We start from the raw sequence: 68,259 nt of genomic DNA, 5'->3' as shown, positions 1-68,259 counted from the left end.
CGCTTGACACGTAGTGATACAGAAGGAAAAGGGAAGGGTATACAATCAACATCCCAAAATAAACTGCATCTCGTTCAACCTGGCAAACCGACCAGGGCCAATGTAACCTTAATCTGGAGCTTAAAAAATCGCCTCCTTAATAGGACATTGCTAATAGCACTCACGCAGGCCTTGGTGCACGCTCCAAATATTTACATAAGCAACTCACGAGTGTAAATATGGTGTGTCGAGATCTCCGAAAAAAAAATCCCTCAAACTTTGTTGTGCAAAAAACTTGCCCATTATTAGAATGAGTTTTACTTTTATCCTCCACTGATTGGGTCGCACTGATGGGTTTCTGCTGTACGCTCACAAGAGGGGAGATACAATATTTTTGACACAAGAAAGAGTCTTTGCAGCGATCCCCGGACCCGGGGGGGTACTTGACAGCCAAGAGCAGCTCCTTCTTTGAATAGCATTAAACGGTGAAGTAAACCCATTAGCACACAACGACGGTCGGTAGGAAACACCGCTCTCCCCATGCCAACGTACGATCTCGTCGGTTGAACTTGTTGCTCGCCCCAAGCCCCCGCCTAGCCAGTGTCTTGTTACCCGATCATCGGCCACGTTTTTGACAAGCGATCATAAAACCTAGCCAGCCAGCCCCAAATCCCAACCCACCCAACCGCGCTCGGTATGACGCACTCCCGGCTTCCAATCGCCATCAACGGCTCCATTCATGAATAATTATAAGCTGTCCACTAATGGTCCGCGCCTGGCACGGCGTCGCGGTGGGCAAAAGTGTGAAATAATTTTGAGATCACGTTTTCCCTGCCGATAGCGGACTGACATGAGCGGATTTTAATTGACGTATGAGTCAGAGTCGCAGACCCGGCCAGAGATTTGGAGGTGATTGAAGATTGGACCACTCACCAACAAACCATTGCCTTTCTTTTCTTCAAGAATGAGGGCTTGCGGATGGGAAGAGAACAGCGAAAAAGCAGCAACTACTTCCTCCGAAAGAATACGAATTACGACAAACATCAATTGCAATTGGCTCCGAAAAACAACCCACTTTGGTCAGTAAAGTGGATCAACGGCGTCGTAAAAGTGAATTGATTCCGATTCCAATTCTTCGTGTTTCCCGTGCAAATCCCGCTCCGCTAGTGCCGCTCCGAGCGGATCACTTGCCGACTGCTTTATGTGTCACTTAATGCACTCTCTTTTTATTGCCAACCAACCAAATCGATAGCGATATGCCGTTTCCATTAAACCACTTGTCAAACACTTAAGCGAACCCCCCTAAGCGGACCCCATAAACCTTAAGCCGGAGGAGATTCTGAGCGTAATTTCGTGCCTTTGCCGCTTTGCCCATTCCTTGGCCTGCACGCCAAAAGTGTTCCGAAAGGTGTGTACGTGTGCGTCCAAGCTCGGTGTTTGCTTGGGTTCCATACCAATGTCGGGAGGCCTCTCCCAGCACACTAAGTACCGAGCCGTGCCTGCAGTGAGACCGTTTCATTATCGATTCATCATTGAAGCGCTAATAACCTGACAAACATGGAATAAATAATAAACTGGCCGGGTCGGGCCGGACCTGGCCGGGTCTATTTTGGTACGGGGGCGTAAATCGGGGTCTTTTTCTTGGCCATTGGCCCTGCCCGTCCCAGGCCGGAGGCTTGTCCCATTAGTGGTGCGAAGGTGGGTCTCCTTAGCGTGGGGTTGAGACCTGGGATGGGACAAACCCCGACAGACATGTTCTAATTCAGTGTAGGTGAAAAGTGGAATAAACAGTCTGCTAAAGGTCTTGGACTTGGGGAAAAAAGGAATAATTAATAATGAAGCCTACAAAGACAACCTACGTGCAGCTTTACACAAAGTTGTGGTGGATATTTCCAGGAAGTGCTTTTGTTGTAGCCTTCTATTGTAGATCTTTTTTAACTCACAGCTGCTTTGTTGCTGTAGATCCCATTCGTGCAATAAACCGTTCCATGGAACTTCTTTGTAATAGTCTTTGCTCTGTTCCCTCCATCCCGTTGAAATCTGAGATGAATGCTAATAGGGAACTTCTGCCAACAGCTCAATGATAGACGATCGAATGAATCGATTAGTGGGAAGTGTTGAGCAATTTTCACTCTGCGAGTAAGCGATAGCCGCCCTGCACGATGCTCGCAGCAAGACGGCTATCAAAAGCGAAATGGAACGGAATCAAGGCAGGAAGGAAGCAGCGGAAGCATCGTTGAACGCGATAATACGCTGTCAATACTGAGAGCTTGTAAGACAAGCTGACTTGCTATGCTGGTTTAAAGCAAGGGAAAAATGAAGGTTTAACTCTAGCTGGTCATTTTCTTGTTTAAGTTCAAGACACAAACCTGACAGAAAGAACCTGTTCAATATATTCATGCCATGACCTTACCCCTTATTAAAGATCGAAACTGTAATGCAATCTTATCAGGCTAATAGAATTGGAAATGCTAAAGCTGACCGTAAAGATTCGATTATCTGGCCGTAAACATTATTAGTTTTATTTGTTTCGATAGCTTCTATCCTGTACCTCTGCAGCGCATGAATGAAAGGCCAAGGAACGCTTTTCCTAATCCGGATATTTCTAGAGATAAGTTGATTCATTCAAAAATTAAACACCGGTCGAGAAATAGACTGAAATGGTCAGCTCACCCTGTCGGTTTCCACCACATTCCAGCGCTTATCACAGGTGTGTTTTGATTAAAGTCCGGATAGCATGCTGAAAAGGTCGGAAGGGGAGCTATGAAACAAGCTTTTAAGTATCAGTTCATAAATAGTTAAGTAGGAATGAAGGAGCCCAACACACACACAGAGATACACTCCCTATCGGATCATTCCGTACTGAACGATAATCGTCAAGATAAGCGAAGTTGAAGCATAATTTAATCAACGAACGGTTCCGAAGCAGCTAAACTACGAGAATTGAACATTTGATTAAACATTAAAGTGGGTCAACCCTGATGGGGGAACAACGATCATAAATCAAATTCATGATTTGATTAAAAGTTACCGTTCCGAGGCAATAAAAATCGTCCAACTTTGGAATGCTAACAGCATTCGGAGATGGTTAAATGCTTGATGGTAAGATTCATTTCGATGATTCAACTGTTATGCTCACACAAAAATATTGTCTTACAAAACCAAACCAAAAGGCAGATGACACGATACCAAAACAGCTGCAAGAAAAACTACACTCACAACATGCTTTTCCCCCAAGTGGAACTTCTCCTTAGCCCTGAACGCAAGAACTCCTACAATCGATGGTGATGCTCGATTTCAGCCAAGATTTCGCGGATGACTTGAACGGGAACTGGCAGAAGGGGGCAGCTTCAGCTTCCCCGGGGGCGAACCTGCAGCCGTTGCTGAAGTGCTAACTAATATGGGAAAGATAAATATTTACCCAACTCATCTACTCCTCCCGGTCCCTCCTGGCTGCAGGGTGTGGTTGATGATGACTTCTCGGCCCCACGACGACGACATACTGAAGCGTGTGTATACTAAAGGGTGGTGTCTTCTTTCAACACACTGTCTGGGTCGGTTGGAGGATGGTTGGTTTGCTCGCCAAGGTGGAAAACTCGCAACGATTTCTTCCGCCCAGAAAGCATCCATATAGTATCCCACAACTCACGCTCTTGTGAGTGGGAAAAAACGCTACAAAAAAGGGCGTGCATCGCTTCCGGTGCAGTGAAAGATTTAACAGAAAATAATTAACGATGATAGGGAATCGCGCAATCAGCGCGCCTATTATCAGCGCACGAAACCGCCAAACCAAACGTCGCCACCTTCGTATGGGAAAGAAATGCACCTATGCGGACGAGGGGGAAATTAAACGCGTCATTAGTGACCGCTTAATCTTCACACTTGCCGTGCCCGATGGCAGTTTTCTTCTCCTTTCCCTCGGTGAAACGCGGGCTACACGTAAAAGCGCCAAGCTAAAAGATGGATGAACCACTGTTCCCACCATTGGCGCGCATTTTGACAGATTACCTTTGCAATTATCCAGGCACCCCTTTACCACCTACGTGTGCTCCCCTCCCCCTCTTGGTGGTTGGTTGCTAACGGTTGTCATCTGTCAACATTCTCCCGTCGCCTCCCGTCACTATCACCACCCATCGCCACCGACGACGGTGCGACACGTCCAGGTGACAACAAATCCGTCCAATTTATGATGGGAAATGTGACAGGCTGTCTCGGAATCGAACACGAAGGAAGATAATTATCGGCGGCCCTACCATTTCTCGTGCGTGTGCATGGCGTTTTTTTTTTCCTCTACCACGTCGCTTGTTAAATGTGCGTGTAACGACACGGCCCCCGAGGAGAGTGGTATGCAAATGTGCAAATGGCAGTGAGAAAGAAAAGGTGCATTACCGTAGGTTGGCACCATTCGGAAGCGTGAGCTTTTTTCCTGTGTGATGCATTTTTTGTTATTTTTATTTTAAAATTTCGTACAGTGGATTTTAAGGGTTTTGAACACATTCTCAATCCTAGCAGGAAACTAATCAAGGAAATTACGCACTCAAACTTCCCGGAGAATTAATGCTACCAAGTAAATATGGAACTTTCTCCATCTCAGTAATGGATGCTGATTGCTTCGAAAAATGCCAATTTCCACTAAAGCGACATAATTTTCAACTTCCACGGTGTTCCTTTCCGTCTTCCCTCCTTTGCCATCCCTCATCCACATCATAGGCAACCGCCACAGAACCAGGGTAAAGTCACTCCGCTTGATGGAGGTAATATCGCTGTGGACAGGATAAAATGATACGCTATTTTACCAGCTGGCAGCTGTGGAACGCGGGCTCGGTGGCATTATTGCAAAGGACAATACACCCAATGCGCTGTGGAACGGTGGACAAGCGCTGTAAGGCACCAAGATACAGCACCAGTCGGTCCTGCCAACCGATGGGTGCGAGACCGGGAGAAAAGCGAGATAAATCAGTGAACAGTTTTAGCTTTGGTTTTAAGAGAATTCATCCCAATCATCCGGACTGTCTGCCCGCTTGCTGCCATCCCTTGCGCTCAGCGGGATTGCAGCAACAGCGGCAGGCCGCCGCACGATTCAATTACGTTTATTGGTAATTATATAAAAAGGTTCTCCGGTCCGGGCGTAAGTTCCCTCGTTCCCTGTAAACAAACACACAGACAAACACACACATATATATCGGGAAACACATACACACTGGTACAGCGTGTGATCGGGGCCAGGTGGAAGCACAAGCGTCGACGTTCGAACGTCTGATTCGATTTATCCTTCGGGGTTCGGTTTGAAGATAGATTTGGTACTTTACAATCCCAATCAAAAGAGGGTCGATCGGGGAGGATCAGTGCAAGAATTGCTGAATGAAAGCGGTTTTATGTCAAATCGAATGGATGAAGATTATAATAGTTTAAAACCGAAAATCTCTTATCTAGATATGAAATGCAAGTGATTAAAAGTGCATTAGAGACAATATAATGATAAATATTATTGCACTTTCATTACTCAATCGAAGGCAAAATCAATCAAAATCTTTTCCTGTACTCTTCAACAAGCGATCTTGTTCATCTCGTTGTTCAGAATTCCCTTGTTTGCTGTTCCCTTTCCCTTCCCTTTCGTTGCAAATTACTGCGCTACACAGAAGCAGTACGTCATCAGCAAACCGAACGGAGAATGATTCCAAAACGAATCGAGCTGGTCGGGAAATTCGTGCCCGTAAAGATGAAAAACTGAACCAAACAGAAGACACACACACTCTCAGCAAGGGCTGTCGGAACAGACTGGTAGGTAGTGGGGCATTGGGAAAGGGAGATATGATATAAAATGTGATAAATCATCCTTAATAATAATAACGATAATTCTCATCGTTTTGTAGATCGTTAAAAAAGCGAACGTGTGAGAGTGAGAGATAAACCATGCGTCTGCTCGTTCGTTCCCCGTTACAGCCCCTGTTGCTTGCTAGTTAACGCGCACAGCAACACTTTCCATCCGTAGGTTAAGGGAAGGAAGGAGCATTTTCCCTAAACTGTTCGCCAACGAACAGGAGAAGCAGTGGGCCACCGTAATTGTTCCTCCACTGTCAGATGCTAGTTTGCCACCCTTGGCACCACTCACACGTTCTCCCTCTTTCTCTCACACACACTCATCGTTAATCGGAATCATAAGAAATCAACCATCCAGCCCCGGAGGGTTTATTATTGAAAAGTTCGCACGTACCAGCAACAGCAACAGCAGCTCGGGAAGAAAATAGTAATTGGAAAAAAGCATCAGCACCAGCAACAGCAGAACACTGGTAGCCATGGTTCGAAGGTGCGAATGAAGGGACGGACGCAAACAGCTGACTCATCTTCCCCGCATGCACACGTGGGGCGAGGGACCCAAATCGAACGAGCACACACACACACACACACCTGACAGAGTCTGAAACGATGCAATCGACACCGAACGGAAGGAAACATTTGCCCCGTTTGGTAAGGCCTCACGTCATTTTGCTCATTTCATCCAGCTAGTGATGAGCAGCACGGCGAGATGAGTTGGCAGAAAAGCCCTGGGCACGGGCTCCCGGGGCGGGTGTGGACTCAGGCCTCCGGGTGGTTAAGAAGATGAGATTTGAGGACTTCTTGCCTAGTTTTTTTTTCTCCTTTCCACAACATCTTTAGTGTGCGTCTTGGAGAATATGATTGGCAGCACGTGTTCGTGGCTTCCCACTTGCCCAACGTCCGGTGGTGCTCTCTCCCTGCCACCCAAACACACGCGTGTTGGCGTTGCAAGGAAGTGAACAATTATGAATGATGAGAACGATTAGCGGTTGGATTTGTAGACGAGCGTGATTTGCTGGATTTTCTAACCCACACACATACACACACACACCCAAGATTGCTTCCGCTTTTCCGCAGCGCAGCGGGAATTATCTTGTTTGGGCTGAGGGGGTACATAAAGATGCGAGATGTAGATAGCTAGATAAAACGCTCACACGCTGCGAGTCCTGCTGGTACGATGGGTTTTATCGGCTTTGTTGGTCACTTTTTTCAAGGGACGGGCGTTGACCACGTAGCGCAGCTGAAGAGATGCAGCTACGGGGTGAATCCATTAGGGGATGCTCTCAACAAGTCAATGGATTAAAGACTCCTCGACGATTGACAGCCCGTTGTGGACGTCAAACTTCCACTTCATTTGTCCACGAACCATTACCATTACGATCCACGCAATGACAACTTTATGAAAATGTCTTTCAAGGTTAGGTCCACCACTGAACGGCTCCATCTAGCTTCATTCCAGCTCCAGGACAGCTCTACTCCAGTAATAGCTGTCTGCATTTGTCCCCCTCCGGCTAAGAGCTCTGTGACGCTTTTGTCTATGCTTCAATCGTACCTCTTTCATGACTGCGCCGCTTCACATCCGCACGATTAGCTAGAATCGCAATCGGAAACCCGTACCCCCGTCCAAAGGACCGAAACAGTTCCAAGTTGTCCATCCGCACGGAAACAAAATGGTCAATCATTCATTAGCAAATAAGATTAATTGTTAATCATACCCCGGGAAACATGGGTCGTGGTCAAGCCTGTCCAGAAGCGCAGGCCACTCGTTCAATTAGGGCCCATTATCTCGATGATTAGTTGAGCTTTGTGTGTAATGTCGGTGTCGTTGTATGTGTGTGTGATGTCCTTCGGCGATGAAGATGGTACCGTCCGGAGCGTCGAATCATCAAGTGGCCCTGTCGGTTGTTTCGCCCGTGCATTATAGATGACCATCGCAACGTGGTCCTAATGGGTCCACACGCACATGCGACGGCTCGGCTTTTCCGTGCCTAGCTCCTTGCGGAAATGTTTTGTGGATGTGGATTGTGTTACACAGGACAGTTAGTAGTGAGGGGCTCGGAAAGGGAATGGAATGGACAAGTCGTTCTCACGAAGGGTCACTTGAATAATGCGTCTCCAGCCGGTGCTCGGCGGCACCGTCAGCCACTTCAAATCGATTCCAACCGCTTACCTGTTATGGCTGTTGAGGCCGATTTTGTACCGCGCGCTTGTTGACGGACTGTAAATAAAAAATAAGAATGACCGATATTAAAGTTCCTGGTTTGAGAACATACACACAAGATAATTCGTATCAATCGGTATCGTTCGTTGACTTAAAAGGGCGCTCTTGAAACAACAACGATTGGCTTTTATAAACATTCATTGATAAGTAAAGCGAAATGATATCAATTCCAATTGAAGCATTTGTAGCATTCCAACGATTTTATGATGAAAGTTCTTTGCTAACAACAGCACAAATTTATGTTTGTCTTTCAATCTTTCCCATAAACCAAAACACAGAAAGATTTCAAACTTATTCGCATCTTTGCCGAGTTGGCAATGTCGACCATCGTTAACCGTTCCACGGTTTGACCTTCTAACCCGTTAAACACGACTTGCTTCGTCGTCTCTTCCACACAGCAAAAGCTGTCAAATATAATCTGCAGGTGTGCGAACGTGACTCGAAGCCGGAACCGTTTTATACACTGTTTTCCACACACAAACACACACCCAGACACCACACGAATCAGCTGTTTTCGACCCATTTCCCACCAGTTTGCTCCGTTGAATTTCTCCGGCCAAGAAACGACGAGGACGGTGGTTTCCCTTGCACATGGGAAGTATGAATCGCGTGCTGCACATTTGGCTCAAGCGTGAAATGGGCCCCGCGGAATGGACCCCGTTATCTTGCTGCCAGGTGAAATCAGTTTCGCTTTCCGGTAGATGGTTAGTGCAAGTTTATGAGAATGTTATTTTATATTTTGTTGTACATACAAAGAGAAAACATTTATGGTGTTAAAACAATACTATAAAGGTAAAGAACTTCCCTTTGCTCATGTTCTGGCAATGTTCACGCATCATCATCATGATCCCACCGAATTGCGAAAACACTAACGTGATACACTTATCATTATGACGCGATTCGAAATGATGATGACTGACTACTTTCCAATGATGATAGGTTTTGAGAAGTCTCGAACAAGATCGGTTCCACTTATGGTAAAACAACCACCAAATCGTTCCTCTACTGAGTTCAGCAACCATACAACCTCCCAGGAAGCGCCAAACGTATCGTCCGCATCATCCTTTTCGCAAAAACGCTAACCCAACCACATACTACACACACACACACACACACAGACACGCTTCACCCAAACGCCATCGCCAAACGAGCTAAATTCGATAATAAAACGTTTCATAACACGCGATAATGGCATACTTTATTAAACGCCCGGCTACGCCACGCCACAAATTTGCCACCACTTGCCCCATCAACCAACCCAACGAGCCCCTCTATCTTGCCCGAGCGCCAAAGTGACAAACGACCCCAGCATGCATCGGCTGCACCGGGAATGCAACCTCATCCTCGCCCCCGGAAAGGTGCATGCGTATGTAAAACCCCGTCGAACGACCGGCCGTCGCTCTGTTCGTGCGTGCGTAATGGCGATTAACCAACGAGCTTCCTCGTTTGACGGAATCGAAATTCATTCTTGCCGGTCGGTTACACTCCCGCTCCATGGTTCTCCCCTGGGAGGGGGGGCAAAGACGTGCGGAAACAAACCCTTTACAAGGCGCCCACGAAAGCCTTTGCGGTTTCACGGTAACAGCACAGCACACCGTTTTGCACGACTTACCCTCCTTTCCCCATACGGCTGCACGCTTTGCAATGGAAAACTGCATTATGCATGCGCGCATGCATGTTCTGCTGATGTTGTTATGTTTTTCATGTCGTTTTTGTGTCTCAAGAACAGCGCTCGAATGCGCTCGGACAGCAAGAAGAAGCAGCAAAACGGAAGAACCCAAACCTTGCGCGATGCTTGGAAGCGAATGCCGACAAATGCCGCCTGGTTCGTGTGAAGGTTAACAACACGGTCGGTCAGAAGTGCAAGTGCAAACCCTTGGCGGAACCCCCGCTCGACTTCCCCTCTTGGGTTGCCAGCTTGAGTGAAAGTGTGCAGTGGGAACACACATTCGAGGTTAGGCGTGTTTTTGTGGTACCGACACCTTGCAGAAACGCAGAGCTGATCGAAGAAATCGTGTGAGAAACCATTTTACCCCAACTTTGGTGTCTTGCAAACGAGAAATAATCGTAAAATATGATAGCTCAATTGATGCTGATTGGGATGGGCTAGGGAGGAGCCTTTGAAGCTCCGATCGAAGGTGCCGATGACGAGGTGCTAATAATGGAATAAGTGATCGCCATTGCTACAGCACGATCGTTTGTTTTCGGATGATCAAATTGATTTCATTGAAAATAGTAAAAGTGTGAAGTAATGCAAACTGTTTTTGGACCTAAAAGTCTTTCGTCAAAACTGTAAAGCTTAGCCAACTCTAGCCGGCATAGCTTCAATGTTCTATGAAATCGTTTACATGCAAATAAGGCCTGTCTTCCCAGAAACATAAAATGCACCATAAAATAAAGCTACGTCCATGGTCTAAAAAAACAGCCCGTCTCTATGCTCTATGCCGTCGATGGGTTGCTCCTTCAAGCCTCACTCAAGCTCCTTCCCGTCTAGATCCGTCACGAAAAGAAGCAACCAAAAGAAAAGCCCCAACAGCAAAAGCGTGTTCTCCTTTCCTTCATTTTCCCATCCCTTTCCCATCGATCGATGCTCATCTCGTGTCACGTTTCACCTGCCCTGCAGCACCAGTCAAACCCGCTTGTCCACCGACACCCTGGACCGCCACGACCACCAAGGTCCCTAAGGACCGCTCTAGCACCACCAACACCAGCTCCCAAAAAGAAGGCAAGAACGTGGCAAGTAAAACAACGCACAGGAACAGACACATCGCAATCAAGCGCACCGCCCTCGATCAGATTCGGACAATATCGGTTTCCTCTGTAATTTTCAGCTTACGTGAGACATATAATTTAATTTTAAACACCATCCACCAGCCCAGGGTTTTCGAGTTCTTCCCCCCGACCGCGGCTCTGTCTGTCTGTCGCTTGGGAATGGTGTACACCCCTTTTGCATGGCTTGTACCCACAGTTTCGTTCTGAGCCGTTAAACGGGCACGTTCTGTGCGGGAAAGTTGAATCTAGCCCCGGGGATATAAGATAGAGAGAGAGAGAGAGAGAGAGAGAGAGAGAGAAAAAACACAACGCGGTAAGGCAGCAGAACCTCCACGAGTCAGGTGGCTTTTTTTCTGTTCCGAGGGGTCCTTTGGTTTGGTACAAAATCTCTCCTTTGCAATAGAAACGCCATACCATGCGCGAAAACTGACCACGAAGAATGAAATTAGAGATGTCCTGCGGGCCTAGCAGCGGTCCAGTCTAGGTGGCTATCGGTTCATCGCTTTTACAACCATGCAGCCCGCGAGCACCGTGCACCAGCACATGGCAATTTGTTCCGTAGCCATCGATTCTTTGCGAACCGAGAACGGTCTGGTGCAGGCTTGGATGGATTGATATGCTTTTTTGAACCACGGCTTAAAGATGATCTTACTAGCTCGAACTATATTAAAGGAAATAGTTCAAAGATCACCCGGGAATGACTATTTATGGAACAAGTTTGCTCTTTCTATGGCACACAAAAGAGGAAGATGACTATTTCATTATCTTATTTAAGTCATTTTGCATAACCTGTCCTAAACACTTCAAGCAATGAAGTTAATTACATCAGCCATAATAGGATTTATTATCATAAATAATATCAACTTACATCTTTTTTTAGAGTAGAAACGATCTGAAACCTGCAAAAACTTCCCAAACGTTCCTTCCCGTGCCCAACGCGAGCTCTCTATTCCACCGGACCACAACAATTTGTGCATTCTTAGCTAAAGCCGCTCCACTCTGACCCCTAGCATTCCATCTTTGCATCTTCCTCCTGCTTCCCTCCCACTGCAAATAGTTTCCATGTGCCCTGAGGCGTCGGGCGTTTCCCCACTACGGAGTTTTCTTTCTTTTTCGTGTTTCCCTTTTGCTCAAACCTCAGCACAATCCTCCATCGCTTCAGTTTCCAGTTCCCCTTCTGAGCTCGTTTCGGTGTTGGGGCATCGCTCCGGTTTTTGTTATAGCTATAACCACCACTTTAGGTTTGAAATGTAAATTATAGAGAATTTGGCCCCTCCTCACCTGTAATTATTGTATACAGTCACCTATTACCGCGCTCTATGATTATTATCGGGACGCTCACGAAGGTGCTGTTTTGGGGGTTGTTTTGCTATCTGTTTGTATTGGGGAGGGTGAGTAACAGAGTGGATGGCTCAGAAACGGAAAGGACCTATGCTTACACCCACCTCATGAAAGTTGCGGGTCAAACTCTGCGCTTTTCCTGTAGGGGAAAAGAATAAAACCAGCCAAACCCCAACAGACAACGATATTAAACACTTCAACCGTGTGTTGTTTTAGCGTTTAAAGAGATCCAAAGCAACGTGGCTCCTCTGGAGCAGCAGAACTCCCTTCTCTCCTTCATTATGGTCATTATCGGTAGCTCAGGACAACCGGATTTGAGATTCATTAGTGCCTGGCCAGTCAATCAAGATGTGAAATCTTCGTCGGAAGTTTATTTCCACGATAATTAACAAACTCCAGTAAACCACCACCACCACCACCACCAGTGCTCGTGCTGCCGTTCTGCGAAAACGGTTCACCTTTCGGGCCCAACGGCTCGTATATGTGTGTAAGTTCCAAAGTTTATCCTACCTTGCTTCCTAGCCTCCACAAAAGATAGCAACTTCAATGCAACAACGGTTGCCAAATGGGATCTCCCATCGCTTTCGATGGCCCACCTTCCCACCTCCCAGCAAAAAACCCTCCCCATCACTCTCGGTCACAAAGGAATTCAATTTTCACTCAACAACCTGCTGCCATCGGAACGTGCATCAGCAACCCGGAGCAACACGCCCTGGACACACACACACACACACACACACACACACACACACACACACACACACACACGCAAACATCCCCCAGAGACGGTTTCGGTCGGTTTGATAACTTCTGCGTGTAGATGTAGACACCGAGGCACACTCTTCCCGGGGAAAGCCACAATCTCGGGGCATCGGGTTCGCGGTACCCAAATTTTGCCGTCTAATTCCCACCTACTTCCCACCCACATGCGGACACTGGGATGTGGGCGAAAATTCAATTGCATCCTACATGTCCACGGAGAAGCTGGGAGGATAATTGGATAAATAGCAACGCTGTGTGCAGGCGGCTCTGTGTTCTTCTTCCGTTGGTGTTTTCTTCCCCGCAAAGCCATCGGTATCCAAAAACGCAAAACTCTACGCTGGTCATGTTACATATACACACACACACACAAAGAGAAGGGAAGAATCCAACGGTTCGGACGGTTCTTTAGCATCCATCCAGCAGGAAAGAGAGTACCATCTCCGGTTGCAATTCGGCACAACTGCAGCTGCACTTTACAAATGAATGCACACGTACACACACACACACACACGCGCAGACACCGAATGCCATCGGGTGAAGGATGGAAAAGGCATCCAGCCGTGCGCTGTGTTGCCTACTACTTCGACGATAATTGAAGTAGTACCGGAAAACCCCCTGGCAGTAGTGTATTGTGCCACGTCAGCAACGGCGGGAGCATCCTGGAGGAGGGGCGAAGGAGCCTGCAACTCTGCGATGCTGATGCTGACGTGCCCAAAAAACGAAACGAAGATAATGAAGGACTCTTGCGGCGAAGGTTCTAGCCACAGCTAGCCGAAAGTTGGAAAACGGGCCCGAGAGTCGCACCCGGGAAGGGCCTGATCGGGCGCTAGTGAGCCTGCCTGCCTACCATCACTGCTAATCCACCATCCGCACACGTACCTCACAGTGCTGATTGGCTTCTCCCTCCTTTCCCCAACCTCACAGTAAAGCTCGCCATGGCCCCAAAACTAGCCCAACTCGGACTCTTAACCCGATGCCTCTTTACGAACCCGCGCGTGATACAGCGCGGTATGGGATAGATCGAGACAAGATAGGCAAGATCCCGGACGTTCACGCGCGCGCACTCGCGCCCACTTTCCGCACATAAAATTCATACATCGTTTGGCAAAATGAGGGGGGAAGGGAGGCGAAAAATAGCTGCAGGCTTCGAAACTTCAAAATTATTTAATTAAAATTGCAAACTGTAAATGAGAAACTGCACACGAGTTGCACTGGTCGAGGTCCTTTTTCCACCTCTCAACTCGTGGGCTCGTTTGAGATGAGATGAGGTTGCGCTACTCAAGAACTAGATACTACCATCTCCTAGTTTCTGCTCCTTTTCCGAGATCGGGCTTCAAGTATTGATGCTGAATTACCCGTCCGGATGCGCTACGCGTCGGTGTGTGAGTTATCTCACGAGATGTCTTCTGGCTTCTGCGCCACCGACGCCTCAATCCACTTCACAAGTGCTAAATGAACTCCTGCACGAGGTTTTGTGATGTATGCTGTTCCACAGAGTGCGCTTCTACCAGGCACACGTTCTCGCACAAACAGCATACCAAAACTTTTGCCTTCTTTTTTCCTCCAGAAGCTACTCCCGGTGCATCCAGAGCAAGGTCGTGTGCATCGAGGTGAGGAACGAATCAGGACGAGCATGGGTGCCGGAGTGGGTAACACTTTAGCAGCTCGTGCAGCTCAATGCTCCATGTTTGTATGTTAAATGAGAAGGAAAAACAAGTGAGAAAAAATAAAACACAAACACACACTTACACATACACACATGCCCAGCTACATCAACAGACAGCTCTCAGCACAGAAAAAGCTCGGAGAAGCTCCAAAGGATCAACCATGGACACAACATAACAACAAGCTAAAAACACTAGCTAAAACATAGCATGAATTACACACACACACACACTCACAGCGAAAGGGGAAAAAATAGGAGCAAAGAAACACGGACCAGTACAGTGGTGTAGGGACAACATACCGTCCAAAACAAAACCTGCTAGATACGTTACAACAGCGCCACTCTACAGCGCCGCCCTCGTGCAGGTAAAGTGCAGCTGTTGTGCAGGTTTGTGTGAAAAAGGAAGGGAGTTGGTGGATTGCAAACGTTTTAATTAATTTATCCTACACTAGCGCACTATTTACTTGCTTCCATTTCCTACCACCGAGACCCTTCCCTCTCGCACACACATCCCTTCGGCAAGTGCAGCACACCCAAGCCCCGGCACGGATTTTGATGAATGGTTCCCTGATATGGATACGGGAAAGCTAAAGTTTAGCAGCCCACTCACCACCACCACCACCACCACCAGCGTGTGCTGTGGAGGCAAGTGCATCTCCCCGTGGGGAGGAACGGAACGGCACGGGCGACTGCAGGGAGTTGTAAATTTTCGGTAGGAAATTAAATTGGCCGATAGTAAGTAATTGGAGGCCGAGGGTTGAACCGAGACAGGGCGTTTTAAAGCAGACGCTACCACGATGGCTGATGGTACGGTGCGAGATAAAACTTTTGCGCTTTTAAAACTGGCTTTAAAACTTAAATTGCTTTTCGGTAACTTCCAGACAGAGCTGGACTAGGAAGTGTGGAGACTTCCATCATGCATTCAGGCATTGATTTTATAAAACACTAATGCTCATGAAGGTTATTACGGACACACTACAGGCAGCACAGGCATGGAGCCTCACGTTTGAACCTTGCTTTGAAACCTTAAAGCCCGTAGCTACCTTTTTTACCCCCGTTTCGCAATCCGTTCGAAGAAGCAGCAAGCTAGCGATGATTTGCAAACACCGGACAAATAAACAAACATTTCACACCATTCCATGCGAGCAACTTCGGCAGCTTTACCGGCTCAAAAGTTCTTAAAGTATTAAGCAGCAAATTAACAAACAAACAAACATAACAGAGCACATTCATCCACTCGCATGCTTCTGTGTGTTTGTGTATGTTGTATGAGGCCTTAAGACGATAACAGAGAGAAAGAGAGAGAAATAGAGACAGTGAGTGCAGCCTCTCCTAATCCACTTTCCGAATCCTTTGCGAAGGGTTTTCGGGATTTGACCCAAAACCGCAAACAATTTCAACCACTCAAACTTTCTTCCCTCGACGGCCTCGAGGCTCGAATCGGGCGGAAAAGCAAAAGAAAAGAGAAAAGAGACCACCACTCCACTCCAGGGGATCGGAGATGCATTCGGAAAGATTCTCACACCGTGCCGGGTATGTGTGTGTGTGTGGCTTTGCTAAAATGCTAAACGCTACCCACTTGAGACCCAGGAACCAAACCTTGGCTGCCGTTTAACAATCGGCACACAGACCCTTGGCAACTTTATCTTCATCGTTCATTTATCGCACCCGCACCCGCTCCCGCCCCTCGGGGGTTTTGGCTTTTTCCTTCTTTTCTTTCAGTGGATTTGTCGGGATTGCTTAAAGGCTAAGCTTTGGCTGTGCAATAAAATGTTAGGGTTTTCTCTTCCTATTTTGCTCACTGTCATCCCTTTTGTTGGTGTGAGATGTTTTTTGGATAAGAGAGGCATAAAAGGATAACACAGCCGAATGCAACTGCCTGAGTTTTGGCGAAGTGTCTAATCAAGCTTATCCTTTCGATTTCGTTCAAGCGAGGAAGAAAAGCGGGATGATAGATACTTATGATACCTGGAGGGTCTAGTAGACAAAAAAGGGGTAAGTAATTCAGCTGCAGGTGTTCTAAATTAATTTACCCAAGATTGAAGGGTTTGTTTGTTTAAGAAACAATCAGCCAGCTCTTGCACAGAGCAAGCATAAAAATGATTTGCAGCTATGCGAAGGGTAACCGAAAGCAAGTCAGCAATAAAGTAATAAAACTGAGAAAAATGGGTAAGTACACGACACTCGATCCTTTCCTCCTCGAACGAACGAACAAATTGCAAACCGTCAATAGAGCATATCGCTCTCAATCTTATTCACGCGAAGCAAAGCGGTAAAGCTTGTTGTCCCGGCAATCTCACCAGAACCACCGACGACTTTGCTTCCAGGTACTTCTCCTTCAAAATACGCGGAGTAAACATACGCTTCTGCCGCAAAGATGCTGCCGTACGCCGTGACAGAGACAGAGAGAAGGGCAAAAAGGGAACCAAGCATGCGGCAATAATCCGTACTACAGACACGTCCACACGGCGTCCAAAAAACACAAACACACCAAGCTACGCAGGGTGCCGCGGGGTGGAATTTGAACGCGAAAGAACAAACGCTCCCCTCCCCGAAGCCAGATAGATCGGCCAAACCCACAAAAACACGGGACAGCCGCAGAAGAAAAAGAAGACAAGAACGCTCAGATAATAACACATAATTTCTCTTAACTGCGAACAGCTGTGAGGCTGGCAGAGGGCGAGATGCTGCAGTTCGCTTCAACCGAGATGAAATAAAACCCAAAACGCCACCGTCCGTGTGACCGTGTACCGTGGCAAACGGTTACACACACCCGCAGCTGATGCCTGCACTTTCATCAGGTACAGTCGTAGTTTCTACGACCATGCCCATGCCCAGAGCCTGAGTTGCACGCGGGAACGCGGTGATAAGCCGCTGGCGAAAAGTGCGCCCTTCGGTACGCACGATTTCCCGCACGCCCTCACGCAAAGCCCTAATGAACCTGCTGCTGCTGGTCGTGGTGGCGGTCCCGTTGGTGTTGGTGTGAGTATGTTTGAATTACACAAATTAAATTTCGTTCCGTATTTACATTTCTTATCACCTCGACCAGACCTCGGGTTCGCTTGCCGTGCGGGTACGCCGTCAGGGTGACGCATCGTTCTGACGGTTACCACGCTTCAGGTTGGCAATGCACAAGCGCGCCAAAGAGCTCCCGTGAGGTCAGTGGGATGATAGAGCGAAAAAGAAGCGACCTGGTGGTGCTGGTATTTACTTCTCCTTTACCACACCTTTCACTCCGTTTCGGGGGTTTGTTGGCCCGAGCCAACATACCGCCCGCTACCGGAAGGGAAGAGCACGAAAAAGGGTTAGCAGGGATGTGCAGAAGCTTTTATGAGGGCGATGTAAGATAATTTTTATAAATGACAGTACCGACCGTGTCCGCATCGGAAGGACAGACGGAGACGCTGAGAGTGTAAGAGAAGAGAAGAGAGAGAGAGAGAAAGAATGAGAAATGCACCAGTGAAAGCATCGCTAATGCAGCGTGGACGCGTTTATCTTTGGTTTTGGAGGCTTCGGGAAAGGATTGCGGCCTGTTCTGCTGCGACGTCCTGCGGCGAGTGGTTTTATTTGATTGCAAAAATTTGCCTTGCCTGATTGAACTTCAAAGGGAAACGTACCGAAGATTGGTATGGTAACAATAATTTTTATTAATGGTAATTTTGTATGCTAACACAGGCCTGCAAAAAACGCATCTTTTAATTGCTCTTTATTCTTCTCTTATGTTGTTTTTTTGCGGAAAAAAGCACGCAAAAGACAACCATCAAAATTTACAAACAACACAAACATGTACGTGAAGAGAAAGGGAGAGTGTATTTTTGCATTCATCCCACAAATTGCTTCACTCTAACCCAGGTCAAATGTCCGATCACTTGTGGAAGCTCAAAGCTCAACTTGCCCCCAAAGAACGATGGTGTGCACGTTTCTCGATTGGCGACAACACACACACAAGATCCAATTCAATCCCACTTCCATCATCTAATATCCATCCTGTCCGGTTTTGCCCTGTACCGAAACCGAAACGAACACAAGGGCACAAGGAAGTAAGCCGTCCGGCCACTTTCCTACGCTCGTCCTCGATAGTGCCCACTTGCTCTAATCTATTCAGGAATTAAGCATCCATAAGGACCGGGCTAACTTCCCACCCGGGGAATGGGCCCGTTCCCAACCCCTCCAGGAGCCATCAAACGTTCCATCCAAGAGAGAGAGAGAGAGAGAGAGAGAGAGCGAGAGAGAGAGAGAGAGCGAGAAACGGCAAAGATAAAAGCGACAGAAAGTCATCGACCATCTATCCATCTATTTTCCGCCGAATGCGTCCACCGGCGGGCTGCTGCCAGTGGGACCAATGCACGGACCACGAAAGCAGGCAACAGCAGCAGCAGCAGCAGAAAGTAATGAAAAAATACCTTTCCATCAAATATTTATCCCTTTTTTATGTATTCCACCGACTCGCCCGGACACGCGAGCCGACGCTCGATGCCATCTGGAGCGGTGAACGGCCACGGGGACATGACAGGCACGAAACCCACACAAGAGAGAGAGAGAGAGAGAGAGAGAGAGAGAGAGAGAAGTATAACCTTTTTGACTTCGTTTTTATGATGATTTATTTAATAGATATTAATACCCCGACAGTCCCCCGAGCGGATCGATTGGCTACGTGCATCCTTTTTTCCTTTCTTTCTTTCTCTTTTTCTGTCCTCTTTTTTTTTTTTTTTTGTTCGTTCTTGCTCTCCAGTGTCCAGTGTTGTCCAGATGACCGGATCGTACCATCCGAGCCTCAGGACTGGGAAATGGTTGTAAATCATATTTCCGAATGGTAAGCGTTCGCTAGCAGGCGGCATTGGGCGTTTGTTGGGCGTCTGCTGCTGCGTCGAATGATGGCTTTCCATCGGACACAGAATCTGGCCATCCTTGGGTGCTTGTCAAGCTGGTGGTCCGCGTTTTGTGAGCTTTTTTGTGTTTTGTGTTTTGGACACACCAACTAACCAAACGCTCAATCCAGATGATGACCCGTTTTGTGTGATTTTTGTCAGATTTATGAGGCGTTTGATGAATCTGAATAAGTTTGCATGCCATTTTGAAAGTGTTTAGGACACTTTTTTAGCAATATCTGGAACGTTTTTTTGGAGAACCATCCCAGACACTGCGTCACACGAAAGAAAAACATTCCACCATGCGTTCCTTACATTCCAACACGCATCAACAATCAATTATCGTTCGATTATGTTGGCTGCTATCATCTCGCCTTTTCTCCAAAGCTGTAAGAAAAAAAAGCGGATGAAAATCTCTCCCATAGAGATGGTAACCGAGTTGCCCGTCCATTACCGAGAGCAGAGTTCGTCTAATTGGAAAACAATTAAGACTAACAAGCACAGCGTCTTGTGCTGCGAATCAAAACAAACGCTGTTTCGCAGAACTCCGGTAGGCGAACGAACCAGCGTCCGGAACCTGCGCCCGGCCCGGCCAACCGGTTGACATGCAAATCAACCCTGTCTGTCTGCCTTGCCTTGGTTCTACCCTGTTTGTTGGTGGGATTCCCCGGGAGTAGAGCAAACCCAAGGGACCCGTTCCAACCTAAGCTGCCATGTGAAGTTCGGGACGAATCGAGCTAACGATGTCAGTTCCCACCGACGCCAAAAAAGGCCTACACTAGCAAGATCTTCCCGGAGGAGGATGCGCCCGTCGACCATCGACTTTCCACAGATGGTCCAATTAGTGCGTCTCGAGAACATCGGAACTTTCTTTCGGTCAGGCTGGCTGGCTGGCTGGCTGGCTGGCTGGCTGGTTTTCATCCACTCTTCTCGGAGCGCCTTTTGCCTGGACTTCCTGGTAGATGGTGAATTTAAGGTTAGTCAAGGATAGACAACCCGGCGAGCATAACTCTATCCCAACGAACACCCTGGTACAGCGCGTGGTAGTAGTTCTCTGCAAATTGAATGGAATCATCCCTATCAGTGGTCGCTTAATGAGATATTAATAATTCTTGATCGCTTATCTTGATCGATCATTCGCGACGTTTTCGCCACTAAAGGGAAGCAGCGAGTTCCATTCGAACCGGTTGAGCCTTCTGAACGGTTGAGAGGTGTACCGGGCTAAGGGAGTTGAGCTTGCAGTGAGCAGTCTTAATAGAAACAGAGGCTTTAAGAAATTAAAGAACAAACCTGTTCGATCAAAAGGTTTCAGTAAAGCTTAGTTTTATTACAACGCTTCTTGTGTGGTCTCTAGTTGGATTACATGCTTGATTAGCCACTATGCCCCTAAACAACTTCTGTAGAGAAGCGTCTACTTAATCGAGCTGCCCTTCTTCCGAAGAAAGATTAAAATGATAATAAGCTTCAAGATGGAATTGAGTAGGCAACCACAGAACTCAACATTCTGATGCATCCCAGTGAGAGAAGACAATAAAGTGTCACTCTTTATGACAGACAAGCATATAGAACTGTCAAAAAACGGTCTCTAAGCGAGTGACTCCCAACTCGCTATGCTTGTTCTCGCTCGAAGACCCACGCGTGCAACGATTCAAATGAAGTTTCTTCCACACTTACATCACCTTTCAAATCCGATTCCAATCATAAACGGCCGATCGTAAAACTCATGCTCATCGAAAATTGAATCTCGTTTTCGTCCCACACCGCTAACCCGCAAAGGGTCAACCAGGTCAGCTCGCTTGGTGGAGAGGGCGTTTTGATCAGAGTTAAAAGATTAGCTAATCTAATGGCCAATCTACTTCCAAAACTATTTCGATCGGTTCAATCCAATCTGCGAATAAAACAATTGAAACGATTTCAACATTCCTGCACCGCTGGATGAAACGTCTTTAAGGCCCCGTGGGTCTAACGTCTGTATAGATTCCCATCGGCACCCAGGCATGGTACACACACATACACACACGTACGGGCACTCTGTCACGATTTTTTGGAAGATCATCAACTTTGCATCAGCAGCAATGCTGACCCACATTTTTAAACCCGATCGACACAGCGGCTTTCAACATCGATGACGAACATGATGAATATAAAAAGAGAACCACACACACAAACACTCTCCGATCGGACGCGAAACCGGTCCGCCTTCCTTATGCTTTTGCACGCAAATTCTTTTCGCGTCTTTCACTTATCGTGGGTCGCCGGTCGATAATGATGTTGCCGCTGAAAGTGTGCAGTCACTTCACGATCTTTGTGAGCCTTTCAGGACGGGGAGTCAGGAGGTCAGGGAGGGATGAACGTAATCCGTCGCCTGTCCCGTAGCCCCTAAACGAAGAAGTCAGCTAGCGAAAGCGGACTAATCGCGATTTCCGTAATCGTTCCCCATTTGCGGGTGATTCTAATCGATTTCTCAAAAGCCCCTTCTTCTTACCCATTTCGGGCTGGAGTGGATTGAAGGCAATACGTTAGCAATTCTTTTTCTACCACTGCCTCCTCGCTACGGGGTTCGAAGACGGGACGAGGACCGTTTACGCTTCCTGCAGCAAATAATCTTTTAATTGATTACGCGCAGGAATCCAATAAAGCCCGAACGCGAAGTATTGCAGCAGTTGTCCTGCACACAGTCAAACTCTTCCATTCTCGAATCCGTCCCATAAGCAACGGTGTGAAACATTAGCGAATATTTCCTTACACTTTGCGGGGAGGTTCTTTGCACAAGGCATAGCACGGAGTTAGACGCCAGCATAAGCACGTGCTTCATGCCCACTTTTCTCAATTTCTTTTTCTATGACCCACCAGCCACCGGCACGAGGCGGTGGCTCGATGACAAAAGTTTTAATTAAATATTTAATAAATTGATAATCCATTTTCATTATTTGCCCTTATCGGCTACCGATGCCACGTGGGCGCAAACAAACGGCGCCACGATAAGCCATAGCCTCTTATCCCCTCTTTAGGGGGTTTATGCTGCTCCACACCCCGTGGAGGGAACACATCACATCATTTGAACGGTATTTTAATCTGTTTTTGGAATTTTGCACCGACAAACGCATGACCTTCGGCGTTCTAGTTTGTGCCATCGTAAAATATAAATTAAAAAACGCTGACATATCAGCGGGGTGATGAACTTTCGCGAAGGAAGTTTTTTTTCTATTTTGACTAAGTGGCGCCACTTTCGATTGCTACCGATTCGCCAGGTTCAAACGGGTGCCGGCAGCTCTAAGCGATTAATGTAGTGCGTGTGTTGTTTGGGTTTCGATTCCCACATCTATCATGTGGATGAGCGGACGAGTAATTTGGCTGGTAGAAAGCATTGGAAAAGAGAGATTAAAACTTATATTTAAGACAAATAGAAGAAGGTGATTAAACGACAATCAACAGCTCATTACCAGTTTGTGGACGTGATCAATCTACCATAAAGCAACATTTTACGATCATCAGCTCCACAAAGCTGTTTTCTTTGAACTATTTGTAGCACAATAAAACTATTATTAAACTGCTTTGTAGAAAAAACGGAAACCTTGCAGCTTTAATTGACAAATGGATGGAAAAAGTGCGTCGCTTTGATTTCGAAACAGAATAATAATTATGCCATCGCCCACTATCGACCAATGTGGAAGTGGTCAACCTTCATCATTCATTTTATCACCTACCAACGCCACATCCCTGCCGGCACAACTTTTCCCTTACGTTTTCCGTCTTACTGCTAGTTTTTCACCTCTGACTGCCAGCAGCTGCAGCTGCACGTTAGCAAACAGAATAGAGTGAAAAAAGCGCCCCGAACAGCCAAATGGACATGAAACGTCGAGTAAAAAGCGTGGTTCGAGGGTTCGGAGGTGTTCGAATAATTTTTATTTTAATGACAGTAATTATGGGCCGCCTCTATCCGTCGGCGGAAGGCCGGCCCGGAGAGCTTTGCGTTTAACATAAGCCACGCTGCACGCGGTGTGTATGTGCCTCGTTTGGTTGAACTCAAAACCGAAATGCAAACGCGTGCACGCGCGCCCCGGAGCCGTGTATGCGGTGGTGACACTGCGGTGGTGTTCAGTTCCGGCCGAACCGCGCCAGTGATGACGTGTTAAAATCATTATCATAAATGACCACAACAAAGGGCGGCTAAAGTGATCCCGATCCCGGCGTTGCGATGTGTGAGAGGATACGCCGCACAGAGGGCGACGTGAGGACAGAAGCAAAAAACACAGGACGCTTCAACTGCAGCCAAGCCGCGCCCTGCGCCGCATCCTAGTGACAATTAAAATGACGATAGCTTTGCGACCGCAAAGCGGGCCTGATAGCGATCGGTTTGACGAACGAATCAGCAGAAATAATTAAAACAACGCAGAGAAGGAACGCAAAAAACTGCGTACGCACATTCAATGCAAAGTGGAATCATAAGTGCAAATAAACGGACGGCAATTGCAATGAGCATGCTTTTTTCCTGTTTTTGTGCCCGATTTGTACATCATTTACGAGAAAAAATATTCGAGCTGAAGTTGCCATCGCTTCCAGATGGGGTGGTAAAAGGCATGATTTTAACTTTAATCCTGAAGGGTGCGTGATTTAGTTCAAAAAAGTTGAATTCTTTTTCTGAATGGTTTATAATAATTCACTTAAAAACAATCAATTATGATTTTTTCTCTTCTTAGCAGCTGCCGGGTCTCGGTGAAGCAAATCGGCAGCGCGCCCGTGTCGCAGCTAATACTGGCCACCCAGCAATATTTATTTTAAGAAAACGGACCAACAAACCAATCCAAAAGAAAACATTACAAGACACGCTAGGAGTAGGATTAGCGATGTGACATGTTGTTGTAAAATATTTACAGAGATTTTGTTCCGTTCTTTGGAGTGGAGCCGCTTCAACACCGCTTCACGTGTACCGCAGCTGGGGATTAGGTCTGGATCAAGCGGGTTCTGAAAATTTATTACCAATAAGCAGATTTAGCTCTAAACTTTGAAAGAGAACAGAATGAGAGTTAGAATAGAACTACCCGGTGTTGCCTGCAAGTCGACAATCGTTCGGTGTATTTAAAGGCATTCAGGCAGGATTAACCATTCAGAGACATCAGCCAGAACAGGTGATAGCATAAAGTTTCAGGGGAAAAAGGTGCGACACAAATGTTCTTAAGAAGTTTAATGCTAGCAAAGACTTAGTTTTGTAATTGTTTGACGTAACAATAACGTTTCTAAACTCATCTTTGCAGCATTTATCACGTCATTCCAAGGTAACCGAGACCCGCTTTAGCTGACTTCACATTGACATACAACATCAAAATGAACTCTAATGGTTCGTACACGATCGCGGATAGCGAAATGATTCCGCTCCACCACGACTCCCTTCACTGCGATTCATCATTCCAGCACTCTACGCCGGTTACATCAAAACAACGTGTCGACCTACATCTAATTTGCATTACCACCATCCCTATCATCCCCTGCCTACATGCCCACCCGTTGGTTCCGATTCAACGACATTAGCTAATTTACCATCACTTCCATCATCTACTTATGTCTTCTTTAAACAGGCAGAAACGCACCGCAAGCCCGCTCTCGTGGTGGCCGGCCGTTGCGGTAAAATGGATTAATCTTTTTTGTTGTTTCCCCTCTTCACTTTTTTCGCATTAAACCCCCCGGCTGCTGCTGCTGCTGGTCGGTCGGTCGGTCGGTCGGTTTCTTAGACATCGGTGAGGTAACGGTATCTTTACGACATTCGATTAGCCGCTAAAAAGTATCCATTTATTAAATATCAAAGCCCATGTTCGGATGCTTTTAGCGTGACCGACTTAATAGAAATTGACACATCTATCGTGGACGGGGCCGGTCGCAGCACAGCTTGGAGCTCACGATTGCGATGCCATTTCTGTGCCGGTGGTAACGGGGACGGCATCTTTAAGGCAGGAAAATCCACCCCCAGCCACCCTTTCTGCGACGTGCGTAAGTGCGTGAAGCACGGGAAGAAATATGTTTATTTTTAAGAGAGCGAGAGAAAGAGAGCTGCGGACGGACAACGCGCGAACGCCACCGAGCGCGCTTAAGCGAAAGATTATTTGTTTGTGATTTATAGACATCGACTGAAACGTCGTTCCGTTTTCCGAGGGATGTTTCTTCGTGTTTTTTTGTGTTTGCTGCCCAGGAGTGATTTTCTCGAAATTGATTTATTTGGAAAGATCACAAGCGGGCGATCGCACGGGCGACGGGAACGAGCGAGTCGTGTCACTTTCCTGGGAAAACGGGAAAATCCTAGACAACATTCCCGACGCGTTTTACCTTCTAAAGTGGGTTTGCTACCGCCGCAAATATTCAAATAAACAGTTTTATTTCCTTCCCCTGATAGTGCTCTATGGACACGGCCGGTACGAGCGACACATCTGGACCGGCGGCACTCGATCGACTGGCGGCGACGGCGGCGGCTCTCGTTTGAAGGTTTAAGACGTTTATTTTTGTAATTCCTTCGAATCCATCTCATTCCGGTTTTGTTTGGGGCTGTGGGGTTTGAAGCGGTTGCCCAACTCATAACAAACGAATGTTGTAATCCGGCGTAAGGAGTTCAAATCAAAATAAAACACGTTTTATCATCCCGCAGCCATGAACCCTACACACTCCAGTTGTATTCCAGTTAATTGTAAGCCGTTTCCAAAGGTGCGAAATTGAATATCATCTCAAACGCATATGCAATAAGATGAGCCCTCTGCCGATCCTTTCCCGAAAACTCCACCAAGATGCGTTACGGGTTAGTGCAGAAAATTCGATCGTGTTAAATTTCACGTCCAATGATTAATGGGACCAACCTTGACTTCTCGATCTTGTCTCGCCTTCCGCCCCAGAACAGCTCCGTTTTCTCCGACGCTTGATTGACCATCTTCAGCCAGGTGGAACGAGCTTGCGAAGGAGTTTCAGAGACGCTTCAGAGAAAATAATAATGATCCCAGTTATTTCCAACAGCCTTCTCCCTACCCTTCCCTCTCTTATCACGCCTTTAGCATCAAAACAATCCCAAAAACTAACGAGAAATTCCAAACCCATCCACGAGAGACGGGACTGCGGCACACCGGCACACCAACAAAAGCGACGGACCCAGAAGAATCGGAAATTTGATTAGCCCTCGTAACTAATCAATGTCAGAATCGATTTTGATTAATTACTGTCAAAGCCCACAGGTGAGCTGGAGCAAATTAAACCCCATACCGAGGGAGGGCAGAGTAGAAGTTCACCCCGCAACAACAACAACAACAAAAACCCCAACTTACTGATCGCTTTTTTGATCACTAGTTTGAGCCTTCTTTCCGTCGCAGGAAGCAAAACGATCACTCACTCACTCACGGGATGTAGGTAAAGCTGATGTGGTCCAAGCTCCAAGGCGGTGGGGCTTCTCGGGCTGCCTTTCCCGCAACGCCTTCTCCATTTCCGCCCTCGGGTGATCCAAGAAAGTCTCTCCATCGGGGGAGCGATATCTTAACCGGATCAAATTAAGTGTTCCTCCAAAAATCTCTTACCAACCAGGGCAGCGGCATGGAAATTCGAACCGGTTTATGGGGTTCCAATGTTACTTCTGGCCCCCACCTTCGGGACAGCAACACACATCAGCCGGCAATGATTGGCAGCTGCTAGTTGTCCGCCGGCAGCGTGTCAAAAAATCAAACGCTTCCCCTTTTCTGACAGCGCAGAACTTTCGGTTTGAACGGGTTAGTTCTTTATTCCACAGCAACAGCAGCAAGGTAAGTATCTCATAAAACTAGCAAAAAAAAACAACGGTTTCTTTCTTTAAACACAGCAACGATCTTTATCTCCAAATCAAATTACCGCTGCATTCCTGGGAAGGGCGAGCAAATAAAAACCCCTGAAAGTGTGACAAAGTGTTGCGTATGGCGTATGATTAATTTCCGACCCGCTTCAAGGTGGGCTGGGAACGGCTGAACTAACCTCACAGTGACATTTCAAAAGTACGGTTCGGGGCTTTGGTTTTACGATTTGCGCGAGAAGTGGCTCGGCAAAGGGCACGAGTGCATAAAACCATTCTTCATGCAACAGTTTAAAGAAGTTATATTTTTACGACCACCAACCACCAAGCTCTAGTCATGAAGTGGCACGACCTTCGTTGGATTTCCAAAGACTCGCTAGCGTGTAATAAGCCTATTCCCTACTACTCGTGAGATGTTAACTAGTATTCAAAACAAACAGCAATTAAAAACCAAACCAGATCACTGCCCAAGAAGTGTGTCCACCCATGAATATGAGTCAACTTCCAGGTGGTCGAGCTTTAATTGTCCGCCGAGGTAGCTATTCAAATGAGCTTTAAGATACTTCCCAAGCTCCGAAAAAAAACCCCATCATTTTGTCATCTATTTTTTATTGTTCTGTAGGTGTAGTACTAACTAATTTTAGAGGTAATTACTTCATCACAAACCTCTTTCAGTTTGGCAAGAAGAAAGCAGACGCGAAACGGATTGTGGTGTTGTTAGTTTTAGTGGCATAAAGTGGGCATCGGTTCCAATTATTCCCTTTACATTTTACTTTATGTTCACATTCATATCATCGAACCGAAATCATTGTTGAGTGAAAGCAAAACATCGCAAAAAGGCGGCCGGCGCCGACGTAAAAAAACGCTTACCTTTTTGCAACAATCGGGCACCAAACGGGCTAATTAAGCGTTTCGCAATGGAGCAAACGACTGCCCGAAAGCAACCGAAGAAGAAAACTTTATCCAAAAACAGACACAGATATTAATTAACTTAATTACGTTTTTATCAAGTACGGGGTAACAAAAACAGCAAAAGCAACCACAGCATTGCGCGTTGCAGTTTTCTGCCTGCCCTCAGCCAATCCTTGCACTCTTCGGAACGTTGCTGCATCCCGCAGCTTTGCTCCAACTGTGGCTGTATGTGGTGCACTGTTGCAAGAGAAATAAGCTCATTCACCGTGGAAGATCGATTGTCCGCTCGAGCTCCCCTGCCGTCCCGAGTAGATTGTTTAGAAGGGAAGAATATTTATATTCAAAATATGCAAAAAAACAACCCCTCACACATACAACGACAAGAACCACCGTCTTCGCGCGCTGGCTTAGGGTGCGACGAAACGTACAAAGCCAAACTGGCCAAACGACGGCCTTCCCAAGTGAAGATTTTTATCGACGAATTGAAAAATGGTACTCCTTTTCCGGCCAAATCGCCCCCTTGAGGTGATCGTACTCGGGGAACTCAAGTAGCCCAGGGAGGAACTACGGGTGGAAACTCATTACTGCGTTAAGCGTTGGTCTTGCCGACAGTTTCCTCGTTAACTGGTAACTGCACTCGGGCTCGTTCTCTCGATGGTTTGTAGTTGCGATTTTTCCTATCGTAATTAAATTTGCCCTCCCCTTTGTGCCACCTAATTATGTTCGGTCTTTGTTGTCTGGTGGTGCTGCTGCTGTCCCGAAAAGCGAGACGGAAGGAAGCTACTTCTTGTACCGGTCCCGTGTGTTTCTCTTTCAATGCATAATCAAATAAACGATACCATCGCTTTGTCAGCACCAAATACACACACACGATCTTTTCTACACACACATAAGAGAAGCGAGTTTAACGAAATATATTCTGTTTCTGTCGGGAAAATTATATCAACAATATCCAACAATTATCATCAAATCAGATTGCTCACTCTCAAGCAACAACAAAAAAACAACGGGAAAATAATACCGGACACGAAACGGTTTGGAACTAATTTAAACACGAACGCAGGGACGCGCATCTTCAAGCATCTTTGCGTGCGGCACACGATCGCACCGCAAACAAATCAATGTTTATTCATAAACCATCAATCACAGGCGCGCTACTACAACGGAAATGAAGAATTGGTGAGGTTTTCGTCAAACCAAAAAAAAAAACAAAGGCAACAGGCCAGTTATAATCGCCAATGCGCTTCGTCTCATTAAGTGTTGGACAGGCGAGGAAAATGATGCACCACCAGCACTACCACTTCTGATCGCTCGCTCACGTTCCCATTCCAAGTGAGTGCCGTTTTAAATTGCGTACAAAATAATGGAAAAATGGGAACAGTTGGAAATATGATTGCGTTTTTTAATGCTGCCCAACGAATGTGATGGTTGTGCTACCTGAAAATGGAACTAAACTTACACGAAAATCGTGAGGAAACGCTTTATGAACACTATTTAACCTAAAAATTTTGATAGATCTTCCCATAGCCCTTCTTTAGATTACTTTCTCCCAAATGGAAATCTAATTTTAATCTAATCTTCACACAAAAAAGCGTTCAAACTGACTGCATGTTTAATCTCACTCACGTTGGACAACAAACAACCAATTCATTAACGCGATAGGTACGTGCCACAGTGTTAATCCTAGCCCGAACGGTCTTAGCCAACCGAAAAGAAAGGTTACCAGAACTTCATTTAACCGTTCCATCCGTTCACGAAACATCTAATCCCGTGCGTACAGAAAACCAATCTTATCAATTATGCGTTCGTCTATGGTATGTGTGGGAACATTACACCGGTATGTCGGGCCCCTCCAATGGTACCGATTAGAAACCGTTTTCCCATTTTTGGTTCTTTTCCGATTCTCTCTCTCTTTGTTCCCGTGCTCCGTGTGCTTTACCAAGCATTTTCCCCCACACCCCGGGGTAGGGTGCATTTGTCACGCTTCATGGATTAATCATACATGCAATTAACTAATTATGGACAACAAATCTCGCCGCTCGCTGTGCGTCACTTCGATGGCAAGCTTCTGTCATCCGGTCGAGATCTGCAAATGACGCGAGCAACGGGGTGGGAACAGCAAAAGGTACAACAATCGGTGGTCGAACCGTCCTAAATGGGAGGGATTTCAAAACGTCGGTCCAATGTCAGCGCGTCTCAAGCGTGGTTGGTCCTTTCGAGATGAGTTTTAACAGTGATCAACGAAAAAAAAGTCCAAGTTGTATTTCACAAAGCACTAGGTTTGAATTTCAATTTGTTTGTATTTAACTGCTTTATGAAAAGTGTCAACATCATCCAAAGAGAATAGTGAAATTACCTAATTTTAGACGATAGGTATCACCCAATGTTGAAACCGACTGTTGCATTGCCCACCGTGTACGGTAAAGAGCATCCAATTTTTCACCCAGCTCAGTAAGGTAAATCACCCTTGACGTCACCTAAGGCAAAGGTACGTTCCGTGCCGACGCAGATGCGCAACGAAGGGGACTAGGGACTGGCGACATCAAACCCTGGCCATGGGTTGTGCGGCGAGCTGTTCGAGCAGCTCAAAACAGCTGCTTCTCATTTTTCAACCCCCGGTGCCTGTGTGGCGGGCTCTATCAACTCGTGTCCCATCAAAAATGGTCCCTTTCGAAGGAATTGGATTGAAGCAACAGCACATACAGAGGAACAGAAAAACTGCAACCAAACTCTGACCATCTCATGTGAGTCACTTTCCTCATCCCAAAATCAATGTTCAGCAAACGCCCAGACCAACGAGGGGAAACGGAACATAGAACGCTCCCTTTTCCCGTCCGTTGTAACGGTGTTTACGGCGATAGGACGCGCTGGCATTCCGAAGCAAAACCCTGACCTCCAAGGTGGGAGCTGCGATGTATCAACACTTTCTTTGCAGAACGGGTTAACTGCGGTGTGGCCTGCTTCATATAGGATGAGTTGATGAACCCCGGGCCGCACCCCCCGAATCGGTAAGGACACACATGTGTGAACACCGGAGTGGAACGAAACTGCGCCGGACAACATATTGGCGAACATGCACCCGAAAACATCCGGACCAAATGTCCACCGGCGTCCACGGTGTGGATGGTTGCAAAGTAAATTAAGAAAAGTTTGAGCTTGTTTTTAAATTGATTTCGGTTCGCCAACAGTGAGGGTTGACGACTTCAAAGGAAGGACGTTTTTCGCAGCAGCAATTGACAGTTCAAACGAGCGCCATCAACAGCAAAGGTTTGTTTTTTGAGTACAAAAGCATGAAACAGAATTCATAAAAAATACAACCAGAATCACCGAAAACAATAAAAAATAATCTCTGTGCTATTAGGGCAAGTTCAAAGAACAAAACCAAAAGTCATTCCGAGTAATTGGCACAAAAAAAATCCCAGCAACATCAAAAATTTTGCATGAACGATTCACTTTGACAATGAAGCGATTGTGCTTTGTCTTGCCCAAAACCCTATTGAACTCTGCAACTCTCCAACACCTCTGCATCGATTTCAGATGCTCCCGAAACAGCGCTTATCATTATCAAAACAACATGCAAATAATGTTCCATTATCAAATGATCGTGAGTCGCAGTTTCAGGCATTTGATAGCTTACGGAACGGCCTTTTTTTTTTTGGTCGTGGACAGACCAACCCAAACCCAAGTTAATTAACACAGAAAGTGGTATCAACGCTGTTTGCTTCCTCTAATCGGTTTCTCCGCGTGAATGGTTTCTGGGTCAACAATGATGGACAGCAATGATGCATCGTCGGTCAAATGAAGGAGCATTTCTTGCATTTAAGATTCAATTTTTGTGCTTCACGCTCATTAAACGATCGATTGCAGCATTCAAAACCCCCTGGAATCGGAAGGGAACTAACCCAAACAACTTGTTTCAATCACTTTTGTCCATTGCCGAAGCAATCTTTTCGAATGGTCGTCCTTCGCTGTAGAAGTGTAATGGCCACCGCTCGCAGCCACTTGCTCCAAATCTCTATCCCGCAACGACGAAAGACCATTTTCATCCTTTTTTCCCCTCACACTCCATCCCGAGGACATCGATGGAAACGAAACGGATCGAACAAAGCGCGTCTCGGAACCATGGCTGAGAACGTAGCAGGGACAGCGAACGGGAGAAGAGAAAAATAACATGATACTAATTAATTATCCTCTATAAAACATAAATTTAATTAATCTACTAAATACCTTCCCTCTTCGCACCTTCGTTCGTTCGGTCCTTTCTGCTGTTGCTGCTGCTGCTGCTGCTGCGGATCCTTTCTTTCTTTTCGCACGCTGTTCTCCCTCATGCCGCTCTAGTTGTCTTCCGTTCCGTCGGGCAAGATAACACTCAACCTTCCCTCCCCTCCCGTTTACTGGGTGGAGCGAATGGGGTTGTGAAATCCAGACACGCCAAAACCTGAGACCTTGCTTGCTCGGTCGGCTGCTCGGTCGGCTGCTCGGTCGGTCAATTCGCGAGTGCTACCGGTTTTAAGTGTCCGTCCAACCCGTCTCGAAACCCATCCTTCATTCCGCCTACCCGAACAGGCCCGATGGTTCGAGATGGATCCATTTTCTTCAGCGCTAAAGTAACAAAGTGCCTGCTAGCGAACCAACCGTGCCTCCCAGAGAGAAGGAAGTGGACTTTTATCGTTAGCACGCCGTCCGGTCCTCACGGTCCGATACCCTTTGCGCCGCTTGCGCCGCTTGCGAATCGGTCGCTTGAATCCTTCACCACCCTAAAGCACCGGCGAACGCGACTCACCTCCACGGCTCGAGGAAGAAAAATTAAATCTTCTCCTTAAGGTGACGACGATCGCTAGGCTTGAGAGAGCGAGAAGAGAGAGCGCGACTGCTGCTGCGGAAAATTTATGAAGCGTGCCGCGTTGTTAAAAAGGACGCAGTGAAGAAAAGCCTTCGTCGCCGGCGCTTCACTGCGGATGCAAATTGAAAGCTACAGCCTCGATGCGCCTTGCCCTGTCTACGGTCTACGGGGGAAGTATTGCAGAAAGAAAGAAGAAAAAACACGACACTCCAGCAAACCGGCGTATTAATTACAGACCCCTGAACCAGGTTGACGCCTATCAGCAACTGAAACGGAGAAACGATGCCATGGAAAAAAAGAAAGACAGCTCCACTATCTAGCCTCTCAAACAACTGGGCAGGTTGCAGGTTCTAATTAATAAAACTGTTTCTCTATTTAATAGTCGCGCGCCGTAAATTAATGAATGACGAAAACTGGATTAAGCTACCTTTTTATTGCTAAAACTTGTCACAGGAAACATAAAGCTAGCAGCGCGAATGCATATTTAAGCTTAATGAAGTGTTCGCAACCCTGCTCGGGCGGCATTTTAGATGTGACTCGTACGTTTGCGTTTTAATGTGCAATATTAAGGCAAAATATCAATAACCAATGTCGCAGAAACAAAACCTTTTAAAAGTGTATTTATACACATTTTTTAGCGCGTTTCTATTTCCTCAACGTCTATCGAATGGTGTGCAAAACACCCATCTACCCGCACCCCATGCAAAACATGCTACGATTAATGCCGGAAAGTGGCTTAGTGTTAAAATTAATCATTCCATGTTAGACTTCCAGCTAACCTCTCCCACAGGCTCGCCAGCATTTTGCTAAACCGTACTTGTTTGATATCTTTTTAATTAGAATTAATTCACCCTAACTTGCCCCTATCCTTTGGTGGGATTGTGATGCAGCAACGATTGCGAGAGAGTGAGTGAGAGAGGGAGAGAAAAGCACAAAAAACGCCCGGGAAACGCAACCCACCCTCGACGTCAAGGGCAAAGCAATTCTTCTTCCGCTTCTCAACCCGACCCAAAGGCGAGCAACAACAACGACAACAACAACGGCAAAAAACGCTCAGAACAGAACGCGTTCACCCCCTCAAACACACACACAGACACGGGCCGCGTTGGGAATGATTAATGGATCAACGCTGTTTGATTAGCTTATCTTTGGCCTAGGAGGCGTCTTGCACAGGGCCCCACCGTTCGCGGCACAGTATGGACCTTTCGATTGTGTTCTTTCTTTCTCGCATTCTTTTTTTTTCTACTCTCGTTTTGATTAATTTGGGTAGATTTTTTTCACTTCTTACTTTTTAAACACTTCTAGATGGGTGTATTTTTTATACAATACCTTTATGTTTTTTTATGTGTATTAAGAGAGTTTCTATTCTGTTCTTATTGCATTTACATCGTCCTATTCGCGTAAGGCTTCATTAGAACTCGGTCTATAGCCCAACCGTACGATCCGTCATTAATTGTTAGGTCAAGGGTGAAATTTGAACGGTTGCGCGAGGGTGCGCTTGGAGTCGAATTTTCATGCCATGCTTCGGTTAAAAGCTGTTGCCCCAAAAGAAAGTAGCAAAAAAACCTTTTCGATGCACATTTACATCTACGATTCGATTAAAGGGATGCAATATTTAAATTAAATTCTCCCTACAACGTATAATGCGAACTAATGGACGTATCTTCAGGGAGTGGCACAACAAAACGACAGCTTAACTTCTACAGCTCTTTAACGTTAAACAGTTTGCACTTTCGCGACGCAGTGTAGAGTGTCGTCGCCTACTATCAAAGAACAACGGCACAACTCCCAAACAAACGGCACTTCGCCACATCCCGCGCCACACATTACGCCAACGGAAATGGAAACCATTCGGGCAGCCTGGCGGTGGTGTTCCGTGGCCCATGCGACGTGTTGACTGAGGATATTTGTACGTAATTTATTATAACTCTTATCAAAATTAATTAAACTAATTTATCGCTGGAAATTAATTTTTCTCCCCCGTCTCGCCCTGTGGCACATTCCGCACCGTGGTGTGGCTTTGCGCCATGCGGAAAGGGATACAAGGATACGATGTGCCAAGAGAAAGTTTGGTCAGATTTGGAGTGCCAAACCCGGCGGTGGAACAAGGTGCAAATGGGGCAATCATTTCCGTATTTATTTACTCAACGTGCGGGAAAGCATTAACGTTCGTCGCCGTTCTGTCACCGTGCGTGGGGTGTGGTGGGTGCTGCGAAAAAACAGATTAAGCAGCCTAAACATAGCGATGATGAATAATTGGAAGACAAAAATAGCCATCAATCTGGCTGGCTGGTGGGGGGCTGAGAGTGTAATTATTTTATTTTAATTGTTTGTTTTTGATGTTGCAGCTTGTAAGCGCCATCATTCATCACTCATTCCTTTTTATTGAGGACGTGATTCGATCGCGAGTTGAGTTGAGGGGATGGTGAAATCGCTTCGAACACACGGTAACATGACCTCGAAACGGAACTAAACAGAATCAGTTTCGGAGTCTTGTTTAAGGTCAAAGCGGCGCTTATCTTCCTTCAAGGGCGACGGATTACGATAAGATTCGATATCTCGGTGTTGGCTGACTGTTGCAACTGCGTGTTATTGGGTTCGAAACTAGCACAACAGCCGAGATCGCCGTCAATAATATCATACGCTTATAAATAAATTAGCTTTTCTTTCTATCGGACAACCCCATTCATTACTTCCATTCATGCTTTACACAAATAGCAACAAATCAAACGATGAAGCCACTAATTGATTATAACGCAGCCAAGCCTCCCGAGCTAAATCCGAGCTCCCCCGACGCTGGGCGGCACATAAAACCTTCAATTGGTTGTTTGTTAGTCCACTGATTGCTTTCGTTGTTTGCTCTAGTGTTTGCTGAATTGATCGAATGAATAGAAGAAGAAAAAAACGTACAGCGGAAGAAGAAATCTAACACACACACACACACACAAACCTACCGCCACACAAACAATGCACCGGCCAGGTGAGGGTGCCGATCATCCCACGCTCCCCTACAGCTCCAAACCCAAAAGGCAAATGCGGAAGTTCAATCGCACCCCGGTTCGTCGCGACGCGTGAAGGCACGTCGCACAAACACAGCGCACTGTGATGAGCAATAATTATCGTAATTATAGTGTTTAGCCGGACGGTTGCTTTGCGTACACAATTAACAGATGTTTGTCTATTTGCTCGAGCTCGTGGCTAGAACTTGCCGGCGGGGGCGGGGAGGAGTGGGGAGAGAGGGAAGATACCAGACACTGGAAACACGCAACCGGAGCACGGAAACGGCTGCCCTGTGCTGTGTCGGATTCGGGCACTCAAACAGCGAACCACCGAACCCCGTGCCAACGGTTGGCCTATCCCTATGGTGGATCACGCGCTACCCACCGTTGTGCCCTAATGTGCCTGGTCAATAATTCACGCAGCAGGGTAACAGCGACCGTGATGGTTTGGTTGTCCCCGGGAGATTTACATTCGGCGACATTCGGTGGAAGGTTTTGTTGGAAAGTAATAAAGGTTTCGACTATAAAAATCACAGCCAAACCGCGGGAATCGATTTAGTCTGAGGATCTGCGAATCTGATACCAAGCGAAAGTGATGACAACACATCAGCATGTGTCGTCAAAGTGATAAAAAAGGTTCAATTTCAATTCGATCTCCATCAAACAAATGTTGCTAAGCGAATATGCAATATTCATTATAATTCCAACTTTCATACACCTTTTTCCCCCCAAACATTTCCAAAAGCCAGTGTTTCTCTCCCTAAAAGCCCATTTCCCAACACCTGGCCCTATCTACTACACACTCGAAATGATTTATTCGGCAGCCAACCGGAACTTCCGGACTCATGATACGCATGATTGATTGTTGCCAATTGTTCTTCCAACCAGGAGGACCCGGGGTACTTTCGGGAGCGGCCAGCAGAGAGTTTCATCCGCGATCATCACGTGAAACCTACACTCCAGCACACAATTGACTCCGACAAAACGCCGGTGCGCCGGAAAGTGCTCGTTTTCAAGCCGATACATAATTTATGGACAAATTGTTCTGCTGTCCCGCTTCTATTTCTACCCCCCAAGAGTACTGCAGGGACTGTAGCGACAGCAGCAGCAGGTCGCTACACTTGGCACAGTGCCCTTTTGGTGTGTGGCTTTTGCAAAGATTACTATCGCAGAACCCGGTGTCAGTGCAGAGTGCAGATTGGATCTGTGTATTATTTTTGGGGTAAGTGTGTCCTCCTCGGCTGCAGCTCAAAACGCTGATTACACGCATTCGTGACTGTGGTAACAGTTCCGGAACGATCTGCCAGACCGATGGGACGGAGATTAACCGTGACAAAGAAGAACACCGGGCAAAACAAATGTCAAACGGGCAAAGTCAAGGTAACGGTTTGGTACATTTGAAGAACAAAACCTCATAAAACATCCACCTATTTATCGTTTCAAGATGTACCAGAACGCGTTAAGCAAAGGAAGCACATTAATAATTCAACACAGCTGATTCACAGTTGCAGCGAAATTTACGGTTCTACAATCACTTGACCCGCTGGTGCCGGTGGACAAGTCAGTATGTCACGCTAACCAAAACACCCATCGCGCACAATTTCCATTATCGTAAATATAGTTTTCCACCATCAAACACACACACACACACGGATACGAGTCATCCGCACCCAGCTGGAACTGGTTCGGAATGATTTGTGATGAGAGACGGCAGCAAGAAGGCGTGAGGTTTGCCGTTCGTTCTTTCTTCGGAGAGCACGGCGGTGGGTGGACAGATTCGAACGATGGTCCGACACCAACCCCAACGTACGATATCCACACGTTAAGACGTTGATTAACTAGCGTCCCACCAAAGTCGAGCGGAGCGGCAGAGTCGAGGCCGGAGCGGCAACATCCCTTCGCCTCGTGCACCATCTTCTTCCCCTTTTCGGTGATCTTGTGAGATAAAAATATGACTTCATCGCCAACGGAACTGACCAGCGTCACACCGCCGCCCTCTGCCGGCGACATCCACACACAGACGACGACGACAAGCCGACCAAGTTGAACCAATTTACCGACCACTATATTTAGGATGAAAAATGGCGATTTCCTTCAAAAATCGCAACCGGCTTGGGGGTGTGGACGCGACGTCGACCATGCCGAGGGGGGAGGGCGGGACCACGCCAGCGAAAGAGAACCACAACCCCGTGTTTCTATAAATAAGGCAAAACCGTCCTGGCCAACACCGACCCGACCGACTCTCGCGCGCGCGCTCGCCGCCACATCAGCGAGGAACCGCGCACAAGGGCGACAAGGGAAGGAAATCGGGTTATTATTTGCGCTTATTATTGGGGCGGACAGCTGGGCGGCTGCGAACACGCGCGGCTGCGAGGAATGTTGGGAGGGAAGTAAATACTTCGCAAACCCCTTTTGGAAATGTTGATGACGCTTTACGGACAATTCCACCCGGCGAAAGACCCCGAAAAGATGATTAGATCAGTGCAAGATGCGCCAGCTTTAGTGACGACACTGACTGCGGTCGTAAAGGGCTCCGATTGGCCCCGATTTCATAACGCGGAATGGAAATCATAATCGTAAAAATAGACCATTTCTTCTTCACCGCCCGCGAACGGGGAGGTTTGGCCTCTAACAACAGCAACAACAACAACAACAACAACCCCCAAGACAATCATCACCATCGACGTGGTTGCGTCGCCTTTGTCGGCATCTCGTTTGCTGGGCGTTTGCTGTGTGTTGGAGCTGCAACACATCTGGAGTGCAGATTGGAGAGCCGTTTGCTGCACCCGATGCTTTACGGTATCTTTTTTTGTGTTGTATTGGACCAGCAAAAACCTATCAAGTCTTAAAAACGAGCAGTTTTAATCTTTGCTGCAAGGAAACCGAACAACCGAATAGTCTGTGATTGTGTAAGCAAAACTCAAAACCTCCCAACTGTTCAGCAGCCGTTCGACGACAGAACACACCACCGAATGCATGCTTTGCAGAAATATCAATTTCGCTAATTTAGTTTTGCTTTTCTGCACTCTTTGGCGACACGAGAGACAAACGGAAAGCAAGTAACGCCATTGGAAACCATTATTACGTACGTTTCGTGTTGTTGAGCACAGCAAACACGATCGTGCGCGGTGTACTAAGTGCTGCCTCGCATTTCCTCAAAGCATGATACCTCGAACCTCTGTACTGCGCGAAAGAAAAAGTGTGAAAATCGACAACGATCGGTACTGGGAAAATCGGTACCTTTCCCAAACCAGCGCCCGGGAAAGGGACACACAATTTCGGTTAAAGTTTTTTGTGTAGTTTCTTGCTTCCAGTAGCCACGATTCTCGGTTCTCGACGTACACGAACGCGTCCAATCTTCATCCACCGATGCCGGGGGACGGAGGACTGCGCGATAAACCACTTAAACTGCAATTTTGCCTTTGGCGCGTCCCGCTCGCACTCTCGAACGCGACAACTTTCTTCGCTGCATTGTCGAGATAATCAGATCAGTGCCGCAAACTGCCATCAATTGTTTCTCAATTTTCGCGCACCCTGCCCTTGTCCCCTTTCTTTTCCAGTCGTGATTCCAGTCTAGTGTTGCACGTTTTGTGCTCCCGCTGGAGTGGGTTAGTTTTTCCTTTTCCTCAAAGGGTAGCAACGGCAGGACAGGCACTGTGTTGGTGGTTTCATGTTCGCCTTTCGCTGGCGGAAAAAGCCATCATTCATTCGATCATTCAATAACGATAGAGTTTGGTGTTTGGTGTGCTTTTTTGGTCCAATATCCTTTGATTTTTCAATCCAGTCGCGTGTAGTTTGGCACATTTGAGGAAGTTAGAACGCGTTGTGAGCTTAAAATGCTAACTTTAGCTGATCACAAGGTACATCATGGCATTAGAAGGAAATGTGGTTTGTAAAAAAACTGTCCCCAATGTTGGGCAAGTGAAACCTCGAAGAAAGCTACTCCCAAAAAACCTTGCCCTACAAACTAAGGAACGTCTCCTCCCTGTTGCGTGTATTTTTGGGGTCGATTTACCCTCCCGAAACAGGGGGTGACCATTTCTCGTCTCACACCCATCTCAACCCCATTGCCTATTCTTTTGCTTTTCATTTCCATTCAGTACACACGTTTTGCGTGACGTTCCCCATTGCATTCGGCAGAATCGTAAGAACGACAACGAAGTTCAAACCAACACAAAAAAATACACGCACACACACACACACGCAGTTTGCAGACATAAACGCGCCGCTCAAACGTTCGTGGACGGCCGCGATCAGAACTGTTCAAAGCGAGCGGTGGTGGCTAGTGGTGGCACGCACGCCATGGTCCGGCGTCTTGCGGTGCCGGTCACATGGTTGACATGGTCTGAAGGTAAGGAGGGTGCACAGAACCTCCCAAAAATCCTCCTCCCCCCCGTCCTCTCCCGAAACGATCAGTCTGCGGCTACGGGGAATCGGAATCGACGACGTGACGGGCATGGCGCACAGCGCAGGAATGCGTCGGTGTTTACCGACCCCTCGAACCCATTGCCCCCTCACCCTGTGACACTCGATGCTCTCCGGGCCGCGGCCGGACGGACGTCTTTGTGGTGTACTTTTTTCTTCCCTCTTCTTGGTCTGTTGTGTGTGTTTTGTGTCTCTTCTTCGAGTTCTTCAGCTTCTGCTTGCGGTATGGATGCCGGCGTGGCATGTCATCGTGCGTCCCGCGGAAGCTAGAGAGTTGCTGTGTATGTGTGTGTGTGTGCATGTGTTTGGAGGTATAATTATGAGGTGGAATGCTGCTGCAGCGGGGTGAGGAAGGTCACAAAAAATACGCGCCATGACCGGAACAGTCAAACCAAGGGGCCTCCAGGTTAACAGCACCAACGTGTCCGTCTGATCACAGTTGGACATTTTCTCAGTATCCCAGTATAAGCATTGGCAACAGTTGTAGTGTTACAGTACAAGATAAGCCAGAGATAAGAGATTCGAACATCATTCTCCAAGAATCAAACATTAAAAACGGTTATAATCGAATAAAAAAGACAAATCTCTATCTCGAATATGTTCCACTAGGATTACCTTACCTTAAAGATGCCTCTCTCACTTCGACAACCGCCAGCCAAGATCTGTAAAAGTTGAAAAATAAAAAAGTTTATCATCCAGTCATTACCAATAGCGTACAAATTTATAGCCACTATAAAATTGTATTAAAATTACACACCTCCGGCACAGTGGTAGACGAATTAATAGAACAAATATAACAAACCAGTAAAGAACGGCCAGGAGGAAAAAAGAACGAACAATAAAACAGAACCCCGAAATAATATAAAAAAAGAAGAAGGCAAAACAACCCCGTGAACTGATGATAAGAGCAATAAAAACAAGCGGGCAAAAAGAGCTTAGAAGAATTTCAAACGACAGCAGCAACAACAGCACACAGCGAAAAAGAAAACAACAAAACCCCCCGAAAGAGATGATCATGATCAGGGAACCATCGTCGTTACGGGCACGGAGAGGTGGGAGAAGATCGGCAAGACCGCCGAAAATAAAACATAAGCAGACAAAAAAACACACGGCATCATCAACAACAACAACAACAACGGGACGGTAAGAACAACAACAAAAACAACAATCACACGCGGCACGACACATACGAAGAGCGATACCAAAACAAAAGGAAAGGAAACGACCAAAGCGGACCTTTCGATCGGACGACGCAGCGAGAACGCTCGAGCCACAAAGCAAAAGGTGAGACAGGCAGGGACAGGGCCAAAGAGGAGGAAAAATAGCAGCAGCAGCAGCAGCGGGACAGGCAGTCACAGAACTTCTTTGCGTGCTGAGCTGTTTAAGACAGTTTTTTTTTCTCTCTTCTCTTCTCTTCTCTCGGTTTTATGCTGTTCCCTGTGTTACGATCTCGCTTTCGCACATTTCGTTCCTAACATCTTTCTCTGTTTTCCCTTTCCTTTCTTTCCCTTTTCGTTCGTTGAGTTCTCGATCGGTTTCTACTGCTTCCTTTCCCTTCCCTACTCCTCGCCTTTGATAAACGGCAACGGATGCGATTGATGCGGACGGACGGGACCGAAAAAAAGGGATAGCGGGAGAAGGTGTGCAACGGGGGCACGGTACCAGCGGTGCAGATTCTTTTGTGTGGTTTTTCTACCTCTTCGGTCGTTCGGTGCGTTCTTGTATGTGTCTTTTTTTCTTCTTTTTTTTGCTGACTACACCGCCAAGGAACGGATGATGCCGCCGACCAAGAGAGTCGCGCGCGTACTGAGCCTCAACCACCCCCGGTCTCTTCCATAAACGAGCTGCCTGTGCGTGTGTCTGTGTGTCAAATGCCAGCATTGCAATGGAGCGGAAGGTACGAACAAGGAGAGGCTGACAGCCGCGCGAGCCGCCCGAGGTTAGGTGGGAAAGGTGGCCAGCAGCAGCAACAACCACTACGGGAGATGGCAATGGGTCAGCCTAAAGCGGAGGAATCGATGATGGATGAGGTGAAGAATAAATGGGACAAAGGTATCCGAGGGGTATGCGGGAGAAGCTCTCCGGACCATGTGTGGAGGATGTGTGGCATAGAACCACGGACAGGACGCTTGAAAGACGAGATCAAACCACGGAACTTGCTATTATTCGGAGTTGTGAGTAGGAGAAGATGTCAAATCGAAGTTGAAGCTTACGGCAGTGGAAAGGGGGATAGGAATAGACGTTGTGCGTTCTTTGAATGAACTCCAAAACTCGACCGCCATGAACTATACTAGACATCCGCGGACACTATTGCACCACTAACAAACATTAAAGAATGCACGCTACATCTACTAAACATTGTTTACCTGTCAATTATCTGCTTTCACGCGGAGATCCACTTTCACTTGAGCTTCAATGCTACGGTTTGATAATACTAAAACACTTAAATTAATACACATCAACACTATTACATAGAGCCAATTGGACACAAACTTTCGATGTAGAACACTCACTCACTTCACAAACTTCACTTGTATGTATGTCTTGAAATTCTGATGTCATTTGCACTGGGTTCCTTCAAACCATGACCTTCAAGGTATCAGCTGTGCATTCACGATGCAGTTTTAGTGCAGTTGACGAACTATCTTCACTCCTTCATTGCCAATTGCAAGATTTGCACAAACTTGAGTTCTAGTTTTGTAAAACATCAACAATTTGATTTCATTTCAAGTTAGCTAGCTTCACTTGGACATTTATTCACAAGATCAACGCGACTGACTCGTTCGCCGACTGTTTGCGACCGTCCGTTCTACCCATGCGGGTTGCAGCGAAAGCGACTACTAAACTACTTCCAGACTACCGGTTTGGAGCATCCGGCCGTTTTTCGCAGACACGGTGGACTGTTTCGTACGCGGCTCCAACGACCGACCGACCTACGCCGTTCGTCCGTTCAGTATGTGTGTGTTCGCGAAAACCTGCTCCTCTTCGCAATCGCGGATGACGTCGGGTCTACCCGGTGGTGCAGTTGATGTCGCCGTTCGTTCGGGTAGATCCCGTTTTTTCCCCAGGCCCGGCACTTTGGCCGTGACGTGTCTGTGTTGGTTGCCCCGATAGTGAATTGATTGTACGCTGTGCATCTCTCCGCGGCCCCTTGTTGTGTATGGGTGTGTGAGTTATTTAATTCGGGCTCATCCCAATTGCATCTTCCGTTAGAGGGATCTTCTCCCTAAGGTTGGGGCAGCAACAAAAAGTTCCGATGTCGGTGGAGTCGTACCGTCTTGCTCGCGAACTGCACATTGGGAAAACCATGTGCTCCATCTCGTTGAGTGACTCGCTCGTGGTAGAACAATGAGTTGAGCGAAGATGCTTCATCTCACCGGCGTGAGCGGAAGAGAATGAGAGATTGGCGTAGTGAGAACGGAGAGTTTTGTTCCGCGAGAGAGAAAAAGAGCGAGCAACAAACGTAAGAGAGTGAGTTCCGTTGCGAATGAAACGAGAGCGGCTCTCACGGAGTTGCAGCTGCAGGTGAGATGCATTCAGGGTGAGCTACAGCTCACTATACGGGCAGCATCATCTGTTTCTGGTATGCCGGCTCGCTTTTCCTCTCCATCCGCCGGCGGAAAGTTGGAAAATCCCGAACCACACGACACGAAGCAGGACTACGAACGGGCTATGTGTTAGCGAAAGGCACGATTCGCCGCCACACGGGAAAACTTGGAGGTGAAGTTGGTGGATTCCGAAACAGAACGCCCGAGTCCCGATGGAAACTGTGTTTCGTGGCCTTCCCCTTTGCTACGTTGGCACACCATTACCACCACCAACGACGATTACTGCACGACGCATTCGCGAGGATACTTTATTGCAAGAGGCGGTACGGAATAGAGCCGGGTTTTAGTTTTTAGTTATGCTTGCATTTTGCATGAAAAGCGATGTATATGGGAAATGGAAACCTGAACAAATGGATTTTTTTAACGACGATTTGTTTGTCTAATTAAAAAAGAAACTCTGCAGCAGATGAAGTATTGTTTTCACACAAATTCGATTTTCTCTGAAAGATTAGAATCAAATACCTGCAAGTTTAAAGTTCATTTATTGCCGAAATTTTCATCATAATCTTGCTGCAAATATTCTCTACTTCTACTCAAACCACATTTTCTCCATAACCTTCCTTGTTGAACAAGTGTCTGCTCTTTAAAATACAGACAATTTCATACCAATGACACATTTTACCATTCTCCACCCGCCAGATGTATCAATCAAGCATACAGCAAACATTCAACAACTGACAGGTAGGTTCGGGGAAGTGTAACGTCAAACGCAACGGCACCAAGGCGAAAACAAAACAACCTGTACTATTCACATTTCCACCGCCTACTTACGATTTACAGCGCAGCTGGAGCCTGCTCTATCTGACACATGGACCGGTTTAAAAACCGTTCAAATGACATTCGTCGAAAGCGTTGAAGCGGCCCAAGTTCCGGCTCCGGTGGTGTGTTTTGTATGTGTGATTCTGTTTCACTGGGTCGGCTGCATTTGGCAAATTTTCTTCTTCTTCTTTTTTGCGTTTTTGCGTGGTGTGCTATTTCCATTATTCTCTGCCCGGTTAGTATGCAGCCAGGTTAGCTTGGTGTAATAAAACATACACAAAAATCCGACTCCCTCTGACATGAAGCCTCCAGCACACGATGCGTTGTGCATGCGAGTTTTTTTTCGTTTCGGTATCAAACTTTGAAGCTCCATTACGAGTCGTGGAATAAAACTTTATTTGTTTAGAGATGTCAAGCAGAAGAAGAAAGCAGGAAGGGACATTGGAGGAAGGGCGACAACAGGTCCAGCCAAACAGAACTAATCAGATTCCCATTTGACACCGATTTGCTTTCGCGTTTAGTCCGTTTGGTTGTTTTCTATTTTGTGTTGCTGTCAAATGTTCAAAATTCTCTCATGTTTCTTGATTTCTTCAGCTGGTATTTAAATGTGTTTGTGGTGTTTTTGCTATTTTTGCAATTCAATGTTTGCCACTTCTTTTCCGGTTTGGACAGCACGTGAAGGAACACTTGTTATGTGTTGGAATGTCAATGTAATAATGGTTCTTTAAATATCAACATGAAGGCAGTGATTTTGATCGATGTTTTCATGGTTTTTTGAAGCAATATTGCATATTTTTTCAGTTAGTAAAGTGAAGAGTTACGAAGTAATGTGACAGCATGATTTATCCATATTTTCCCAAACTTTTGCGTTACATCGCTGTAGCACCACAACGACTTCAAGTTGTAAACTCTCCACGATACAAATAGGAGTGTTAAGTGTGCTATCAATTTTCCAATACAAAACCCCCACCAATCCACCATTTGGGCCAGTCAACGAACTTAACCTCCACGGCATACGGCACGACAACATGCATCGCGAACGCGAAAGAAAATAAGAAAAAAACGCTAAAACAATTCCACCACACACACACATCCAGTAGCAGTAACTCAACCCACCAAGACACTTCTTGGCCAGCCCAAATAAACAACAACAAAAAAATGGCCCCAAAAACTGCACACCACCTCCCAAAAGTGAAACACTCCCAAGCACACACTCTCGCACACATCGCAGCCAAGAATGACGAAAGAGGACTGTGCAAAAGAAACGCGTTGAACGAAGAAAAAAAAGACCGGTACGTAATTGTATTCATTATATGGTAATTTAATTCAAATTTTCTGCCCAAAAAGCTACCCGCGCGACGTGACGCGAACGGAAAAATTGAGACAATTTATGCATTCGGCTATTTATACCGCACCGCGCCGCCACGATGCGATTGGAATGGCACCCGATTGGGTACTGGCGATTCATTCGAACCGTATTTTGACCCGTCCACGTCGGCCCCCAGTCCCCAGACCTTAGTAGAAGAGCGTCCTCCGTGGTTTTCAGGCCACGTTTTTCGGGTGTTGTTGAATGAAGCGGAAACACGCGAAACATAATCGCACATCCCGCCGGGTTGCTCCCGGTGGCCAGTCTGGCTGTGCCGCTTTGGAATGTGTGGTGGCTTATGTATGTAGTGGTTTTTTGGAGGTGAACAGTCTGTAAATTCGAATGGAGTAAGAAGCATTAGATGGTGTTACTCAAGGAAGGTCAATTTTTCTTTCCATTTTCAACTAAACATAGATTTAAAGGTGTTTAAATACTTGTTCTCTAATTTTTAATTGCTAATGAGATAATTATTACATTTTTAAGTATATTATCTATTTAATGTCTCTTTATTTAGCCACTATCTCCTCTATTCACTGTGCTGTTGTCCACTGTATTTCATGTCTTAAATGTTGTACTATTGTACGGCTCTCGCTGCTCGATGAACGACGACCGGGTGGCGACCGGAACGGTACAAAAACGGTCCCCGGCGAATGCCTACAATAGCTTACAATTGAAAATTTATTTCATCTCTTTCTCTCTCTCTCTTTTTGCATGCTGTTGCATATTTGTATCGTGTCCCAGTCCTCAGAAACGGCTTCAGCAGAGCACCAAATGGATTAAAAAGTAGCTCGCCACGCCATTTGCGGCCACATTTTCCGGCGTTAGCTACTGTGTGTGTGTGTATTTTCTCCATGTAGCCCCCACCAGCAAGTAAAAAAAGTAGTACACTTTAAATACAAAACTCCCAAAAAAAAATAATACACTTTCACAGAAAACTATTTGCCAAAAACCCCGCGAACTGTCCGACGGCTCAACTGCCCGTACTCTGCCACGGCTGGTTGAGCGCGAAAAGAACGATCCGCCGCGCCGACGGGGGATTTTTGTTTTTTTTTAGCGGTGACGATGAAATGGGCCGCCTTGCAACGACCGCCCCGAAAAATAATAAGACAAAACCATTGCCGCACTACTACTACTAGCCCCCGTTCGCCTCCAGTTTCATCGACCACGGAGGAAGCACGGATTTTCATGAACGAAACGAAACGGCACTGGCAATGGAAATCCATCCGTCACCGTGACGGGAAACGGTTGGGTATGGGAAGGAGGGACACGATTCTAAAGGGGGGGTTCGGTGGTGAAACAAATCGAAACAATGGGCGATACTGGCCGTGGCCGAATGGGGTGGCAAACCCCAACCCCCCAACCACGATCCTGGTGGCCGTTCCCGCGGTCATGCTGACCCACCGCAAAACGGCCACCATTGCTTGCTACTGACACACACACACACACACATTAAACGACACATGACCGCACCGTGGAGGACAGCAACAAAAAAATTGGTTGGCAGTAGTGTTACCCGCCAAAAAATGTAACCCAAAGTACGGCATTTTGGGGGATAGGGAAGAGTTTTCAGCTTTTTCCGGAGGGTGGTGCTGCTGCTACTGCGAAGCGGAATGGCTAATGGACCAGAGACCGGATCGGGCCTTTTGTTTTATTTCGCTTCCTGCTTGGTCCCCGGTTGGTCCAGATCTTTTGCATAGTTTCGGGGTGAATTGTTTTAATGTTATTTTATTATGCTCGGAACGATGCACAAAGGAAGAAATTGTAAGACAGGAAAGACTTTCCTTCATGTAGCTTTTTTTTAAATAAATTCAAGTGTTCCAATGCTACATTCCACTTCATTTGATTTGACCAAAAGTATCAAACCCTCAACATCGAAAAACATCATTTTAAATCGCTCACTCTCCGCCATGAAAACAACCCCGTCAAACAACCACACACACGATTGGTCACATTCACGATCGATTGATTACTGAGCCGATTGATGTCGTCTGCCTTCTTCTTTACGTTCCAGGCTGCTGTTCGTGTCCGTCGTGCTCCCACCTCCACGAAAAAAATGAATCGTGGGAAAAAAGCTCCCAACCAGCTTGGGGCGGTTGAGTGAAGCGAACGCCATCGAAAGTTAATCCAATTTTTCCACCCCAAATCAATTCGATCGAACGGTGGTTGCCCGATCGAACGAAGCAGACACTCATGCCACTCACACCAGCCCCCAAAAATCCCTTGTAGTGTGTGGAGTGTTTGTACATTAAATACTGCTGCTTAAATCTGCCGCCACCATGTGTGTGTGTGGACATTCTAAATCACGAGTGAGATTCCATTTTTCAGTGTTTTCGGCTTTTGCGGGCGTCCCGAGGATCAATTCCGTTTGGCTGCATCCTGAGCCAGATTCTGTCACCATATAGGTGTCGGCAGGGCGATTAACACGTTTTGGAGCGAGAGAGAGAGAGTGAGGAAGAGGGAAAGGAAGGTACAGTGCCACAGCATCCATCTCCTTGCCAAGTCCGCCTGTCTGGATAATGATGGGACCATCATGTTGGGAAGGTTTGCGTGGTCATGCGTGGCTTTCCTGCTTGTGTGTGTTTGCGACGAATGCATGATCGGTTGAGTGAATATAATGCTCGTGCTTTTTGTACAGTGGATGAGTTTAGGAATAACATCTACTTACAAAGGACTCTTGCTTTCAACAAGTAGGATGTGCTTTGAGCACGTTGAAATATTGTCATCTTCAGCACAATTTCAACACATTTATTTCCTCTTCATTCGCATTTCAGTTTGAACGAACGTGTCCCCATGAATTCCACAACTAAAACATATTGATTTTTCGCTGCTAGTAAGCCCCACACATTCCATTCAGCGGTGTTTTAAGCCTAGCTTATCCCCCGGTTCCCTCCCATTAGCCATTAAAACAGCTTTAACAGGGGTGTTTTGGGAGCCTTTTGTGAAGGCAGAGGGAGCTTATTTCACTGCACCAGAATATTGAACCTCCAAAAATCGTTCCAAACATGCAATAGCTGACACTCATTTAACTGTGCGGCCTACCGCGCACAGGAGATGAACGCTGGTGTAGTATCAATTCCCGCGCAACCCGTTCCGCAATCCCAGGCGCAATCCCAAACGAAGCCCAACACAGCAGGTTGTCAGCGGCAAAAAGTTGCACATTCACGATGCATATCGATTTCGCATGTATGCGTGCGTGTGTGTGTGTGTGTGTGTGTGTGTGTGTGTGTGTGTGTGTGTGTGTGTGTGTGTGTGTGTGTGTGTGTGTGTGTGGAAAAAGGAAGAAACGGCACCGGTTACACGGTGGCATTCGCAAAACGGCGGCGCATTCGGTGGCGCATATTAAACGGTATTGCCCACCCGCTGCGCTACAGCGCGGATGCATCCTACGCGGGTTCCGACGCGGGTAATTGTGTAATGGCACATAAATTAACCTTGCACCTCTTGCTTCCTCCTCACCATCGTTCATGCAGGTCATGCATTTCCCCCGTGGTGAGGTAGATTAATAAAATTCACAACCCTCGCGCTCTCCCGATGATGGTTCGATTGCGGGCAAGGCGAGCTGCTGTTGGCAAAAAGTCTCTACCATCGAAGTTGGCGTACCCTGCTGGGGTCAATAAATATTCCTTCCAATGCCCCAGCTCAGGTACAACGGCACCGGTGAGCAACGGTCTCTGGGTGCAAAATTTCCAATCTCAGAGAACGCCAGAAGGACCCGCTTCCCGGCCCCGGTGGCAGCTACTGTATTGCAACCAAAGGCCCCTCTGGGTGAGCAGCAGGATGCAAACTAGTTTCATTGGTGCATTCAATAAACAATCAAATGTGATCGAACACTTTCACTACGCGTGCGTTAGTCGCATTTGCAGCGGAATAATGGATGTGCTTAATGTGTCGTCGTTGCGTTTCTCGTACACCGTTTATCATGGCGTGGATGGCGTGGTTGTTCTTTTGAACGAAAGAACACCCCTGCCCCTGCATGGGTTAACCTTTAGTCTTTGTTTTAATTTATGCTGGACACACCATTCATCCACATCACGCCTGCACCCAAAGCACCTTCCAAGCCAAGAGGACAATAACCCAACGCCAACGGTCTCCGGCACGATCGACACAGAAAACGGGTGACGAAATGGGGTAAATAAATTTCTGACCTACTCCCCTTCGGGACACCTTTGCTCGCCGAGAACACGCTCCGAAGCAAGCCGACCCGCTGCCACCACCGGAAATGCGGAAGTGTGTATCGTTTCCGTTTTAAGGTTAAGTTTTGTTCGTTTCGCTTCTTCGTCTTCGGCCTGTTCAGCGCACTTTCCGTTTCACTTTCCGCCACACTGTCGTCGGTGTGTCCACCACTTCCCGCGGACCTGTTGTGGGGTTGTATTTCTCTGTCTTTGCCGGCCATTTTCACCTTCCACCACCACTTCCGCGTTCGTTTTGTTACCCGCCCTAAAGCGTCGCAAGCGTTGTCGTGGTCGTGGCGCGTGTAACCGTGAGCTGGTGGTCACGTTTTCCACAAAGCGGTGCGCGACTTATGCGACCGTGAGGTGCATTTGTTTTTGCTTTTTTTGTAACCTATCCCCCCTTGCGTCTTTTTGACTCTCTCTGCGCACACACACACAAACTCACACAGACACACAACCGCGTCTTGCCTTTGCTTTATGCTTATGGCGCGCGTGTTTTTGTTCGTGTTGTTCACCCCCACCCCACCGCAATAGAACGGAACTAGGGGGCGGCGGTGACGTTTGGCGGTTGGTGTAGAAAGGAAATGGTAAATGGTAGGCCGCAAGAATGGAGCACACAAAAAAAATGCTAAACGAATGCAAGACAACAATGAAACAAAGCCGCGGCGCTCGTTGAATGCGCTTCTTTGAGCCAGCGGCCTGTCGGAGGAAATGTGGGGTGGTCGCGCTCACGGGGGTTGCGGGGCTGCATCGTTGCGGCTCGCATTGCAAATTTATTCAAATTTTATTTCATGCCGAATTTATTACCTTCCCCCGCCGGTTGGTTCATCGTCTTCGTCGGACGTACGTGGACGTAATCGAGCGACGAACTCGATGGAGAACGACGGAGAAGCAACGAATTAAAATTACACCCTTCGTACGGTGGAGGTCACTTTTGCACCTAGCTGTGCACTTTTAATTGATCAGCGTTCAAGACATATCAAACATTTTCTAATCTCATTATACAAACTGTTTTTTCCGAAAATCATTTAAGCACAAAACCGCTCTTTAGCTGATCGGAAAAGCTCACGACTTTGGGCTGCAATCTAAGTAAGTGCTCTAGCCTTCCTAATGATATCGGCTTATCTTAAGCTACGATTGACCATCTTTCTCTGGGTTGCTGCTTTTGCGGAAAATTTATGTTGCCTCCTCGGCTCGTGATCATGAATTGCAAACGCCTCTATTTGCAGCTCATGAATAGCAAAAGCTAGCAGGCTGAAGGCATTTAAAAATCAACCCATAATGACCTTAAACGGCGGCAGCTTATCACTGCGAATCAACGAATCACTTTTTTGTTTGCTGCTTAATGTACTTTGTTCGCGGTTAGTTAAACAGCTAATAGTCGTGTGAATAGCGGGCTATGACTCACGATTATCTGGCAGCATCTAGGAAGCATCACCAATGCAGCTCGGTCGTATGTGGATGTTTTGCGGGAGCTAAATAATGAATTTAATTATTTAAACTACCAACAAATCGGATTCATTTCCCATAATGCTACAAAATACAACAACGCGCACCAACTTCTTTGTGACACACTTGATGTTTTCTGCTCATTAAAAGGAGCACAACCACAAAACACAGTGTGTGTGTGTCATCATCAGCGCCCCAATGCTACGCCGTACTTGCCAAGCTAAATGAGCAAAGCCTCCATTCAAAGCATTTCATCGGCTTTCGGTATGCTCATTTGAAGGGTCTTTGTGGGACAAAGAACGGCACAGACACTCTCTCCAGTACATACACACACAAAATGCGCTGAATGATCATTGGAATGCGTATGCTTATTATGCTATTTCTGTTAAGTTTATTACCTACTCTTGTATGGTACAAAAGCTAGTGCAAAGCTGAAGGAGAGGACCAGCGCGTCGATGTTGCATACGACATAATTACCTGTCCGCTGCGCCACGCAAAGACAAGGACCCAGGTAACAAGAGCGACTCCATCCGTTTTTTTTTTTATTTTTCACCTTCACCATTAAAAAAAACCCCTCAGCAGCCCTTAGATGCAACCAGTTGTCTGGGCAGAATAAAAGGCGAAAAAGGAGTACGCAATCATCGCGCACGAGGTGGATGTGGGTTACTCACATGCTCACCGAGACAGCCTGGCGTGTAATGCCCAAGTGGTCGGTTTTCCTTTGCCGCAGATTTCCATGCCCAACAACCTCCAGCGTCTCGGGTAAGCTCGGGTAAGCTCGGTGCTTCAGAAAAGTATTTTCCAACCCATCACGTTACCATAGCGCATTTAATTAACGTAAGGACTCGGGGAGACTTTTGCGCCAGCCAGCGCTGCCCCGGTGTGGTGTGTTACCGGGCGCTTCGGAATAATTCTTCATCTCGCAAAAATTCAACCCCGGCACGTATACCACTTTACCCACCTGCAAAAAAAGAGTCTCTCAAACACACACACACACACACACACACACACACGTCCCGGTGCGCCGCACATAGCATGCCAGAGGTACCTAGTAGTTTTACATCAAAAACTCCCCTTTTTCCTTGCGAGAAACAAGACGAAAGCTCTCCATCCAGCCAAAGGGAAAGAAAGGGGGAAAATCACGTTTGCCGCACAAAAATCGGTCCCAACGCATCACCGAATGCGAACTTTTCCTTCACATCATTAGCATCCCTACGTGCCTCTGCGCCCGGATTCTCCTGCTCCCCTTTTGTCACGCAAAGATGACGCAATTGAAATCCTGTATCCTGCGGTTCCACCTCTTACTCTCTCGGTTGGTACGCAAGCGAGAAGCGTATTTGCATGGTTGCTTTCTCAAGCACAAACCACTTTCTGCTCAAATTTCTACAAAATATTTACGCCATCCATCGCCCGGGTTCTTGTGGACTAAAAGCAGCAGCAAAAAAAAAACGATTCCCATGCCCCGTACCGGATCCAAACTCGGGGAAATAACGGGGTAGGAAGCGAGAAAAAGTTACTTTCAAGCTAATTAATTTATTATTAATTAAAGTAGAATACTTAATTAAAAATAAATTACAGTTTTCCGATTTCGGTAAGGGCACACAACACATTGGCGTGCGTTCTCATGTGAGTGCGTTGTTCTCTACCCATTACACCGGTGAGCGAACAGAAGGGGTTTGGATTTTTCTGCAACGTACCACCCCACCGCAACACGTCCTTGTTTGACGGAGCGGGCATCAACGTGGAGAGGAAGAAGTGGAGAACATACATACGCTAAGCGTACGAGCATGATTGAAAACGTCTTTCGTGTGTTACATGGTTAATGAAGGAAGAACGGGCAACCGATGGGGTAAGACAGAAAGGAAGGAGTCTGTGGGAGATGCTTTTATAAATACGAGCGGAAAACTTGCGCTGTTCATTATGGTTTAAACATGTCCCTTTCCACGCTTTATTTAAAGACATCGTTGCATCTAGCGCCATCTGTGGTAGAATAAATGAAGTTTCGCTCGTGCAGGATTAATCCAAAATTGATCCCAAAAAATGGCTTGAAATTTTTAAATCAATAAAGAACACGATTTTTTTGCGGAAATTGTTTTTCAAAACTTTCCCAAAAATTTCATCCATCTTTCTGCCCCTTACTCCCAGCATGACTCATTTACTTTGCGGCGTTGTAGATTGAAATTCGATGTTTTTAAATGCGGCGCCACACTTTTTATGCATACGCTTCCTCCGCTAAACATTCCTTCTACACATCACAAAGCGGAACTTTTGAAGGAACTCTTTGCCGTTACCCTTTTCGGCTTCTTTCCCTCTCTCCTCTCAGCTAGGCCGAGAGGTACACCTTCGCCAGAGAAACACTTTACAAAACCTAATTAGGCGCAAACTCATTTTTCAAACAGCGTAACGCAAGCGAACCATTTTACCGCGGTGTAAAAATCCTTCTTCCCCTTTCTCCTTGTATAGTGGAGCGAGTGGGAGGATGGAAAACACATTTTCCAAAAAGCCCGTCCCATGCTTGACTGCATCGCAACGGACTGCTCGCGCGGGTCGGAGCAGAGTTTGATAAAAGTTATGCCCTCAATCACTCACGTATCGATACACACACACGTACGCGCGCCCATATAGGGCAGAATGTGTTCTCTTGCTCCTGCTCCTTTCCCCTTAGTACATTACTGGCAAAACCCAACTCCAGCGTTGCGTTGTTACGGGCAAATTTTCGACCAAAACCCCCAAACGCGTGCGACGCGTCGGGAACTCATCCCCAAACGGTAAATGGAACGCACCAACGTGCTCCATCTTCGTACGTCATCATCTTCTACATCCCGCCCGGTTTGTAGCGAAACCGTTGCACGAACCACCAACCAGGCAGCGAGCACCGAAAACCGATCGCGAAAACCTTCGAAGGAGGGAAGTTTGAGCCCCCTTAGTTCTCAGCTCAGACGGGTGCAAACGAGCAGGAGGTTCCGGGGTGGGGGTTTGCGAGTTAATTAACTTGTTGTTCAATGGAATGTAAATTAGAAGTGGGAAAGTTCTCCGTCCGTACGTCCATTCGGAGCGCGTGTGTGTGTGGGCCCTTTTCCCTGCAACCGGAAAGGAGGTTGATGTTCCCGTCGTTCGAAGGCGATGCGCGAATGAGAGCTGGAGCTGCTGCATTTTGCTCGTTCAGTTCGAGGGGGGAAATCTCTTTCCAGTATTGCCCGTGCTGCCCGAGCTGGGTCGGTTGGAATGCATACAAGACTTTCCAACACTGACGGGGGGATGCATGAGGAGACGAGCTCTACCTGGTAGGATTAGCTTCATTAATCAAACACTTTGCCACGGCGCAATGTTGCGATGAGCAGAACTCTACATCAGACGATGATGTACTGATGAGGGTTGCAGGTTCCTAAATGTTGCCTTATTTGATCTCATCGAACGCTAATTGAAGAGTGTTTTGTGGAGAACAACACAGTCGAAATAGAAATGAGAAATTGAAATTCCAAAAATGTCCTATTCTTCGATAACTGTATCCTTTCATTGGCATTTATGCATCATTTTTAATGCAACAATCGTCCAAATGCACTCTACATTGAAAATGAAACACCAGTTAAGTGCAACCACCATTCATCACATCCACCGGTGCAACCAAAATGTGCATTCACATCAACCATTGACCACAAAATGGTCATACAATCAACCCTTTTTTCATCGAGTTTTGCAGCATTAACAAGAAACATATGTCAGTTTGGCCGAGTTATTTTGGTTTCGATTGCTGATGATGATGATGGTCACCGCTACCAGTACGAGTGATTCCGATAGTGGTTTCTGTGGCCGCTGACTGTCAACTCTATTTGATGTGGTTGCACTTTATTTTTGCAGAGTGACGGTTTTTAATTCCTCTCAGTTTACACAAAAAAGTAGTCACGTGTTGATGTGCATTCGAATGGTGAAAGAACAGACTCTTAAAATCCTTTACAATCAAAGTCAAAAATACAGATCTACGAATGAATTAATTGATAATTCACATCAAAAGATTCAAACTAATATCCATCTTTTCCTTCAAATTTGCCCCCGAAAAGGAAAAAGAAAGACACTACTGCTGCTTCAAACGCTTTTGTTGAAAGCTATTCGTCAAACACACGGCGCAGTATTCGTTCTGGCTACAGCAAAGCTAGCCGCCTTCAAGTACTCCAGCGTTAACCCGACCCGAAGAGAGCTGCTCGCACAAAGGGGCCGCCGAGAAGAATCACTCTCGAAGGCTGCCCCAAAAGGGATGTCCATTAAACGATTACTGCATCCTTTGGGGCAACATCAATCCCAATTTCACTCTCTCTCACACACCGACCCGGTGTAAAGGTTGCGCAACACGAAAAAAGGCAATAGGGTTAATTGCTTTTAGTTTAGGACCTCCCAACCGAACCCTTTGCTCACACCCATACCTGTCAAGGTGAGCGAGCCGTTGGCGAAACACGATGGATGGATTCGTTTGATCTTTGATCTCCACTGGCGTGTGTGTGTGTCAAAAGAAAAATGTCCCTCCCTGTCACTCACTAAGCTGAGAAGTTGTCGAGTTGAGCTGCCGTCGTACATCGTAATACAAAGCGAGCACGATGTCCCCCTGCTAGTCGGTTGCAAGGACTAAAGGACGGTAAAGTGGAGCTGGAGAAAAATGGAAAATCAAATTACAACCATCCTCTCGTCGCTTTCGGCTATCCCGGCGAAACGGATGAGGTGAAAATGCATCGTCGATCGTCCGATATGGGCAGCTGGAGCAGTATTTCCCAGGGACTGCCAGCCAGGGAGAGCCTTGCCATCATATTGACAAACATTTCCAGTTAACTGATGCATTCACATCACACCTTGTTGGACATTTTCAGCTCTCTCTGACCGGCCAAGCGTGCAAAAGTTTGGGGAGGAGGAGTAGAAAATCACAGTCCTGTTTTTTTCCTTACACCAGATCAACGATCTGTTTAGTCACCGCTAGTTACCAACCGACAAAAGGCAAGACACAAATCGAAGAACTGCGACACCAGGAGTGGCCAGAAACACCAGAAAAGCAATGACGAATCCCTTGGTCCCGCTTCAACCATCCCGTGTCCCTGCCAAACGAGCCATATTTAGCAGGATCTTTTGTGGTGCGTTTCGGTGTACGTTGTCGTCCACATGGCATCGTTAACTCGTCAAGCATCGGTTTTCCCCCGAACCGGCAAACCCTTGGCCATCCTAGCTACTCGAAAATCAAATCAAGGGAACTAACTTTTAAGCAAATAAAGCAAAACGACCCCCAAAACTCCAGTTTTTCCGCGTCGATACCGTGCTCGGCCGCACAAAACCGAACCGATGTCCGGAGGGGAAAGGGGACTGTGGGACAGAAAACATGTTCATATTTCTCGCACGGATTGATCCTGCGTTCTACGAGAGCACCGGAACACAGGGGGAAAAGAAGAAAAAGCGTCCTTTTCCAGCCGTTTTTCTCCTTTACCCGTTTTTCGAATGGTTGACATCGAATGGGGTCCATTTGATCGGTCCAACGCAGAATAAAATTCGGACTCCCAACTCCCCCGCCTCACACACACACACACACGCACCGAAGCCGATGGGTCATAGGAAACCGAAGCAAAAGGGTCCAAAAACTGTGATGGAAAATGTTCGGAATGCTTCCACCGCCGAGGCGACAACGCCAACCACGATGGGAATTTTAACACACAGAGGCAGGAAACCCGCTGGCCCCACCGGACGGGAAAGTGGCCCGCTATATGCATCCGGTGAAAAATTCGAACCGGATGCGAAAATCCGAAAATTGAATACCACACGCACACACACGCACAGAATGGAAAATGTGTCCATTTTTGTGTCTGTTGGGGCACCACGCAACGTGGTGTTTTGCCTTTTTAGGTTTGCATCTTCAATTATATGTTGAAACATTTTGCCGTAGAATCTCAGTTTGTAGCATTTTCAGCGGTTGGTGGAAACAATGTGTTTTCTTTATTTTCTATTTAACGCCTTTTATGTCTGAAATACGATTCATTACGATCATTTTCCTGAAAACCATTTCATTTATGTTGTTCGCTTGTATATGACAAAGTCGTTCTATGAAACTTCCTCTTAAAGGAACAAATAGAAATTACAAAGACTGTAATGAAAACGCGTCACTCAACACATTTTTTACCTTCAATTTTCCCAAATCTGTGCAAAGCTCCATTTGGTCGTACACTACACATGCGGTAGCTGTTCCTTCAGCTGTACAGTTTCAAGAGCGTCGCAAACAAATTTCATCCACACTATCAAACATCAATCGGCTAACACACAGCAACACGACTCCTGTCACGGCCCTGCACCAACGTTCGAAGAGCCAAAAAAACGCTGTATTTACCGAAACGAAAATCAATCCACACTATTTTGGCTGGAGCTCACAGTTGTTTTTCCACAACAACCAGTGAAACACAATCCTGCAGCAGAACGGCTGGACGGCGTGTAGCCTCGAATGCCCTGCGAATGCTTGCCTTTCTTTCTCCATAGTTCTTTTTCGAGTGAGCGGTTTTTTCACAGGACACACAGATTTACGCTTAGAAACGGTCCATCCATATAAGTTTCTGTCCTGTGATGCCTGGCATGCCACGGCACGCGGCGACGATACGACAGCGCTCGCGTTCGAAGCCTCTCGCGAGATCTTGATTGAACACAATTAAACAATAACAGTCACTAACCGTCTGTACAAACATTTCAATCTCTAAATTTGATTTCGGCTGCAACGCGTGTGCTGGAAAGTTCCTTCTTTTTCCTGAACAAAAAGCCCCGTTACTCGAAGCAATTGAATTTCCAGTTTCCTATCCGATCGTACCCCGTTTTTTCTCCTTTTCTCCGTTTTTTTCTTTTTTCCCCGAGTAGCAAGTGTAGAGCTGATGAAGAAATATTTACGTTTCATTAGCGGTTCCCTTAAGTGATTTGTTCTCTTGCTTAACAATTGTTCATGTTTGCATATTTCAAACTAAACTTGCTTCTCTTATGCAGCTTCATGCAGCTTCATACACGCCGAGAGAAAACGTGAAGAAAGTTATAAATTTGATTTTCTTCCGAACCAGTATTGTACCTTTGCACGAGCAAGGAAAGAAACTGTTCTTTTCGTTTGCAATTTTGTCCTTGCAATAAAAAGAAAAGGAAAACGACCCTTTTTTCGAATGACGTTGCCATTGTCGCACCAGCCATCACGTGCTTGGCAAAGCTGTGATACCGTGAATTGTGATTAAATTGGTTTGGCCCCGCTCGCCCGAGTCGCCCGCAAAACGGGCTTTGATTCATTTTCTCGAGGATTACTTCTCAAACCGTCTCGTCCGTTCGATATGGGTAGTTCACACACGTCTATACCACGACATGGCAATGCACGTTATTGCACGAACAAACGAACGAACGGGGAGAAAGTCATATTTTAATTTCACTCAATTTAGCGTTTTCTTTCCCGCACTGTGTCTTGGTGTTGGTGCAAAATTGTCAAAGAAAACGTTCTTAACTCGACGTCGCGGGACGGCTTGCACTGAACGGTGTAACAAAAGCAACCCCGTACATCGTACCCACGCTTCCAATTCCGATACCTTTTGCTTCTCAAAAAACAACTTCAACTTCAACCGCGAACGTGTTCAGTGTGTGGTTGCACAAAAGGTGAAACTTTTCAACGGGTAAGCGTCACCGCTCGCGCGCGCGGGCAAGACGCCGCCACATTTTCCCTGCCAATTATTTAATTAATTTATTTTAAGCAAATGATGTAAATTAATTTTAATAATGGAGAATTGCAGCAATTTGTTCTGTGCACCTCTCGTTGCACATTGAAGGACGTTGCGGTTCTCGGTAAGGAGCCCGCTCGAATCGAAAGCAATGTAATGGATCGCGCTGGTTTTGCAGCCTCCGTGCACTTAGGCGACGACGACGACGACGCGAGCGACGGCCACAGAAAGCTCCACCACCGAGTCAATGATGGGTGAAATTGAGAGAAATGTACCCACGTTAGCGTTCCCGGGAGTCTCGCGGGTGTCTTGATTCTGGGCGATCGAAGTCATTGGGGTTGTGTAGAGTCAAATGAGGACCGCTTAGTGGGAAGGAACAGGGAGACCAATTTACGCTCCTGGGAAGACCACAGACGGAAATGAAGTGCTTTCATTAAGTAAAATGGATGCGAATTTATTTTGGACTCAAAAACCCATCAGCTGGGTGATTGGGAGACAACTTTAAAAGCTATTTACAAAGAAAACTCTGATATTTACCACATTTTAGTATGAACTTAGTATGAATGTATTCCCAGAATAGCATCACAACACAACGTTTCTGTCACAATTTCCTATTTTATGCGCGTATTTTATTCATTCGCCATCCATCAAGCATCCTAGACGCGCCAGCCCACACATGACCCCTGCTGGACATTGACAGATCTCGCGCGTACGTCCACCCGGGTGCAACATGTGCATCCGGAAGTGCACGCGTGCATTAGCAACGACACCGTTCAACCGTTGCGCTCAACTCAACCAGAAAGTGATACCAGCGAAAGGAATGCAGTTTTTTCCGCCCGCCCTGGCCAGGCTAATCGTCTCGATATCTCGCACTGGACGGTGCATCACCAACCTCGCTACAATGCAATGTGAATCGATTTGCAAGCACCGTCGGCCCAACCGTATGGGTGTGTGTGCATATTAGAACACGTTTCCATCATTATTCATCGTACGGGACACGGGACAGCAGTTGCATAAATGGCGAAATGTTTAGCGGGACAGTTGCAACCGTCGGGCGGCGTGCTGCAACATCTCTCTTTCCGTTGATGGTTGAAGCTTCTTTTTTGGTGCGGCGTTGTTGTTGTCGTTTGGGATGCTCCCCATTCAAATGGATTTCCGGTGGAAAGGATCCGGGGCGCGAGCGCGTGCACCATCACAGGACGACGATGACGATGACGAACGGACTGGACGGGCTGATTAGGATCGCTTGTCTGTGTGTATTCCTCCTCGACGGAAGAGAACGATTTAGCTGCAACTGCCTCCTCGCCATCCCCAGACAGAACACGCCTCTCCCTTCACACAAATTCCATTCTGTAAGTGATGTGAAGAGATTACTTTATTCGACGTAAATAATTAATCTTTCGCGGAGGAAAATGTTGCACCAGCTGCTGCATTCGCATTTGCTCTCGGGGCTCTCTCTCTAAGCCCGCCGCTGTGGACGCTGTCTTCTACACGCTGTGGGTGTGAAACATCCGTTCAAATATTTACCAGCTCAAACTGGGGAATGGAGATGGACGGACGAGGGCTGCGAATCAGCGCGTGTTTGGTGCACCTTTGGGTGCGTCTGCATTTTCCACGATTCCCAGCGAAAGGTTGCAGCATTTGATGCGTGGTTTATCCGAGTGGAGTTGCATACTGCATACAAGGGGCAAGCGCAGTACACGATGCATCCACAGCAAGCTGATCCTATCAATTACGATCAATTCTGGTTGGAAGCTGTGGGGGGGGGGGGAGAGTAAACGGCAAGTCGGAAATTAAATTAGACGACTCGCACCGAAAGGCTACCAATCGGTAAAGTGGCAGTGGCATTACACGAACGAGAGAGCCAACTACACTTTTTACGAAATTAGGACTGGATGATGGATGCTGCTTTTGGATGAATTGTGTTTATGGTTCAAACAACACTGTTGTGACATCTATCTGTTATTCTTAATTAGTTCCTGAGAGTAAAAGCTAAAAGAGTTGTAATTTGTTACATGTAAACTAACAACATGAATTCATGGCAAAAGGTACGACGCTCTAGCGACGCTTTTTATAGTAGCATTTGACGCTTCGTTAAGCTTCTTCCAAGAAAAACCAAACAAACGAAGCAGTTAAGTATGGAACGGACGATAATGCACCAAGAGCACTTCAGTTTACAATAGCGAAGTCGCTATCATCGCTCAAGGAAAAATAACCGCTCCACAACGTTCTTCTATCGCTCCGTTATTTATCCTTCCTTCCTTCCTTCCCGCAAATGACAAAGAAAACAGTCTTAAGTGTATTGCTAAATAATTACCCTGATGAGTTTGGTCACTCATCACCGGATCTATAGTGAGTCGCTCAAGCATCGCTCAAGCTACTCCAGTGACCAGAACCTTTTCGACTTTCCTCACTTCAAGCATCAAGTAGTTGTGCCAGCACACAGTTTTCCCAGTTTCGCAGTACTTTCCCATCAATGAAATGACCAATGTTTCCATTGTTGTACATTTGCGTGATACGATTACACGAATGTCCTCACAACCAATCTTCGTCGTCGATTTTGAATGATGACTCTCTCTCTCTCTCTGGCAGCAGCCCCGGGAACAGAGCTTCTTAACCGTCCACCGACGGAGTGGCCGCATTTTCTTTGGGGCACTTCGTTTCCGCTTTAACGAACCCACCTTTCCCACCAAAATTGTTTTCCATCGTCCCAGGGTGAAATGGCAAACAATAAGCAACTCTTTTACCTTATTACCTTCTGCTGCTGTGGCTGCCCACCGGTAGTCCCACCCAGTCGGAGAAGTAGCGACAAACAATGCCATCGCGTATCCTTTTCGAGCCGTTGGACCTTCTGTCGGTTGCACAACAGAAAGGATTCCTGAAGGCTACTATCCGTGATCCGTCGTCGTTCTAGTTGCTGCTGGTTCCTCGTGCCAGCAACCACGCGAACGACGACGAGAACCGTCCAAAAGGTAATTTGAATTATCCCTCTTGACTTTTGTTGTACCGTTTTACATTCGAGTGAGCATCAGAGTGAAAAGCCGCTCCTCAAACGGCGATCATTTCATCCAAATGGCCCAAATGGATCGCTTACTTTCGATGCTTACCTTTCAGCGTCAGGGGGAAACAATCCACTCAAGCACGATGGGCCAGTTCTCCACTTCTTCCCCATTTTCAATCATCTCAAACCTTGCCCGAAAGGCCGCTATGGGCTAAATTAAAAACACGAAAAAAGACTCACTGCAGAAAAAGGGTATCCCGTACTCAGGAGGGCCTCTTCATTCCTTGGCCCGAGACGCTTGATAGGCTGATGCCGCATTAACGAAATTAAAATCATGCTCACTTTTCTGCTCACAAACCAATTCGGGGCCAATGCTCATGATCCTTTCGGTAAAGTGCGACTTGATAAGGTTATTGTAGGAACATTTCGAGGCCAAATACTTGAACGATTCCAGGAGATCCTAACAACAACTCCGGCTTGGCGCTCGTTAATGTTATTTCTATTCTTGGAGCGTCCTGCCCTAAACCGTTGTTGTTATCATCTTACACTCCCTCCTCGCGCTCCTCGGTAAAGTCCGCTGTAGGCTCTTCAACAGGTAAAAGAAAACTTCATAATCGGTAAGATTCTACTACAAGCGAGGAAAGAAAAATCCCTCGTCCCATCGAGCCTTCTTGAACAACTTCAAGACTCACGTTACGAATATAATCGGTTTTAGGCAGACGACCTGTGTGGTACAAGAACGAACCTTTTGAGTTCCGATTGACCAATGTCCAAGATGAAGTAGCACCTTGCAGCCAGGTTGCCAGGCACACATGACCACACACCCACACGCGCCTGCCAGGACAAACAGTGAGCCCATTAGTATTACAGCAAACAATACGTTTGGACGCTTCCCCACGGATCTTCCCCTCCCCTGATCGGTATGTTGTTTTCCAATGCGGGGTTTGTCCTCGTCCCACATGAAGAAAGTCAGTTGAAAAATAATAACCGAACATCATGACAACAAAGCACTGGGGCAAAGAAAAACAACTCACGGGAACGGGCAGACACCGGACCGACACAAACGCCCTGAAAGCTTATTATAGATTTGTTGGAGAGTTCTCTCGGGTTATTTCATGTTTTGTTGGCTTTCCCTTCCTCTGGCGGGGAGTTTGAGGATTTTCCGGAAGCACCCCAAAACCCTCCAAATCGAACTTTTTTCGATTGAGGCAACATCCAGGTTCCATCCAACCTTCCTCTTCGTTTGCGACTCACATTTCGCTCCGTTATTGCTCAGCCAATTTTCCACTTCACACAATCTCAAGCACAAAACACAGCTTACTCGAGAGATGAGGAGGAGGGGGTAGGGGGGGGGGACTAAAGGAAATGTGATACCGTCTCCCGTGGGTGCTTGGGGACCGTAAAAAAGGGATAATTGAAAAATTGATCCTTTATTTTTATGTTTATCTATAAGCGGCATAATAAGCATACATGCCTGTTACCGGTAAGGCTATTGTTGTTTATTGGCTTGCCGATTGTTTTTGACATGAGTGTTTGAGAGTTCCCTTTTTGGGAAAATAGGCTAAGCTTTGGTATGCCGAGAAATGAAAGTGGTAAGGTCTTAACGATTGGAAGCCTAATTTTTGGATACCCAAGTAAAATGGTGACGATTTGGGATACTAAATGTTATGAGGAATTTTCTATCTTCCCAATCTTCAAGCACATCAGATAGTCACTCAACATTGTCCAATCAATACAACCGGATCAACCAATGGGAGGTAAACAGACCCGTCCAACTAATTCCGTTAATGGAGACCCTGGAGTTGTACTCATTAGCATAAGTCCCATACAAGATTCAGCTACGGTTTCCTAAGTGATCCTAAGTATCGGAATCGGAATTCCACATATTTTGCTAATCTTAAGCGTATGTTTGAGCTTCTGGCATCTTGTTCAAATCAAATAAAGCAATATGTTAACATCACTTCTACATCAGCGCCTCGAAGAGCGAATGCAAGAGAATCCAATTTTATAATTCACTTAAACTTAAAACAAATCAATATCAACTTAATTGCTGATGAATAAACAAACCAAGTACAGAGTGTTTCACTCCTGTCGAACACAGGGCACGCTGCTAAGCACGCAAACAGCAACCCTCCTGTCCATACGGCAACCTGCCCAAACGCTCTTCAATCGACTTTACGCTCAATCGCAAACCTAACGTGGTACGCAATTATCCATCCGGATTCTTCCATTCGTCAAGATGGCCGTTTGCTCCTGTGCAAACAATGCTCCAACTCCGTAAGGCTCCTGGACGGTGCGGCACAAAAAGATGCTGGGCCCGGTTTTTGTGTGCCGACATTCCGACTGCTGCTCTTATCAGACTAATCCATCGACAAGCCCCGTTCACAGCTTCTTGTGCTCCACAACGAAACAACCCTTCCCCCCACCCACCTCATATCCATCTTTGTCTGCTGATCGGAAAACAAACCGTTTACAATCTGTACCACGCATTCGCTTCCCTGCCCTGAACCCGAACGAAACCAGGGGCAGCATAATAACGTGATCCTGATGAGGCCGTACGTCCGTATCCGATGGTTGATCAAATCAGGCTGCTCTAATAAAGAACACTTACCTCCTGCCACCCAGTCTGTGCCAGTGTGTCCAGTCCCAATAGTAGGCCGTAGGTGCACTCCACTCGCAATCAGTGCATCGGATGCAATCATGCAACCATGTTGCATGGTGGTTACATTTGTGCCGGTCTGGATTCACGTGCTGCACGTGGTACGAAGGGTGGTGGTGAAGAAATTATTGAATCTATTACACCAAAGCCTGCCCGGGCCCGGGTCCAGGGCTGGGCCGACCCAATGGCCGGAATTGGTGGACCTTCATCAACTACCCGTACATCATTCCGGGGTGCAATATGTGTGTAAACAATAATGCACTGATTGATTGATTATAACAGTTTTAGATGTTGGGAAGTTTTGGAATTGAATTTCAATTAAATTTTCCATCCGAAAGCTGCCTGCTGTGGGTATGTGCCTCACACACGGAATGACGTAGACGGCCCAGCACTGACTACTTGGCTACAGCGAACAGCCGTCTACTTGATGGCTTCCCCGTAAAGCTCATGCTCCTCAGCTAGAGCATCTTCACGGCCTGCCTTGTCCGCTTCCTTTGCAGCACAAAATGTCGAAACAAGTTCAACAGGCACCAACAGGCACCGACATCCACAAACACAATGTATAGAGAAGACCCTGTACCGATGCTCACGAAGCAAAGCGAACTCCTAAGCCGACAATCGTCATCAACCACATCCGAGGCGAAGATGAACCGTTTTCCCCGTCTCCTGTTTGCCACCTTCCACCACACCACGGGCAAAATGTAATTAAACAATGTTATAAGGAACACTTATTAATTAGTGTGTTTATTGGATTAGTTCCTGACAATCGCATCTTAGGCTCGCACGGTTGGTCCACACTCGAGCTCCACACAGAAGCATCCCGTGTGTTGTTGCATCTACTGCACATGGAGCTGCATCGGCCACCTTGCTGCTGCACCCGACCCTAAACCCAAATCGTACACCTACATCGGCCGTACTGATTTCAGCCACGGCGCAAAAGGGGGAATTGTGTGCATAATTTATGGAACAACTATCGCCAAGCCAAGGTGAAAGGTCCGAGAGGTTTCCTTGCCGGGGCGATGGAGAGATTTCATCGACGGGCTGGCTCGGTGCTGAGCCGTTCCGTGATTGATTGGCGGTTGACTGAAGGACATGGAAAAGCTTTTCCCTCCCAGCAGAGCCTACCAAGTATGTAGGTGTGCTTGTGTATGTGTGTGTGTGTGTTTGATGAAGGGCTAAAATCAATCCTTTCACAGTGAGATGGTTCGATTCGTATCGGAGATTCGAGAGTGTTTGCGGCGAGGGAGCGGTCGTAATGGTAAAGTTTTATGGCGAGTGAAATTAGTTCGGTGCCTGTTTAGAAGTTCAGCAGAGCCTGATTGACGGTTAACTATGATGGATTTGATGCCGGATATTCGGCTTTAGGGTCAGATTTTTTTGTTGTTGTACGCGGGGTGTGAAATACGCATTAGAAAGTTTCTGTTTTGTGGTTATGTTCGGCACACGCAGTGCTGCTAAGAAAGGCTTCTCTGGCAAAGCCTTAAGGGTGTAATTTGTCATCTGTAATTTTAAAAACATCAATTTGCTTTTCTATACACATTTTTCCCCATTAAAGTACATTTCACGTTCCACATTCCAAATCTAGCACAAAAAAGCACGTTTTATGTTGCACCACCAGTTTGTTTTCTTTCCACTAAGGGTAATTAAAATAGCGGCCAATATTTACCTCTGCCACAGGTGCAAAGCAATTAATCATAATTATTATTGCAATTAATGATCGATAGGTGATTGACGCCGATAAAAATCCATTTGAAAAACCCCTCCTCTTGATTATTTGTTTCCCACTGAACGGCTAAACACTCTCACGCGGAAAGGAGCGGACATAAAAATGTCGCACTACAAAAATAATAAAACACTGACATCGAGGCGCCGTGTGTCCCATATATTTGCATTTTGCGTTCTATTTTGTCCTAGTTTTTACTGTCAACACCAAGTGACACGTGAGAGTGGGTTCGTGTGAGTGAAAAGTGTCCAAGTATCGATCAGCGGTACATCAAACATAACGCATGCAGCTTCAAAATCACCATCAAATGAATAGTTAAATTACCTGCCCGGGGGGGCGAAAGATAGAAAGAATTGATAACAAAAATAACGCGCTCCACTGTACAAACCTGCATAAACAACAATACTCGTGGCAAGCGCACACAGGAAAAAAAACACGAAAAACCGTGACCGTTAAAGGAGTCGATAGGGAGAACAGGTAACATTGGGATAAAAATCAGTAAATTTAATTACCGTTTCCATCAATCACTGCTGCGCTGTGGCCCGTGGAGCTTTGATGTGTATTTTACCCCTCAGAAGTTCAGGGCATTTGCTGGTTGTTCGTGCATAAAAATCGCACACACACACAGTCTCGGCCTCTAGGGTGATGATGCGTTATTGATGAAATTAATACCGGACACAACGCGCCCCAGCAAAACCGGGGCGACCTTTTGGGGAGAACATTAAACAAACAGATATTCAGCAAACCTCGAGGCAAAAAGAGAGAGAGAGCAAGGAAATGGTGTGATCGAGAAAAAAAGAATGCACATTAAATTTGCATCATTTTTTTCAACTCTTTTTTCTATCCTTTTAGCACGCACATCTAAACAAAGCACATAACACGTGGGATGCCATCGGCTTACGAATAATGTTTGTCGCTAATTAAAGAACCATTTTAAAGCCCTATTTAACGTGATTGTGAGCGGTAATCGTTAATTAACACACTTTTTATTACCATCAAATTCAATCATTTCATTATCATTATTGTGTATTGTTCTATTGTTAATTGAATTTTATCGAAACGGGTGCTTTTTTCGTAGCATCTCAATGCCTTTTCACGCACGATACCACATTCACTTCATGGGTAATTATAACCGATTTCAACAATAAAAACCTACAGCCCCGGATAATTACTCTTCACTGCAGTCCGTTCCAGTCACTGTCAAGAATGTTTTAAATTTGTTCGACGCAACCCAAAGTCACAGGTACCACACACACAGGGTGACTTCTTCAACTCGGTTACTCCGACACGCTGCCCGCTGGGTGGGCAAAACTTTTGCTACCTTACCTTTCAGGGTTTGCAGCTTTCACTGCTGCAGTGTACGATCAGCTGAGATTCTCATTAAAATGCTTATCGCTGTTAATTACAAAAGTTTCCGTCGTCCGACGGGTT

General features: G+C 46.6%; 1 long non-coding RNA gene across 1 annotated transcript; it reads right to left on the bottom strand.

Annotated features, from left to right (window-relative positions):
• Positions 1–7,964: 7,964 nt before the first annotated feature.
• LOC125907301 (uncharacterized) lies at positions 7,965–43,710 on the bottom strand. Its single transcript, XR_007452583.1, has 3 exons — positions 42,761–43,710; positions 41,015–41,056; positions 7,965–8,014 (listed from the first exon to the last, which is right to left on the bottom strand). It is a non-coding gene; the product is annotated as an uncharacterized LOC125907301 (long non-coding RNA).
• Between the last annotated feature and the right edge of the window lie 24,549 nt (positions 43,711–68,259).

Source organism: Anopheles coluzzii, chromosome 3, assembly GCF_943734685.1.
Source record: "Anopheles coluzzii chromosome 3, AcolN3, whole genome shotgun sequence".
NCBI classification, from domain to species: Eukaryota; Metazoa; Arthropoda; class Insecta; order Diptera; family Culicidae; genus Anopheles; species Anopheles coluzzii.
This window is presented reverse-complemented; position numbering and strand designations above follow the sequence as displayed.